Source organism: Fundulus heteroclitus, chromosome 9, assembly GCF_011125445.2.
Source record: "Fundulus heteroclitus isolate FHET01 chromosome 9, MU-UCD_Fhet_4.1, whole genome shotgun sequence".
Lineage (NCBI taxonomy): Eukaryota > Metazoa > Chordata > Actinopteri > Cyprinodontiformes > Fundulidae > Fundulus > Fundulus heteroclitus.
Genome location: NC_046369.1, coordinates 10,182,642 through 10,254,730, shown reverse-complemented (window position 1 = coordinate 10,254,730; position 72,089 = coordinate 10,182,642). Strand labels below are relative to the sequence as shown.

The following is a 72,089-nucleotide window of genomic DNA, read 5'->3' as shown; positions in this document are numbered from 1 at the left end:
TAGAAGTTTCCAGTAATCCATTGTTTTCTGCTTCTCTGAGATCGGGTCAAGAGGGCAACAGGTCCAGGAGGGAAACCCAGACGTACCGCTCCTCAGGGTCATCCTCCAGCTCATTCATGGTGATCCCGAGGCCTTTCCAGGTCAGACGGGAGATATAATCCCTCCAGTGAGTTCTGGGTCTCCTCTGGGGTCTCCGCCCAGTGGTACAGGCCCGGAAAAAAAACTCCCAAAAGGAGGTATCCTGATCAGATGCCCAAACTCCGCATTTAAACGGATAGAAATTTGTTAATCTTGACTGACCTAAAATGATAAAATAATGCAAGAAAGTGTGGAAGAAAGATGATTTATTTCCACTTTTAAACATCTGGTTTCAACTGTATGTATTTGTTATAATTAATCACTGACACATAGGTAATCATTGATATATTATTTTTTAGATCATTGTGCTTTTGGACCTCTGTAAAAGTTAAAGATGAAAATCATTTCTAGAGTTTAACCTCTTCAGGCAGAGCTGCTTCTCTGCATGCTTAATCATTGTAAAGGTAGAATATTTATTTATGCAGCATGTCTTGATGCAATAGAGATAGGAACCGGCTGGGCATATCGGGGTGCGCCCAATACGCCTTGGGGGCTATTAGGGGGGAAAAGTTAGGACAATCCCAGGTGCCCATGACTGACAGGGGCCCCAAAAAGGACATTGTATACATATATATGAGCTTTCGGGATGATTTTTCTTGTCGTGGGTCCCAATATTTGTAGCGGCACTCAAGGAAACTGGTAAAGGTTCACTAACGTTTGCTGTTGGAGAGTTTATGAGTCATGCATTTACTATGACTTATTGCTGGAGGCTGCCCTGGTGCTTGTTTTGGATGACAAAGTTGCAGACAGTTACCATGTGTTAAAAATTAGCTGTCCTTTAAAAACTGCATCTGGCCACTGGATGCCATGTTAACGCGTCCATACTGAATCAGTTTGCAGCATTTCAGCGATGCAGGCAAACATCGATAACATCTAACAGGCAAAGACGCTCGTACATATGCATTTTCTAAAGACGTTTTACAGAAACATTTCCTTATGCTTGATGTGATCAGAGGTGTTGCACAATGTTTGATAAATGTTGGCGTTTTGGCCTTGGAGCTAATAGGCTTTAATACTAGTCAGTCTTTCAATATCATGGCATTTTTTCATTATAAATTAAGGAAAATAGGATAAATTAGACATTTCAGTTGTCATGAAAAAAAAAAGACCAAGCGGTCAGAGTTTTTTCCTCTTTGATCAAACGCAGATATATTCTCTGGCGTTAGACTTTTTAATCCAAGTTATTTCCCCCCCTTCCCCTGTACTGTCATATTACTCCAAATGGTCACGTAGACCCGCCTGGTAAAGTCTACAGTCAGATCTGTGGCCTGCCAGCAGCTGTGGTTTCCCACCTGAGAACAGTGTGGTGTTACATCATCCGTCCGTCTAATGATTAATGGTTCCCCAGCAGGTGGATACTTGTTCCTACCTGTTCGCTCTTTTATCTCTTGGACTTATCTGCAGCCATAAACTAAGACATCCATACGCCACTCTGTGTCTGCCTCTGTCTGCAGGCACTAACATATTGATTCGAGTGACTATATTTAAAGGCATTGCCTTGCAACGTTCATACTCGTTAATCTTCTTTATATTACAGCATATAAAGTGCTTTGTTAGGATTTTATGGGAAAGATAAAGACACAGTAGTGGAGAACTATGTAGTGGATGCTTTTGTATACCGTATTGCAGTTATAAATCTGAAGAGCAAATTTATATTCAAGTACATAAAGGGAACATATCAGTCCTTTATGTTCTTCCTTTTCACATTTAAATCATTCAATTGTGGTCTGTTTAAAGTGGAACTGCAACGCTTTACCCCCACATTCCCCCTTTAGCCCCTGTTCTGAGGTGCGTCTGCAACTCGTATTGGTGCTGCCTCTTTAAATCTAAAGGAGACGCTTCACAGCCTGGCCACCTCCGGGTCACAGAGCGTTCCACTCCACCCTTTTCGGCCATTTTTGTAGTATGCTGGGGGACGGCGTAATGAGCAATCGATGACTTATCCACTTGTAGCTTCAGCATCCTTCAGCTTGGACTACACAATTGTGGCAAAAAATTATATAAAAAAAATGGTTGATTCACGATAATGGTAAGCAGGATGTCCAGAACTGTAGAAAGTACTTACATAAAAGTACATAATCGTTCAAAAAACATAATATAGAATAGAGAAAACTGAACGGATTGAACAAAATGACCAAAACAGAATATAAAGATATCTATGCAGCACATGGACAGATTACATTCAACTTTTCTGCACTCCTAGAGACTCTAAGTAGACAATAAAATGTATTTTACGGGCTGAAAACGTGGATTTGGCATATGTCCAATTTAAACCGATAGACTGGAGCTCTGGTTGTATTATTGAGGCCTTTTCCTCCTCCAAGTTGATCTTGATTTCAGCTCTTTTGCAGCCTCTAACGATTTTTTTTTTGCTTCTTTTTTTTTTTGCTCCACCCATCTTCTCATCAACTCTGGCCAGAGTCCTAAACCCTGCTAAAAATAGAGCCTTTAGTTATGACAATGATATTCAACAGCAGCTATATTTAGAAATTCCCTGCTTAATAATGTAATTTTAAACTGGATAACAGCTTTTTCTACTGAAGTCTGATAATGACCAAGTAAACTAGCTCTATCATTGGCTTCCTTATCATAGGCTGAACCAGAAAAATGTCTGTTTCTATAAAATAATTGAAAGACTTGTTGCACAAACATATGCAAACTTTATTTTACGAGCTTATTGTGGAAAATGTGTTTGAGGTCTGCTATTCAGCACGTAGTTTATCAGTTAATTGCCTAACTGTATGTTAGCATATATCACTTAATAATGGGATTAATTAGTGGAATGGTAATAATAACACAGGCCATGGTTCTTAACCTCAGGGCCCTCTCTTCTGTGTGTCTTGGTTGTCTCTCTGCTGCTACACACCTGACCTGACTAGAATAAACGGGTCACTAACAGGATTCTGCTGAACTTGATGAGTGGAGAGGAGGAAATTTAGCCATTTGATTCAGGAGTGGTGGAGAAGAGATGCATCCAAAAGTTACCCAATAGGAGCTCTCTGGACAGCAAATGGACACCCCTGATGTACAGTAAGACAAATCAGTGAATCTACGATGTATTCTGCAGTCTTTCTGTGCAAGTTTAATGGTTATATCCTCTTACCTCTTTGCATCAGACTGAACCGGTCTTATTTTAGTATCTATAATGCATCGAGTTTCCACATTTATCTTGCTTTTATTGCTAGGAATGTTCAGGACATTCACAGATGGATCTGTTTGCTATATTTCTCTGATTCATTTCTCTGCCTACTTCTATAATCTGTTCTTTCTTGAAAGGAAACCACAATTCTAAACTTTATCCCATTTTAAAATTGGCATTGAAAAATGTGCAGAGGATCTGCACATTTTTGCACAGAGAAAACGTCATTTGAATATTTAATATCTTCAGGACACGTCTCACAAAAAAAAACACTTGTAATTTAAACAACTTTGTTTGGTTTTAGAGCTGCGTTTAAGACTCCCACCCCTGGAAAGGTTTTTACTGAGCCAGCATTTTATTTATTATAAATAACAAGAACAACAGAGCATAAATAACATGAGTCTGCAAAGAACATCTTGGACTATAATTGCAACAGAGCATGTTTCCCTTCTGTACCATCAGTAATAATTTTACATCTTGGGCTTAAAGTAGCTGTATTCACAGTAGGAAACACGCTGGGTGATATATAAGACCAGAAACTTGAGTCTGAGTAAGTTGGGTTCATGCAGCTCAGATATAAGAAACTACAATCAAAGAATATTCTGAAAGGAGCAAAACCCAATAATATACTCGACAATAAATACAAGAAACAAATGTAGCCATGGAGTTTGTTTTATTAAAGCATTGTAGAGCGAAATACATGCGAGTGTCAGGGGATAAAAGGCACATGTGAATATAAAAAGGCCGCAGCAATGTTTTGGTCTTTTTTTTTATTCCTTCACAATGGTGGGAGTGATCATCTTCTTAAAGGAGTAGTATTTGCATTCAGTGGGTGGCTCAATGGCCATGGTGGTGGTTCTAATCTTCTCCTTCTTGAAGCCGGCCTGGAGCAGATGGGGCACCTGGGTTTCCTGAAAATCATTAACAGAGAGAGATGCGGTCAGCGTGCGGGCGGCTCACGGTCCGATCCGGTTTATCAGTGACCTTGACATTAAGGCGGCAGCTTAGATGCACTGTTTTCCCTTTCTGCACGTGTCTGTGCTGTTAAAAGTTGTTGCATTACAAGCATTGCCAATTCTGCACCGCATAGCTTTAAAATACGTGGTGCATTCATACTTCCAAACTGGCAGGTAGTTATTTTTGCACGTTTCTGTTGTGAAGCTGCATGATGGAAAGGCAATTGAGGGGGTTAACTGTAGAGAAGCAGAAACGCATTTGATCTGATTAGCTCATCAAAGCGACAAACCTCAAACATTTTCTCAATGTTGTCGTATTTGGTCTTGAGCAGCTCGCCCCAGGAGGTCAGGTTGCAGTAGGTGAGGACGCCGCCGGGTTTGAGCAGCCTGTGAGCGTGACCCTGCAGGTAAATGCACAAAAACGTAAATTCCCCTCATTTACACACAAAAAAAAAGAAGTAAGATAGTCTGGGGTCTCTCTCGGCACACAGGTTTGTTTGTTTGCGTAGGATCAAAGGAGACGATTTCTTCTCTAAATAAAATCTGAGCTGCAAAACCAACTGACTTGTTTTTTTTTTTTTTTTTTATTAAGCAAAGAGCCAGATATATTTCCTGAAATAAATGTAAAAAGCATTAAGGTGTATTAACAGGCCAATTCTTGTATAAATTTAATTTAGGACATTATTTAAAATCTCTAAATGGTTTCATGCTTAATTAGGAAACATTGCAACAAAGCATACGGGTCACGGAGCTAAAGCTGTATTTCTTTTGACCTGTTCTGATATTAACGAGTCTTGATAATTGAGCTCTGCAGCATCAGATTTCCACTGATCTTCCTTCAGATGTTCCTGCAGCTTGATTTTTGTCCACCTGTGGTGGACCAAGTTGACTGGACATGGTTTGAAATAGAAAAAAACGTATCTGTCTGTGTGAGGTTTCCTAGTTGAGAGTTCACATCAGAGCAGAAACCAGAAATTAAGTCAAGACAATCATCTGAGGACGTGACCCTGGCTTGTATCAAGAAGGAAATCTGAGGATTAAAATGTTAAAAGCAGGCATTTGCAGCACTGAACATCCTGAAAAGCTCTGTGCTCTTCATTATTTGGAAATGGAAGAAGTTTAGAACCACCAGGACCTCTATGCCCAGATCTGGCTGGCTGAACGATCAGAGAAGGGACAAAAAAACCAAATGGTCGCTTAGGAAGAACTTCAGTGTTTCCTTCTGGATGCAGGAAAACCATCCAGAAGATCAGTTGTTACCAACTCACTCCATCAAATAGGACTTTATGGTGGAGTAGCTGGAATTTTGTCAGACCTGGAGAAACTATTCTCCTCTCTAATGAAACAAGGCGTCATGTGATTTTGCATTGCTTGTCGTCATTTCAGCTTTTAACTTTTTGCTCTCTCTCTTTTTTTCTTCATAGTAGGTACACCTGGTCTGGCGTTCTGTTAACTGTGACATCATCCAGGGAAGACGGCTCACCCGCTACTACCATCTAATGTAGAACAGATTACTGGATCAATGTGTGCTTCTGTGCTTTATTGTCTCTCTTGTTGCGTCTCTGCTCTGTCTTCTCTAATCCCCAGTCGGTCGAGGCAGATGACCGTTCATACTGAGCCTGGTTCTGGTTCTGCCGGAGGTTTTCCTTCCTGTTAATGGGGAGTTTTTCTTTCCACTGTCGCTTCATGCTTGGTCAGTATAAGGGATTGCAGCAAAGCCATGGACAATGCTAAAGACTCTCCCTGTAGCTCTACGCTTCTTTAGGAGTGAATGCTGCTTGTCGGAATTTAGATGAAATTAATTTGATCCCTTATATAGGACATTTTTGACCACTCTGTATAATCTGATTGAATTTGACTTTGTAAAGTGGCTTGAGAAGACATACTTCAAGAATTGGCGCTATATAAATAAAATTGAATTGAATTGTAATGGCAGCCTCATGGTGTATTGATGGTTTTCTGCAGCAGGAATTGGGAGATTGACTAGAGCAACTTCCAGCAGGCTGCCATGCCCATCTGACCACTCCAGCATAAAGTCCTGTTAGATGGAGTTAGGGAGAAACAACTGAACTTCTATCTAGATAGTTATCCTACATTCATCTGAATTCCTTCTTCAGCAGGTCATTCAGCTCTGCAGATGTCTGTTAACAAACCATTCGTTTCATTCAGGTGTGACAGAGAGGGGATGCATCTAAAAGTTGCAGGAGAGCAGCTCTAAAGCTCTGGAGTGGGTCACCCTGAACCAGAGAGTCCCATGACAGCCGACAAAGAAATTCTTCTTGAAAAGCGGCTCCGAGATGCTCAGGAGCTCAACCTCGGGTAACGATACATTTCCAGTGTGATAATGAGCTGATAAACACAGCCAAGATGGAGTAGTAGTGAACTGAATTGAAACCTAATAAAAACGTTGGAAAGACCAAAAAAATAAAAACGTTCTATCAATACTGCCGATCCCTCCCAGATAGATCTTGAGAAGATGTGCAGGAAGAACCCCAAAAGAAGTTTGCCAAGGTTGAGACACACCCAGGAAGACTTGAGGATAATTCCTGCCAAAGATGCTTCCCCAATGTACTGAGCGAAGGCTTTAAATCTGTTGTCTTCTTTTAGGAAACTAGAACACATTATGGGATTTAGTGTGTTGAGTTTTAAGGGAGGAAAATCGATTCAAACCATTCAAAGGCAAGGCAAAAACATAATATGTGGGAAAAGTGAAGTGCTAAAAGGAAATAGTTGATTTCTGTTAGAAATAAATGAAATTTTATTTAATTTTGAGTAAAATGTTTGTACTTTTACTGAGGATTAATAAACCGTTAGAATCACTTTTCTCTGTAATACTTTCTGTTGTGAAAGCTATTAACAGATATATGTGAAACTAGCCTCTGCTGTTGTATTTAAATACAATTTTATAAGAGTTCCTGATTTCTTCCTCTATCAAAGCTACACAGGCAGAGGGGCTGCAGACCTTTGTTTTAGTTTTATGTCGGATTTTCATTTAAATATCTCTTCTTTCAGATAATTACCTTAATGAAATCAAACTGGTGAGTATGCCACGTCTCCTCGGAGAGAGGATATGTGTCGTAGAGAATACCTAAAAGAGAAGGAAGGCAGAGGTGTCAGCAAGCAGGCGAGTTAATTAAATATAGTTATTCTTAGGTCACTTTTATCGTGTAGAGGACTTCTTGACCTCCAAATACTCATTTAGTTGAGCTCTGCCCCAGCTTTTCTATTCCCAATAATTGATATCTTTCAGACTAATTGTGTCAGGAAATGCGTCAGATTTTAATTCGCACCATCGAAGTGATTGTCCGGCAGGGTGGGAACCACGTTCTCCCAGAGGCCCTTCAGAGGGACGACCTGCAGAGAAAAAGTCTCACTAAAGCGTTCTTTTACCAACTTTCTGGTCACTATCATGTGTGATTATTACCACTGTATTGACTGAGTCAAACGACCTTGTGCGGCTGAGACTTGGCCCAGTTCTCCAGACGGGCGAAGACTCCATCGTTGCACTCGATGATCCAGTGCTCATCGATGGGGAAGGACTCCAGCTTTGTGGCGGCGATGGCCATGCCGAAACCGATCTCCAGAACCCGACCGCCTATCAGACCAAACAGAATCAAACGTTTTATTAGATATTCCCTGCCAGTAACACTATTTATAAAGCCCGTCAAATGTTAAGCGTGAACTAAAACCACCAATATAGCGTTTCTAGTGTTTAGTCCACCCTGAGAAAAGTCAGTTGGATGTGGTTTAAGAGTAGCTTATAAACAGATAAAGGTTATTGATAAAAAGAATTTAGTTCCTATGCTCCACTTATCTGGAACAAACTTCCAGAAAACTGTAAAAGTGCGGAAAACCTGAGTTCTTTTAAATAAAGATTAAAAACACATTTGTTTAGGACTGCTTTTGACTGTTCTGGTTAAACTGTTCTACTGAAACAGCATCAGTTCAACTTTTTTAGTCCAACTGTTTATTGATGTTCTATTTTGTTTCTACATTTTATTCCTACTTGCTTATATTTTGTTTTATTTTCCTGTATTGTAATCATGTAAAGCACTTTGCATTGTTTCTGTACTGAATTGTGCTAAACAAATAAATTAGCCTTGCCTTGCCTTGCCTTGCCTATTGCTTCACTCTTTTAAACGATTGAAAGAAGAACAGTTGACATCAGCTAAAACCTATTAGCTCCTATTGGCTCAAGGGCTACCGGTGGACCCTTAACAGTTAAACACCTTTAGGAAAATTTCTGAAATCTTCAGTTTTTCTCATGTTTTGTAGCCTCAGAAATTGGCAACAACGTGACACAAACAACTACTTTTGAATAAAGAGAGATAATTTAGATATTTTCTATTAATATGCAAACAAAGTGAAGAAATAAGTAGTGCATGAAAAAACATGCATTCGCATCGTGTTAGGTAAACTTTTTTGCATGGTTTAAAACACTGGATCAGTCTAGCTTTCAAAGAAAGCTGAATGCATGTGAGCTGTGGTGTTCTAGCTGCCCCCTGCAGATCTCTTGGCCTTTTCCCAGTAGCGAAGTGACAGCTGCTGTAGTACTCACCAACACAGAACACCACGCTTAACACACTCGCATGTGTTTCTACGTTGAGCTGTACAATCCACAGCCGTTGAAACAAAAACATTATGTAATATTCATACATGATATATAGTTTTTTTCCTAACTTTACAATCCTTAATTTTACAATCTGGCGCACAGGCTTACCCGTTAGCAAAAAGTAGTTTATTCAAGTGTCCTACAAGCATACTTATTGCGTACTTAAAATGAGGCAGTGTACTTGACGTTTACTTTTTCTAAACTATATTTCACATACTTAACAGTAGTATAGTTAAGTATTCTTGACTAATAATGAAAAGTATAAACAGAAGTCTAGGACTAAGTAGGGCTACAATAATACTAAGACTTAAGCCTATACTTAAGCATAATTAATAAAAATTTACTTCAACTATACAACTGTTGCAATTATAATTGAACTGAAAACACTTTTTTTGTTGAAGTGACATATGAATGGCTTATAAGCGTTCAAAATCAATAGGTAATAAACATTCTTTAACATTAGGTTATTTTATTTGTTACTGTCTCTTTAAGCGACTGTCCAGCACCGCGAGCTGAAAATCGGACAAGGCGCGCGCTAGGACGCGCTGTCCGATAATACACGCTCCCGTCTCCGACAGCTCGCGTTACCTTTGCTGGCTGCGACCGTCGCCAGGGAGTGCATGTACGGGGTTTCCCAGCGCTCCATGACGGGCTTGCCCATGATCTCCAGGTGCGTGTCGGCCTCATTGTACCCGGCGCTCGCGTCGTGCCAAGTGGACTTGCAGTCCTCTCCCTTTGAGAAAATGGGCTGAGCGGCGGAGGTCATGTTGTGCTGTTTGGTGCTGCTGCAGCTGCTGGGCTCTGCTGGAGGGTTTATCTGACACAGAAGAGGGTGAAAGTGGAGGAGGCTGCGGTTTATATCCAGCTCACAACTGCTGACATCGCAATCTTGTGACTCGGGGGTCAAAAAGCGCACACACACGTTCTTAGCAGAGCACAAGATCCTCTGAAGATACGATGGCTCACTAAGCGGGAAATAACTGGTTCTTTTTTTTTATAGCCTGAACCTCCTTGGATTGATCTCAGTGTTCTGTAATGATAAAAACTGCTTCACAAGCATTCCTTGTTTTAGTGAACTTCACTATGACTATTAGGCAAACTTTGAAACAATCCCCACAAATACCTAATCAACCCACAGCATCGGTGTATTTTTATTCTAATAGAGGAGAAATTTAATATTTTTTTCTATAGTATTGCCATTTTAGAGATTTCATATCAAGCCCTATTCCAGATACTTTTGGCATTATTTAGAGATGCACCAATCAAACTGTTTCCGGCCAGTACCAATTTCTGTCTTTCTTTGAGGTTTGATCTAGCTATAGTCTGTTTTTAAAATTATTATCAAACATTATTTGATAAAGGTCATTTTTGGAATCCAACAAAAGCAAAATTTACTACATTAAATTACATTATTTTATGCTTAGTCTGCGGTGGCCCAGAGGTTAGTCCCTAGCCTTTATTTAAATATGACACAAAAATGTGCATACCAGTACACACTGATAATGTTTGTAGATCAAAAATAGGGAGATATTTTTGTAGACTGAACAGTCCATCAGATCAGAATTAGACCAATTTCCTTTTGCTCTTTCATCACCAAGCTTCTTCTTGCTATACGTTAAATACATAAAATAACAAATTATTACCATTGTTTTTAGTATATAAAAACAACAAGCAGCATGATATTTCATGCACTTTTTATGTATTTTATAATAAATTGCCAAACAGAATGCGCATTTAAACACCAGTAAATTAAATGCATATCGTGTCAAGATGGCGCCCCTCCCTAAATGCTCCCATAAAATGCAAATGTCACAGCCACATGAAAACTTCATGCTCCTAAAAATGGCTCAACAGGAGACACAGAAAACTGGAATTGTGAAAATGTCAGATAGCATCAATCAAGAAGTGTTTTTAGCAGATAAAATCTCTGAATAATATCACATCTCTGAGGAACTGAACCCATGAACTACGTGTTAATAATAGGAATCAAACCATTTTGATGGAACCACTGTGGTCCAAAGTCCTGTTTGGTTTTCTACTTTATTTTCCTAATGTATAAAGATAGTATATATCCTCCCAGCTGTCTCTTTCAGAGCACACCTGACTGTATCGGTGGTAATACAGGGTAATTGACTCTCATTCATAGCAAAGGCTATAAATGTTAGTGTTGAGTATCTATTACACTTCACACTTGTCCCCATGCAAATAGACAATAAAATAAATACATTAAGTCGTTCTAATCAAATACGTTCTATGGAACCTATTTATTCAAATGTTAATGACTGAATTTAAATGCCAAAACATACAGAACACATTTTATTTTAGCATTTTAAAATGAAAACAAAAAGTATCATCATTCTTCCACAAATTCTTTTGAAACATCTGTTTACAGTTGTGATGTTCCAGAAATTTTAACATCTTCAAATGTTTAAATAATTTTGAATATTTTTTCAAGGCACCGAAGCGGTCCTCATGGTGCTGTTTGTTCAAAAAAAAACTCAGGGACCTTCAGAGAGCAGCTTTGTTTATATTAAGGTCAAATCATACACATGAATGCTCCATCTGAATACCCTAGCAGTTTCTGGCTCCTGTTCCTTGGCTTTTCATCAGTAGGAACACGATCATGGGGAGGAAAGGAGCTACAGACTGCTGTGCCGAATTTGGACAGCATTTAACTCCGACATCATTACATGGTGAAAACGTGCATGGATGAAGTGAGTCAAATCCAGGCAAGCAGCGTTCCAAAAATGAACAAAGCGTGCGCTCTCTTCTCACCAGACATTTTGTTGATTTCCGTGAGATGGCTGTGCTGATGTGTCAAGTCATGCAAAGGATTGCTGGATACCTTCAGGGTTCTTGGCGCCGGTAAGGGATATTGCGGAGTTCCTAGGCAAAACTAGCTTTGGGAGGGAGTATACAGGCTTCTTATCCTACCTCCATTATTCTGGCAGCACTTATGGTGACCGATGACGCACTTCCGCTTTGGCTAAAGCACGGGTCACCAACGTGGTGCCTGTTGGTCGCCCCCAAGTACCACATGTGCTCCGGCCCTGTTTAAAATAAATAGCACCACCCACCAGTGAGCTGCATTTAAAATGGTATTTTATTCTATTGTGTTTCTTTTTTAATCACACCTGCATTTATATAGATTTTAAAATGCATACATTTTATTTTTACATAACATTAAGGCGAGCTCTGACTCTTCTTGTTCAAAGGTCAGCCTGGTAGCCCTTAGTATGGCACAGTACCAATGAAGTAGCTCTCAGTTTCAAAAAGGTCGGTGAAACCTGGGATAAATAGTCCTTGTTCTATAAGGGCATTCAGATTGAGCTGAAGACTCCCTTTACTACCTTGGAAACTTGTGAAGGACATCTGGTTCACTGGATTTTAATTGCCGGTTTCACTTTAATAGGACACAGAACACAAATGCATTCCACACTTTTCAGATTTTTACATGTACAAAAAACATTTTCCTTTCATCCATCCATCCATCCATCCATCCATCTATCCATCCATTTTCTTACACACTTATCCCTGTGGGGGTCGCGAGGGGTGGTGTTACCGATCTCCAGCAGTCAATGGGCGAGAGGCGGAGTATTTTCCTTTCATTTCACTCTTATGTATTACATTTTGTTGCTCTCTCACAGTGTTTCTCAGCCCTGATCCTGTGCTGCACAACAGCAGGCTTAAAGCGGCGATGAACAGGCTTCAGCGGCACTTGATGCCACGCTGAGAGCTAATGCGTTCATTTAAACCATGTGTGCTGGAGCAGAGGAACATCTAACAGGAAGGACCGTGGGCCCTGAGGACCATGCAGGGCTGAGAGTCGCTGGTCTATCACAAAAAACTCCAATAAAAACACAGAGGTTTGCGTTTGTCAACAAGAAAAGAAAATCAATTATTTTACCAGTTGCTGTGTAACCCAGGGTTGCTGAAAGCAGGATTTGAATTATATCATGTAAACTGATCTATTGTTGTAAATCCCATTTTGTAATCATAGGATTTACTAAAACAGTGGATTTGGAAAACATAAAAAAAATGCTGGTTTCAGCTTCTTTTGCATCAGTCTGATTTAACCTTTGGAGTTTGAACTCCTGGCCACACAAAGCACTTATATCAATAGCCTGGAATCAGCTGGAGTCGGAATGGAGACGTCTGAGCTGTCTGCAGACTCAACTTTCATTTAGAAGAGTAAAATCTCCACGAAGGACAATCAGCTGAAGGGCTGCAGGTTGGTGGCACAGTTGTTGGCACTGGTGCCTTGCAGCAAGAACGTCCTGGGTTTGAATCCTGGCCTGGGGCATTTCTGGAAGCCCAGAGTTTGCATGTTTTTCATGGTCATGCATGGGTTCCCTCTGCGTCTCCTGGCATTCACCCTCAGCTGGACAAATATGCAAGGTGGGCTAGTTGGTCTCTCTAATTTGCCTTGTACAGTGTATGCATGGATGGTTGTGTGTTTATGTGTTGCCTTCTGATGTCCAGGGTGTCCCCAGCCTCCAAACCAAAACCCAGGAAAGCAGCAGACTCCCACCACCCCCCACCCCGTGACCCCGCAAAGATGAGAGGATTTAAACAATAGATGCACAGCAATCTGAACATCAACCCCACTCTTTTACGATCTATTTTTAGTCCCACTTATCTTTTCACTGTGGCTGATGTGAATCACAACACTATGCAGTTAATCACGGCTGACATACCCCCGACCATGGCTCCCGCTGCGGCTCCCATCTTCCTTTCCTACTCTCCGTAAGCCAAAGCTGAGCGAGGCCCGCTCCTCGGCACGCTGAAAGTCCTTGTTACATCGCAGGGTCTCATCCACCTACCCCTCTTGTGAGGCTCTTGATTTGCACTGCCTTCGATGGTACTTCTCTCCACAGAAGCTCACTTTTATGCAGTAACTAATGCATCCTGACAAGGTGACAGAGCGTACACCTCTCGAACCTCTTTTCTCATGTCGTCACGCTTCAACCACAAACTGCACTGTATGTTATTGGGATTTAATGTGATAGACCATAATTGAAAGCTGTAAGGGAAACATGTTTTCAGATTGAAAAAAAAAAAGAAAAAATAGATCTGAGTGGTCAGTGTGACTGGAAAAGTGCTATTTAAATTCTGTCCTTTTAACTATTTTACCCCTTAAAAATAATACAAATTACAAAAAAATAATTCAAATGATGCTCGACATGCATTTGTTTTCACGTTTTGAAGCAGCAACCTTGACGTTAATGTCGTTTTAGGTGTTTTGCAGCTTAAGATCACTGTGAGCAAAGTCCCTTGGCAAAGCTGACCTGTTTTGATGGAGAAACATGGAAATTGTGTCAGAAAAGGTCTTTAGCGCCGCATCATGTTTGGCCAGCTGTTCTTCCGGCCCCGACAGCAAGAGGGCGCTGTTCTTCTAAGAAGCAGTTAAGCTCAAACCCAACAAAGCAGCTGTGTGTGGCGTCATGGTGGAGCTGCTGGACAGAGCAGCTGGTTGAACACCACAGAACACAGAAACACCAGTATGTCGTCTTGTAAAACAAGAATTTGAGAATGTGACCTACTTGATGAGCAAACACTGAATTTCCGGCAGATGTTACCAGCAGAAAAGACAGTACACTGCAAAAAGGGAACTAAAAGTAAGTACAATTTTCTTGAAATTAGTGTATTTTTCCTTGATTTGAGCAGCTAAATAAGACTATTTTCCAATGGAATGAGTATTTTACCCATAAAATAAGATAATTAGATATCCTGTACTTGAAATAAGATGATGAAGATGAATTGCTCTTATTTTAAGTGCTAAAATCCTATTCCATTGGCAAATAATCTTATTTACCTGCTCAAATCAAGAAAAATACAGAAACTTCAAGAAAATATTACTTACTTTGAGTTCCCTTTTTGCTGCGTGAAGCCTTAAAAAGTCAATAACTAATGACAAGATACACAGTATCAGCTGCTTCTCATAGATAATTTTCTGTTTTGATCATTTAGGAGTAAAATACATTTGTCACATTTGAAAATTTACTGATTACAAATATAAAAAACATTACTTTATGACATTTGTGTCCAGCTCTCTCCTGCTGTCTTCTTTCATTCCTTGTTATTGAAACAGGACTGCGTCCATTTCCTCTGAGAAACACGATCAAGCTGTTTTCCCCACATACGTGGTAATTTGAAAGAAATTGGCTCGAGTCCCAGTGGAGAGGCTGCTATAAATCATGACATGCTGATGTATGCCCTCAATTTGTCCTTTATGAATGATATGGAGCGGATAAAGAGAAACAAGAGCATCTTCCAGGGACACACTATGCTGAGTGAGAAGGTGGTTCTCATTCTGACTTTTACAATTCCCACTGGCAGGTTATGAAAGCTCAGGGAGTAAAAGCTGCAGAGCAACACTCATGTACTAATATTTTTGTTCTTAATCAGGTCCAACATACATAATTGACTTAAATAACATGGTTATCAATGAAAAAGAGGAGCAAATATGTATAAAACATGATGTGCTATCCGGCAATAGATAAAAATATATTTTTAGATTACATTTTATCCTCCTAAAGTCTTCATGAGTGCATTGTTTCATAAAAAGTGGAAGAACGCTTGAATCGGACACGACTTAAATGACGGTATTGTTGAGCTGTCTGGAGGCAGCTTAAGAATGCTTCCATTGTAGCGCTATAAAATAAATTGAGCGCATTTCAAAATAACTTTCACAACTGGAAAATAAAAGTAAATGCCGGAATCCTCTAGGACAAAGTTTAACGTTTTTTTTTATTTAAATATCCAATATGCTTGAACGTGTCATACGGATTTGTTCAAATGAAGTGTACATACCCTTAAAAGAATGCATGAATTTTATGCTGTTAAAAAAATTACATTGTGAATTATTTAGAAATTATTTTCCCATCTTTCATGTGATAAATAGTCTGGACAGTTAATCTAAAAAGAACTTGTTAGAGGAAAAAATAATTTTAGTCTCCTTTTCCCAGTTTCTCTGCTCCGTACTCCGCCTCAGCTGTTCAGCATCCCCTAGATTAGAATCATCTGGGTTCAATGTCACTTCCCTCCTCTTCAATATTTACACTCTCAGCTTTCATAGTTCTTTGCTTATTTCTCTGGTTTCTATGTTCTGGTCTCCCTGTGTCCGTTTTGCAAGTTCCTTTTCTTTTCTTTTTTTCATTAAATCATCTTTAGAATCAAGAAGAATCAAGAATCTTTATTGTCATCGCGTTACCGTAATGAAATTTTGGTGAGACACCGGCTCAGAATTCACACGGATCCACACATAACACACAGACACAAACAAGACATTGTTCAAATAATTGAATGCACCGACAACGCTTCCTGAGAAGCTGAAAGCACGCAAGCAGTCCTTAGCATCTGATAACATTTAAATGTTCGAGTCAAAAAAGACAGATAGCAGTCACTTTACAGAACGATGTAAATTACTGTGCAGATGCACGAATGTATCAGACAAAACACTTCCCTGAGAAGTGAGCAAATAGTCATTAGAAAAGATTGAAATGTTGAAGTTAATTGATGCTCAGGTCAAAAAGACAGGTAGCAGTCAGTTTACAGGATGATGTAGAAGATACTGAACAATTGCATGAATATATTAGACATTTCTAGAGAAGTTAATGTGTGTATTATCAAAGTTTTGATTCTTTAGTTAAAGAACTGTGCAATTTGCACTCCCTGAGAAACTAGAAGGGTGCTATTAGACATTAACATGTTTGTGATGGTGTAAATAATTCTCAGTTGGATCAAGAACCTGTGGAACCAGCAGACTATAAACTGGACAGGTGGGTTATTTGATTCTCAGCGGGGAGCGATGACCCTTCAATCTGCAAATCTGTTTTTAAGCCAAGTAGTTTTTGTTTTAATGTTCCTGAATCGTTTAGCTGATGTAAGTGGAACAAACAGTGCATTGCCTGACTGGGTTGGGATCTGTGACAATGCGTCTGGCCCATTTCTGGACACTTGCAGCACAACCCATGTCCACGTCTTATAGACGGCATCCTGCAATCCTCTGAGCACAGTCCACCTTCCACATGACTTTTCTGTGTTTGGGTACAAGGCACTCTGAAATGTTGGTAATAGACAGTTTATTGTTGTCACATGTTGAACACAACCAGTACTTGTCTGAAATTTCTGCAGCTATTTTTAGATTTGTTGATGTTGACGTCCTCGAAAGCTCCCAGACAATTATGTCTTGTATTTTAATCAATTTTGTATAAATAAATAAAACCCAAAACAAACAAAAAAACAACGGTTTCTGTAATATCACCACTGTCCCACATTTTCTTAAATTATTAATGACTGTCTTCACTGTAACATGTTATAATACATCTATGTCTTCTGCCTGTCCTAGATTGGGTTGAGGGGGGAACTCCCTCCAGCTCATTCTGGGGATCCCAAGGTGATCCCAGTCCACACTGGACATATTGTCCCTCCATTGAGTTCTCAGTCTCTGAGGCACCGAGGGTGATCAGTTGCAACCGACCACTTTTGCTGTGGAGAAGCAGTGGCTTCACTTTGAGCTCGCCGAATGACAGAGCTAATCGCCGTGTTTCTAAGGCTGAGTGCAGCCATCCTCCAGAGGACGCTCAGTTCAGCTGCTTGCAGCACCCGCATCACTGCAGAAAAAGCCCCCATCTGCCGGTCCATCTCTTGTTCTGTCTCATCACTCTTGAACAAGACACCAAGATATTTAAACTCCTCCGCTTGAGGCGGAGACTGACCGCCATCCCAGAAAGGGGCAATCCACCTTTTCCGGTTGAGGACCATGGCCTCAGATTTAGAAGAGGTAAATCCGTTCCTGGCCGCTTCACAGTCAACAGCGAACCACGCTGGAGGTCATGGCCAGAAGAAGCCAACAGAACCACATCATCTGCAAAAACCAAAGATGAGATCCTGAGGTTCCCAAAGCTAGGTACCCTTATCTCCATGACTATTTAAATCAGGTTTATGAACACAACAGGGACAGCCATGGAGGCGTTCTAAGACCAGCCAAGAGACATAGTCCCTCCAGCGTGTCCTGGGTCTTCCCCTGGGTCTCCTCCCGGTGGGACGTGCCCAGAATATCTAACCAGGGAGGCGTCCAGGAGGCATCCTAACCAGATGCCCGAGCCACCTCAACTGGCTCCTCTCGACGTGGAGAAGCAGCGGCTCTACTCTGAGTCTCCTCTGGATGACTGAGCTCCTCACCCTATCTCTAAGGGAGAGCCCAGACACACTACAGAGAAAACTCATTTCAGCCGCTTGTATCCGGGATCTCGTTCTTTGGGTCATGGACCAAATGTCATGGCCATTCCAAAAAAGTTAAAAAACAAAATGAGAGTAGATGAGAGTAGGAACGTAAAATCACAAAACTTGGTATTTTAACAGTGGTGTGTACAGTTTATATCTACACCGCTGAATAATTGTGATACTCTTTCTTGTTTAGGTTTGTTTCTTTATAATGTGTCTGAAAATGTAGAAGTGGTGAAATGTCAACTTTTAAGTAAGTCTCTCTCTCTCTCTTTCTCTATTTAAAAGAAAACTATTCAGGATAGATTTTGATTTTTAAAATTTGTTTGCCGCTTGTTCTATTTATGAGCTACGTAACAGATTTATAATGTAAGCGGAGCTCTTAGTAACAGAAATAAGCCTCGTTTTATTGGGGGTAAAAATTATAACATGTTTATAAACTGGAACAGTTATGTAGTTATAAAATTATGTTTCAAAATGTAGAGGAAGAACTTTTCTTTGAGATATTGTAGACTTCATATGATAAAATGAACAAAATCACCCAAACATAAGATACACGGCACTTTCAATCTGAATAATAAATGTAATACAATAAAGCTGTTCCGGTTGATGAAAGTACTTTATCACGGACTAGATATAGTTACATTTTTGTATTTAGGTAAATTACACAATGCCTCTGACTGCATATGATGGGTGGGTTCCATTTTGAAAGTCAAAGCTAGGATTGCTTTTATGTGTTCTTGACGTAAAGCTCTTTGAAACGCTTGCTGCAGAGATGTGGTGTACAAACAAACTTGACTTATGTGTTTGCTGTGGAGAGTGTGATCTCTTCTGCCATCATCCATTGGGGGGGATCAGACCCAGTGACTAAAAAAAACAAAACACTAATAATAATAATAATAATAAAAAAGGTTGTCTCTATTCTGGGGGACTACTCCAGAATTTCTGGAGATGATTGTACATTAAAGGAGTCCTCCTAAAATCAAGAATATTACAGACAACCATGTCTTCATGAGACAGTCGTGCAACAGCAATGCCTTCAGTAAGAAGCTTCTGCTGTAAGACAGACCCTCCACTGGAGATCCTTTCTGCCCACATCTATAAGCATCAACATCTCTTTGAAGATATCCGTAGCATAAAATTTCCCTTTGGGATTTTAAATTTTTTTTTTTTATGAACAATCCAAAATAAAATACACAAGACGTACGGGGTTGTATTTCTAGCATGACAAGCCGTGTAAAATGCTTCTCTTTTTTTTTTCTTTTTTTTACTGAACATGACGTAATTCCCAGATTACAGTTGTGTGGCTCTCTACACGGACCGTGGAGTGCGGGCGTTTGGGTGTAATGTCCCTTTAAAGGCGGTTTGCCCCCCCCCGCAGCGTCGTCATTGCGCAGAACAGTTTGAACCAAAAAAGCGGAGTGACCTTCCTCCGCTTTCAGTCTGAGAGGGGCAGCACTGAAGCAAGAAGCCGCTCGCAGCTCCCAAAGTCCACCGCCACAGCCTCAGAAATGAACAACAACTTGGTCGGAGACGAAGTCGGGTGAGAAATGTCTAAAAGAGGTCCGCGGCGTCCGTCCCCCCCTCCCCCGCGCGAGGACCGTCTCTACGCTGGGTTTGTAACTTGCGGTCCGCGCGCCGTGTTGTCAGCCGTCGTTTTGACAGCTAGCTGCGGCTAGCGAGCTCGGTTAGCATCGGTACGCCGGTGGGGAAAACATGGCTAAAAAGTGAAAGTAGTCCCCAAAGTAGGCGGGCTGTCGGTGTTGTGGCTCACTGCGATTTAGACCCCGTTCACCGGCGGCGGTGACACGCCGGTTGTCCCGTCGGTTTCACTGTTGTCACTTTATTTTCTCGTTAGCTCGGAGCCGCTGAGCTAGTGCTGCTAACGCTCAGCGGCGAGGCGAAAGTCTGCTCTTGACTTCGCCGCGGCTAGGACATTTAGCGGGCACTGCCGGAGAACGGAGCATCCTCCTCTGCACCGGGGCTCTCGGTTTCGCCTTCGTCGCCTGGCGTTTTGTGTTTTACGGTCAGCTGCCACCAAGGAAGCCGGTTTAACAGTTAAATCGGACACCCGAACTTGACGGTGAATTAGGTCCGCACCAGGAGTTCGGCTGCCCCGCCGAAGCAAGCCGCTCTCCCGCCGGCTTTCGCTGCGCTCCGGTCGGGCTTTTTTTTTTTTTTTTTTTTTCATTTTTATTTTGTGTGTGGTGGTTTGAAGGCTGGTGGTGGCTGCTGGTCTCCATTTGCGATGGCTACCCCCCAACGTCACGGTTCTGTCCCGGGCTGACTTACGTGGCAGGACGTTCCGTGTAAAAAGAGCATTTGTTGTCGATGCAGTTGCCTGCGGTGTTTAAAGAGCAAAGTGGCTCCCCACTACCTCGACATGAGTCACATCAAACACGGGTGATTATAAGCGAGGCACCGTGTTTATGTCCCGATGTTGCAGCAGCCACTGTGTGTGTGTGTGTGTGTGTGTTTGTTTATATGAACTTACCATGTTATATCTGCAAATAAGCATCTGCTTTTAAAAAAAAATATATATTAGACTTAGACAAACTTTATTGTCATTCTGCATGTACAGACTGCATACAAAACGAAACGTCGTTGCATACAGCTTATGACAATGTAATGAGATTGCAATTGAAATAAAATAACATTGCAATTATAAAGTGCAGCAGTGATAAGAATGTAACAGTGCAGGAGAAACAGTTTTTTAAAACAAAGTGTGCAGAAGAATGTTCCACGTGCAAAAAAAGCAATAATTTGAAAAGTTCAATGTTGGCAGTGCAAGACTATAATGGTGCATATATGCATTAATCGTTCAGGTGTGTAATTTTACATGTAAATGGTTTGTAAATATTACATCACCTGAAAGGTGCACAAGTATTTTTTTCTTTCGCTGACGTTTCCCCGATGCTTCCCAGTTTCTTTCTTCTTTAGACTTTATTGTCATTCAGCTGGACATTCACAATGTGCATTTGAGCAAAAATTTGTTGCAAGGGTACGAGTTAAAACACAAGACAAAAAAGAAATATAACTATAACGTCATAATTTTACTATAACTAGTGATTGTCTTTGGTCTCATCTTTTAGGAAACTTTTTGTAGGTGGACTGGACTGGAGTACGACACAAGGTAAGCTACTGTTATAACTTAAGGACGTATGCCAGCTTTATTTTAACAAGTGTATTTATATTACATGGCAAGAGCAGCACATTATTTGGATGACGTGAAATTGTGATATTGGTGTTGAATATTATGACAGTTTGAATAAACTCCCAAATTGTGTCATTACTTGGTCACTAAGATCAAGTAAGATCAGGTGTGGCAATAAAAGTGGCAAAAATTCATCCATCTGGCCAAATACGTTATTGGTTAAAAAAAAAAAGGTTGGCATAGTATGTACAGTAATGCCCTATAAAATCTTGCATGTGAGCCTCCCTTTTCACACATTGACGCTCTTATGATTGCGATTCCATATGTTTTGCCACTTTTAATGAAACATTTTCATCTTAAAACGCTTTTAAAATAACTATCATGATGCATCCTGGATGTTGGTCAAAATTAAAAGGCTTTGATGTTTTATATAAGCTGGTATTCTGGGATAATTTTTGTCTTTGTAAGGGGAAAAAAAAAGTTGGAATCCAAAATAAAAAAAGGCTAATTTTAGAAATGTTTTCTTCTTTTTATTTTTTTTTGCAGATATTTTCCTTAAACATTCAGTTGTCAAGTCCTTGATAAATACTCAACCTTTTTAGTGGTTTGAATAAATGTCAGTTAACTGAATTGTAATAGTCTTTTTAATCAGCTAGAAGGTCATGTTCATTATCGTAGAATATTTTAACCTTTTAAAAAAAAAAAAAACGACTGATCTCACTCTGCCTTGACAAAACAATGCATCCTGCCTACATTAAGCTTTTTAAATGTTAACGTTATAGTTAAATGTGGGCTAGTTGGTCACGTATCAAGTGAGTTGATACTTGGACAGCAGGCTGTTTATAGTTTATAGTTGTATGGTTGAGTAAAATGCACATTTTTAAGGTGACTCAAACACAGTAACCCTGGACTATGTCATTAACAGGAGTAGATGACGAATGTTTACGTTTTCATCAATTCCTGAAACTGCAGCCGTCAACAGAAAATACAGTGCTATAGATAAATAAGTGCTAGAATAGCATTTAACCACAGAGTGATTATCTTTTTATACCATATTGGTTTTGAACAGGTGCAAAATAAAAACAAACACCTGAAGAATGGACAACTAAAGGAATCCTCTGATCGTTATGTCTCAGATATATAGGGTTGGTAAATTTGACTAATAGTAATTGGATAATGACAAACGTATTCTGTTATAATACATGGAAAAAGAGCTTATTGTACAATTAAGGCATGTTTATTACTCTTGGCGATATTTTCAAAATCTAAGTTGTGATGTAGCTTGATGCTGACATCATAATTACTCGACTTTTAGTTTTATATATTGGAGATGTCAGGTTTTTTTCTAGCTGATGCTGATTTCTTTTATTATAAGGATCATAGCTCCTCATAGAGAAAAAAAATGTGCTGCTGATTCTTTAATTGTGGATGTAGTTTTCGGTTTGGGCTGGACAATTAATCGCATTTGCAATATAATCGCAGTTTTAAAAGACGCAATTTCCAAATCATAATTATTGGTTGCGTAACAATTAATGGATATGAAATGTCCTTTAGGTGTCTGTAATCTGTTTAAAGTGGGTTTCCTCCACAAGGAAGAGAAGAGAGTTGCAGCAGTGAGATAATCTAATTTTATAATTTGTTTTAGAGTTTATATAATCAATACATTTTTAGTAGAAACTTTCAGGAACCTCTCCATGGCATTCAGTAATGGTCAAACTGTTTAATACATTGACTAGTTTCTTGGTTGCACTTTATGTTCAACAAGGATTGATGTCCTGCTCAATTAGCAGCTATTCTCTTGAATATTAATATTCTGGTTTATAAATACAGTAAAATTTCTCATTTTGAATAGTCCTTGTTTCCAAAATCTTTATCTACAGGCCATTTTTGTTGCTTGTGGTTAATGAAGAGAAAAGTTAAAATTAAATCGCAGTTATGGTTGCAATTTTGATTTTTGCCAATCGTACAGCCCAATTCTCAATCCAGGAAAATATGAATGAATTACGGCATAATCCCTATTTATGCATAAAACCATAAATCCCTGACCTTTAACAGTTAAGTCTTTTAAAGCGCATGTGGTTGGTTGATGGATTTATTTACAAAAATTGGTGTTAGTTCTTATTATTGATGCATTTAATGAATATAAATACGCAGTTTATTTCAGTATTTAATCTGCTCAGCAATGGCTAAATGTGTTGATTGAGTTGTGTATCTCTTATTATTATTATTATTATTATTATTATTATTATTATTATTATTATTATTATTCTGTTGTTGTTGTTGTTTTTGCTTGCCTCTATTCTGTCCGTAAGGAAAGGAAATGACGAAAGCTGACATAGTTGCCTATTAAAGCCCTGCAGGAAATACAGCTTTGGTTCTGCTTAGCTCTAGTTTCTTTTTCAAGTTCTTCAAAGAATTGTACAAAGATATCATCTAGTCAGTGCAGATCGTTGCATTTTTGTAGGGAAATGTTTTTCTGTATTTAAAAAAAACATGATTTTGTTTAAAGATGCATTTTTTTTTAAAATAACGCTTTCACAAAATTATATTCTTTAGAAAAAACTACAAATCACAAGCACCGGGTTTAGCTTTATGTCCTCCTCACATTCAGGCCCAACAGGAGATGCCCACCAGGTTCGGATGAAGCCTTTTTATGGACTCGGGGTTAATTTGCTGCCGTTTAACTTTACACAAGGGCTTGTCTGTGTTTGCTCCAGGTTTAACGTTCAGATCTGCACCATAGTTCAGCGTAACTCTGCGGTTTTCCCCTGCGCCGATGCCCCAGGGCTTTTCAGCATTAAGAAAACCAATTAACTCTCCAAAGTGACTTCTCATTCGTTCAAACTTGCTTGTCTTGGTTGACTTGGCTGTGTGGGTGTTGTCTGGATTTGGTGGCCGGTTTGGCATTGTGCAAGATGACACTAGGTCTGCGCTCTGTTTGCTCTTGGGGAGTTTCTATATATGACTTAAACTAATTTAATGTTTTCGCATAAATAGTCCAATCCCTGGTAATCTGATACAACGTAAATTCAAGGTCACAGGAGGATTTCCAGGGTTTAAGCAGCCCGGGATGCTTCGTGGAAACAACGCTGTGTTATTACTTCTTTGTGTCCCAGTTACATCTTCAGCGCAAGTTTTAAGTGCTTAAACATATTTTCACGCTCATTTATCATGATGAAAGCACGACGAATATTAATCATGACTGTATATCTTTATGCTGTGCAGAAGACAAACATGGTGTACCTCAGTCTGTGGTTGTAATTTAATATTATGTGGTGTACAATGTGACGCGTCAATGTAATGTCTCTTTGTTTTCTTAGAAACACTGAGAAACTACTTCTCACAGTATGGGGAGGTAGTAGATTGTGTCATCATGAAGGACAAAACTACAAATCAGTCGCGAGGCTTTGGCTTTGTTAAGTTCAAAGACCCTAATTGTGTACGAACAGTGCTGGAGACAAAGCCACATAACCTTGATGGAAGAAATGTGAGTATTTTAGGCTGAATACAGTGCTATTCCTGTGCTTTGTGCTGTTTAAACATGTCATCGTATATTACAAATGTTGTTTTTGTAAGAAGGTGCACCGCTACAATTTAGGAGTGTTAAATGGAGAATAAATATATTCATCACATTTATGTATATATTCTGTTAATTTTGTTGATCATGGGCCATAGCTAATGAAAACCCCACATTCGGTTTCACAGAAAACTGGAATTTAATGCAAGACCGACCTTAAAAAAGGATTTTAATTCAGAGATATTGATCTGCTGAAAGTATGTCCTTGTACTGTAAGGTATAAACACTCAGTTCAGGGCCTCCTTTTGCAAGAATTAATGCATCAGTGCTGCGTTGCATGGAGGCAATTAGTCTGTGGTGGGGATGCAAACAAATAATCGATTTACAATTAATTGTTGACTAATGGTTAATTGGATTAAAGTTTGCTCCATCTGATAAACTGATAACCCCCCCCTTAGACCTTCTTTCAGTGTTGTAGTATGGCCGCCATCCAGCAGAGGGTCACCGCCGGTCATTCTAAAGAGGAGCCAAAACGCAGCATTAAGAGAAAAAAAGTAATGCCGGAGGCAACCTGAGGCGGTCTAAACCATAGACATTATATAGGTAGACGCCCCCATGGACTGGCGCTGCCTACTGGAGCTGACGTTTCACCGCGGCCGCCATCTTGAATGGGTCTCTCGCACGGCCCCAGTGCATTTATTGGTACTGAGGAAGCTTTTTGCCAAACTGAAACATATCACAGTTCCCTGAATTTTACCAGATTTTCACACAGTTTGGTTTATTACAAACGGCAGAGATGAGGTTATGATACAGGACACTGCTACATATAAAAAAAACATGTTTTAACGATGAAATATGTTATTTAAACAATGTATTTCATAAATGTATGCTCTTTTAATTTACAGACATGGCATATTGATGTATACATGTGATTTCACAGTGAAAAACTTTTTGTGTTTAACGAAGACAGACGTGTTATGGCATATTAATAAACATGTAAATAAATACGTGCTTTCATGCTGAAATACTTTGTTTTATGCTCTTAAACAAAGAAACATATTGTATTCCAAATTAATAGATTTTAATAAAGAAATAAGTTGGTTTGTTCATTTAAATTTATTTCACTCTCACACGTACAATCCTGAACCTTCTCTACACACAAACAGTAATTTCTTTATATTTCTGCATGCAGTGCATGCAGACATGCATACACAGTTTTTTTTAAAGGCATGGAAAGTGTTCTGTAAAATTTCCAGGTCCTTCCAGTGTCTTACACTACTACAGGGCTGGAGCTTATGACGCTTGAAAAACAACTGTTTTGCACAGCTTCTTGCATGTGCTGGTACTCTGTAACTCCAGGGTACTTCATTTGGAAACATGATTCAGCCTTAGTTTGTGAAATATGGTGATAACAAGCATAAATAAGCATAAAATTATGTTCCATCTCTTGAGTTTCTGCAATGTTCTCACCAAGTAAAACTCATCTTCAGAACCAATCTTAGCCCAAAAATGGTGACCTGCACCACATGATCCACACATTTTCTGCACAAAGCTGCAGAAAATGTGGACAAAATTGCTCCCCTTGCGTTGGCTGCTATGCCAGCCTAGAGCAGGAGAGACCCATCCAAGATGGCGGCGCCACAGGATGCACTCCAGCATGTAATGAGGCGTCTATGTATATAATGTCTATGGTCCAAATGACCGCTTCACAACTTATTTGTCTCTCTTCAGTAACCTAATAGGTTTCTGTTTTATTATCAGTGAGAATGCTATACAGCATTCTCACTTATTGTTTTCCTGTTTTTCTGTATTTTTATCAAGTGAGAATGCTATACAGCATTCTCACTTATTGTTTTCCTGTTTTTCTTTATTTTTATTATTATTATTATTATTATTATTATTCCGTACGTTTTCTGACTTCTAACTACTTCTGCATTTTTCAACCGATTTCAACCATTCTGGTATCAAAACGTTCAGCTCCTTCAGGACATTACTGCTAAGACTTTTGGTAATTATAACTTTTATAATATTTAAAATATTCAACTTTTTGTAACTTTTTTGCTCTCATTCAAATGAATGGAGAATCCTTCAAATTCTTCAAATATTTCAGCTTTTTGACAGCTTACTGCTTCAGCCTACTTTCAGCTAGAAACGCCATTCAACTTTTAAAATGTAGTGATATCTTTCAGCTATTATGGTATAGTTCAGCTTTTTCATATCTTTTACCATTTTCATATAGTACCTCCTTAAAATAATTTTGGCTTTTCAAGAAATTCAGCAAATAACATGCGTTGCTATGGTTGTCAAGGAGCCTCTGTTAGAGTGCGCACTCTAGAAATTCAACAAATTCTTCTTCTCCGAACAACTTCTTCTCACTCGCTCAATTTTCAACCTATCCGCATAAATTATACATCAAAACGTAGGAATTTTTGTCTGGATTCGGAAAATGTAACCATCATTGGTGTGGGATTTATAGATTTTTCGCAAATCACCTCAGAGCGACACTAACCCGAAACCTTCCCCATTCATTTCCTATGGAGCGGTTTTCAAAAATGACACCTGGAAATCCAAAACATCACATGTATTTACATCGTCACTACTCCTAAACCGTTTCATGTACAGGCACGAGACTTTCACACATTCATGTCCAGACCCTTCTGGCGCTCACAAAAGAGAAATTTTGTCGATAAATGTTACGGTTTTGCCGCAGGAACAATTTGTTCGGGAGTAGCGTTTTGGGAAAATGCTAAAACAGGATCAGACTTCAATCTCCCCAAATGAGGCACTTTTCTACATCGTCACTACTCCTAAACCGTTTTATGTACAGGCATGAGACTTTCACACATGAATGTCCCGACCCTTCTGGCACTCATAAAAAAGGAATTTTGTGGATAACTGTTACGGTTTTTCCGCAGGAACAATTTGTTCGGGAGTAGCGAATGTGCAAAATCCTTAAAACGCTTTGGAGCTTCATTCTTCCACATCATCCACTTTTTACATCGTCGCTGTGCCTACACCGATTTTTGTACAAACCTAAAAATAAACTGCATAGTCCTCAAAAGCCTGCTGATACTCAGAGTGAAAGAATTATTTTGATATCTCTTATACTTTTTCAGCTACAGCGATTTGTTCGGGACCGTTTGTAGAGGATTTCTCAAATTTCATAAAAATCCTCTTTATATCATAATTTTTTACGCCTAAATTAAAATATTTCTAGCAAAAACCGATAGTTTTTCTTGTTCTCCTATCCGTTACGAACTAAACGCTGAAAAAATTATGTCTCTACCATTTACAGAACAGGAGATATGGAGCGTTGTTTGAGGCAAAGTTCTCCATTCTATTTCATTGAGGCAGAGTCTGACAAAGTCTCTGCACTTCAGGAGACTGGCCGCTGCAGCTGTGTCAGTGAGTTTCCATGACGACGGAACTCTGAGGGCCAGAGGGAGAATCTCCATTGAGATACAATGGCAACTTTCGACGCCTGCTGCAGCGGCTATGATTAATGTAGCAATCTGAAATTCGCACAGTCACTTCCTCTTGACATTTTAAAATTTTCATGTGACTTTCAGCCATGTGTCAGTTTTCTGTCCCATTTTGGATGTCACATGCTTTTCTATTGGGCCTTTGCTTCCAACAGGACCTGGCATGATGCCCAGACACGACCCAATTGGCCAATACAGCACCACCCACCTGTGGGAAATGGCGCTACTGACCATTTTGGTCAAATGTTGAGTTCTTGGCCCAGATGTGGTGAGGCTGAGTTGCTAAAGGAGGCCAATCTGACCCATGAACTTTGGTCACGTTTGGTGACATTAAGTATTGGCACCCCTTTTTGAGGCACTTCCCAGCACAGGATTTGGACCAAACTGACAGAGTACACTCACCCGGTGATACTGGACACAACCTTGCTAGCGGCTAATGGTTAGCATGTTGCTAACCAGAAGTAGCTTTAGAAAGGTCCTACCAACTTCTGCTTAGCCGGGGTTGTTCTGCCTTTACAGACAAATAGAGGGCTACAGCTGTGAGGGAGTCTCCATGACAACCCTTTTAGACAGAGGCTTCTAGGAGGTCCATTGACTTAACATGGCACCTTTCGAAGGCCACTGCGGGTGCTGTGAAGACCGTAGGAAGCTGAAATTCGCAGTGTTACTTCCCGTTAGTATTTTTGACGGTACCACAAGGCAAACGCCTTGCTAAATTTCTTCAGAATTTTTTTAGTTCTTAATCTTGAAATTCTTCAATTTTTTTTTAAATTTTCAAATTTTTCAAATTCCTTCAAATTTGTTAAAATTCTCCAAATTTCCTCAAAATTTTTAAATTCTTCAAATTTGTCAAATTCTTCAAATTTTTCAAATTCCTTCAAATTTTTTGAAAATTTTCAAATATTTCAAATTTCTTCAAATTCTTCAAATTTTTCAAATTCCTTCAAACTTTTTCAAATTCTCCAAATTTCTTCAATTGTTTCAAATTCTTCAAATTTCTTCAAATTTTTCAAACTCTTCAAATTCTTCTATTTCTTTCAATTCTTCAAACTTTTTCAAATTCTTCAAATCCCTTCAAATTTTTACATTTTTTTTTCAAATTCTTCAAATCTGATTTCAGCGTTTTCTGCGTCTTCTGCTCAATCATTCTGCATATTAGCATTCTCACTGCTGTTTCGCAGGAACAGCCTTTTCTAGTTATTATTATTATTCCGTACGTTTTTCGACTTCTAACTAGTTCTGCATTTTTCAACCGATTTCAACCATTCTGGTATCAAAACGTTCAGCTCCTTCAGGACATTACTGCTAAGACTTTTTGTAATTATAACTTTTATAATATTTAAAATATTTAACTTTTTGTGCGTTTTTTGCTCTCATTGAAATTGAATGGAGAATCCTTCAAATTCTTCAAATATTTCAGCTTTTTGACATCTTACTGCTTCAGCCTACTTTCAGCTAGAAACGTCATTCAACTTTTGAAATGTAGTGATATCTTTTGGCTATTATGGTATGTTTCAGCTTTTTCATATCTTTCACCATTTTCGTATAGTACGTCTTTAAAATAATTTTGGTTTTTCAAGAAATTCAGCAAATAACATGCGTTGCTATGGTCGTCAAGGAGCCTCGTTTAGAGTGCGCACTCTAGAAATTCAACAAATTCTTCTTCTCCGAACAACTTCTTCTCACTCGCTCAATTTTCAACCTATCCACATAAATTATACATCAAAACGTAGGAATTTTTGTCTGGATTCGGAAAATGTAACCATCATTGGTGTGGGATTTATAGATTTTTCGCAAATCACCTCAGAGCGACACTAACCCGAAACCTCCCCCATTCAATTCCTATGGAGCGGTTTTCAAAAATGACACCTGGAAATCCAAAACATCACATGTATTTACATCGTCACTACTCCTAAACCGTTTCATGTACAGGCACGAGACTTTCACACATTCATGTCCAGACCCTTCTGGCGCTCACAAAAGAGAAATTTTGTTGATAAATGTTATGGTTTTGCCGCAGGAACAATTTGTTCGGGAGTAGCGTTTTGGGAAAATGCTAAAACAGGATCAGACTTCAATCTCCCCAAATGAGGCACTTTTCTACATCGTCGCTACTCCTAAACCGTTTTATGTACAGGCATGAGACTTTCACACATGAATGTCCCGACCCTTCTGGCACTCATAAAAAAGGAATTTTGTGGATAACTGTTACGGTTTTTCCGCAGGAACAATTTGTTCGGGAGTAGCGAATGTGCAAAATCCTTAAAACGCTTTGGAGCTTCATTCTTCCACATCAACCATTTTTTACATCGTCGCTGTGCCTACACCGATTTTTGTACAAACCTAAAAATGAACTCCATAGTCCTCAAAAGCCTGCAGATACTCAGAGTGAAAGAATTATTTTGATATCTCTTATACTTTTTCAGCTACAGCGATTTGTTCGGGACCGTTTGTAGAGGATTTCTCAAATTTCATAAAAATCCTCTTTATATCGTAATTTTTTACGCCTAAATTAAAATATTTCTAGCAAAAACCAATAGTTTTTCTTGTTCTCCTATCCGTTACGAACTAAACGCTGAAAAAATTATGTCTCTACCATTTACAGAACAGGAGATATGGAGCGTTGTTTGAGGCAAAGTTCTCCATTCTATTTCAATGAGGCAGAGTCTGACAAAGTCTCTGCACTTCTGTGGACTGGCCCGCTGCAGCTGTGTCAGTGAGTTTCCATGACGACGGAACTCTGAGGGCCAGAGGGAGAATCTCCATTGAGATACAATGGCAACTTTCGACGCCCGCTGCAGCGGCTATGATTAATGTAGCAATCTGAAATTCGCACAGTCACTTCCTGTTGACATTTTAAAATTTTCAAGTGACTTTCAGCGATATGTCACTTTTCTGACCCATTTTGGGTTTCACATGCTTTTCTATTGGGCCTTTGCTTCCAACAGGACCTGGCATGATGCCCAGACACGACCCAATTGGCCAATATAGCACCAGCCACATGTGGGAAATGGAGCTACTGACCATTTTGGTCAAATGTTGAGTTCTGGGCCCAGATGTGGTGAGGCTGAGTTTCTAAAGGAGGCCAATCTGACCCATGAACTTTGGTCACGTTTGGTGACATTAAGTATTGGCACCCCTTTTTGAGGCACTTCCCAGTACAGGATTTGGACCAAACTGACAGAGTACAATCACCCGGTGATACTGAGCACAACCATGCTAGCGGCTAACGGTTAGCATGTTGCTAACCAGAAGTAGCTTTAGAAAGGTCCTACCAACTTCTGCTTAGCCGGGGTTGTTCTGCCTTTACAGACAAATAGAGGGCTACAGCTGTGAGGGAGTCTCCATGACAACCCTTTTAGCCAGAGGCTTCTAGGAGGTCCATTGACTTAACATGGCACCTTTTGAAGGGCACTGTGGGTGCTGTGAAGACCGTAGGAAGCTGAAATTCGCAGTGTTACTCCCCGTTAGTATTTTTGACGGTACCACGAGGCAGGCGCCTTGCTAAATTTCTTCAGAATTTTTTGAGTTGTTCTTAATCTTCAAATTCTTCAATTTTTTTTAAATTTTTCAAATTTTTCAAATTCCTTCAAATTTGTTCAAATTCTCTAAATTTCTTCTAAATTTTTTAAATTCTTCAAGTTTGTCAAATTCTTCAAATTTTTCAAATTCCTTCAAATTTTTTGAAAATTTTTAAATATTTCAAATTTCTTCAAATTTTTCAAATTCCTTCAAACTTTTTCAATTTCTCCAAATTTCTTCAAATTCTTAAATTTTTTCAAATTCTTCAAATCTGATTTCAATGTTTTCTGCATCTTCTGCTCAATCATTCTGCAGATTAGCATTCTCACTGCTGTTTCGCAGGAACAGCCTTTTCTAGTTATTATTATTATTATTATTCCGTCGGCGTGTAACTACTCCCACATACTTCAACCAATTTCAACAATTTTGGTGTCAAAACGTTCGGCTCGTTCCTGGCATGCCTGCTATGACTCATGGTTATGCTAACCTTTACACTTTTTAAAATATTTCACTTTTTGTGCGTTTTTTTGGCTGTTCCCATTGAAATCAATGCAAATTCCTTCAACTTCTTCAAATTCCTTTAAATCCTTCAAATTCCTTCAAATTCTTCACATTCTTCAAATTCTTCAAATACTTCAAATTCTTCAAATTCTTCAAATACTTCAAATTCTTCAAATTTTTCAAATATTTCTCGTTGTTCAAACTGTTCAGGTAGTCCAAACTGTTTGAAGGCTTCAGATGTTGGCTATATTAGTATGTGTACTGTTTAGTACAATGGTTAAGATGCTTGCCTTTCACTCTGAGGGGCCATGTTCGAATCCCCACTAGAACAAAAAAACATTTTTTTAACCAATTTCAACAATTTTGGTGTCAAAACGTTCAGCTCGTTCCTGGCATGCCTGCTATGACTCATGGTTATGCTAACTTTTATACTTTTTAAAATATTTCACTTTTTTGTGCGTTTTTGGTTGCTCCCATTGAAATCAATGCAAATTCCTTCAACTTCTTCTAAGTCCTTTAAATCCTTCAAATCCTTCAAATTCCTTCAAATTCTTCACATTCTTCATATTCTTCAAATACTTCAAATTCTTCAAATATTTCCCCTTTTTCCTTGTTGTTCAGACTGTTCAGGTAGTCCAAACTGTTTGAAGGCTTCAGATGTTGGCTATATTTGTATGTGTACTGTTTAGTGCAATGGTTAAGACATTTGCCTTTCACTCTGAGGGGCCAGGTTCGAATCCCTGTTAAGACAATGATTTTTTTTCCCAACCAATTTCAACAATTGTGGTATCAAAATGTCCGGCTCGTTTCTGGCATGACTGCTATATCTCATGGTTATGCTAACTTTTACACTTTTAAAAATATTTCACTTTTTGTGCGTTTTTGGTTGCTCCAATTGTAAATCAATGCAAATTGCTTCAAATTCCTTCAAATGCTTCACATTCTTCAAATTCTTCCAATTCTTCTATTTGTTCTTAATCTTAAAATTCTTAAAATTTCTTAAAATTTTTCAAATTCTTCAAATTCTTCACATTTTTCAAATTCCTTCAAATTTTTTCAAATTCTTCAAATCTGATTTCAATGTTTTCTGCATCTTCTGCTCAATCATTCTGCAGATTAGCATTCTCACTCGCTGTTACGCAGGAACAGCTTTTTCTAGTTTTTATTAATATGTCCAAGTTTAATAACGTGTGAGAAAACCACACCTTTGTTTATTCAGTCAGTATTTAATACTGGTGGCACAATAAGATGTTAAAATAAAATTTATTTGCCTCTTAAAATTCAGGATAATGTAAAAAAAAAAAAAATAAATAAATAAAAAATTGACCTTCACTTTATGGAAAGACCCTCTTGATACAAGAGAGAAATAGAAAATCGCAGCATATCAATTAATCGTTAGTCGATTGATAAGATCAGTCAACTTTAGATTAACACGTTAACCCATTACCTGCGTCCTTCCACAGTACTCCATAGGTTGGTATTTTCTGGCCTGTCAGAGTGATGCAACACTAATTTAATGGTATGTTAGGCGGTGTGTGCAGGTGCTATGTCTTGCTGGAAAATACTAGCATCCCAGTAAAGCTTTGAAGGGAGGCTAGGGAAGCAATAGGTGCTCTAAATGTCCGGGTATACAGACTGAAAACAGCACCGCCATATGTCTTTGGTCCCCGAACCCTCACTCACTCTGGAAACTTCATCCTGGACTTCAAGCCGGTTGAACTCTAGGATCTGGTTTTATTTATTTTTATTAAATGCCATGTTTGCTTTTATCTAACAGAGGACTTGATGCTATGGAGTCCCTTTTCTCTGATGCCGTCTCTGGATCAGAGGTGGATTGACACATGGATCGTGGGTTTTCTATCCAGGTCATGTTGTGGTTCCTGAAGCTCTTGATTCCAGCCAGAGGCCACAGCTTGTAAATCTCCATGTAAACTCGAGCTTCCCAATCTGCTCAAGGCAGCAGTCCTCCCTGTTGCATGTTCACTCTTCTTCTAATGGGCATAATTTCCATTAATGTTGAATGCAGCGTTCTGAACAGGCCGCTTCTGTAGCGATGATCGCTTACTAGCCAAGTCCAGTTTTCTCCATGATTATATAGGCTATAACAATTATTACAAATGTTTTTTAATTGATGTTGGTCTTATATAATCATGTTTTCAGAGAAACTGATCTGTGGGTTTTCATTAGCTGCAGGTCCATATCAATCAAATTAAATAGAAATAGGTGCCTAGGATGCATCACTCGTTATATATTCATATACGGGTTTAATTTTTTTGAACTAAATTACTGAAATTAACTTTTTTTATTTATGTTTACATTTATTGAACTTCATCGGTACTCTGTGTGTAATCACAAAAGGCAAACCAGTAGACATTAGTAGGTTTGAACACATCCGAAGGTGCTTTTCTGTGGGAGTAATGTGAAAATGTTCTCTCCCGCCAGATTGACCCAAAGCCATGTACGCCCAGAGGAATGCAGCCTGAAAAGTCTCGAACCAAGGAGGGCTGGGTAAGAGGAAATCTGAGTACTTCTGAGGAGGATAGGTTGGATGTTTTTGGTTTTCCTTTTGCAGTTTAAACATCTTCTCTCTCCAGTTCCTCCCCCTCTCTCCTAAGGCTTGACTTGTAATTTTTTTTTATTGATTTTCTGATTTGCCTTAGCAAGACCTTGATGATCTTGTTTTCTTTCCTTAAAATCACAAACTTCATACTCAGCGTAGAAGCAATTAAAATGTATTGACCTCTATATTTGATCAAAGTCTACAAAAATTCTTGCATCCCTGTGCTAACGATTTGAATTGTCATGAAATTACACATTAAAGGATCATATTTTTAAAAGTGTTTTCCCGTTTTCTTTAGCACCATGGTGATTTTAGATTAACAACCACAGGCAATTTTTGTCTTTTACTTGTGTGTAATTTTGCCCCTCTAGCTGTCCTCTCTGACTTAAGCTGAGTGAACAAAGGATTTAAAAAAAAAAATACTAGAGTTGATGATGCAAAAAGAAAAAAAAAAGAAAAGGCTGTCGGCAAAGCTTTTTTTTTGGACTATGAGAAACCTTTCCTTCTGTTTGGATAATTTTTGGGTCAATCAGCCATGCTACAAAACCCCTGCAGATCAGTTGGCGTAATTTTGTTCCTCCAGGCAGCAGAGGGTTTAAATATATATATTTGCTGTCAATAAAACAATTTTTAAGTAACATGTCTTGGTCGTACGTGTCAGAGGCATTTTCGAATGAAGCCCTTTTTCTTGCCGCTGGGTCTCTAACTAACATCGTTCAGCTGGTTCTACTTAGAAAAGACAAGTTGTAGTTGGTAAAAATAAAGTTATTCAAGCAGCCTCTTGCTTTTATTGCCAGATCGCTGTGCACAGCAGCAGCGAGATGCTCTGCGGTGGAGTCTAAGTGGAAGATGCGGTGGTCTCTGAACTGCAGAGACTAGAGTTGCATTGACATGACATGTTAAGAATTATACCCCAGGGCTGTAGAGGAGCCTAATTTCTTCTGCACTGCCTAAATAGATGATTCCTGACTGACCTCCCCCTCCTCCTAAAGTGATCCTTTAACACACTTTGATATGAAGTCCATCCACTCTCCTTTTTTTATTTCAGAAGGGCAGCAAAGCTGATAGCAATAAATCTAAGAAGATATTTGTAGGTGGAATTCCTCATAACTGCGGGGAGCCAGAACTCAGGGACTATTTCAATAGATTCGGAGTGGTGAGTATTCCCAGATGCACAGTGCCTATTATGATTATTAGAACAGTTTAGTATCAAGCGTGGTTAAAATCACGTTAACATTTCTCTCTCTGTCTCTATCTATCTATCTATCTATCTATCTATCTATCTATCTATCTATCTATCTATCTATCTATCTATCTATCTATCATCTATCTATCTATCTATCTATCTATCTATCTATCTATCTATCTATCTATCTATCTATCTATCTATCTATCTATCTATCTATCTATCTATCTATCTATCTATCTATCTATCTATCTATCTATCTATCTATCTATCTCTCTGTCTCTCATAGATATATTTGCCCTATTAGATTTCTTTTATTTGTTTGTTTTGGTCCCATTTCTACTCAGATCACCAAATAAATGGCCCTGTCAGAAATGGATAACTTGAGTAAATACAAAATGCAGTTTTAAGGTTATTTTGTTAAGAGAAGAAAAGCTATCCAAACCAATTTTGTCCCACTTTTTTTTGCAGGATTGTTGTAATTCAGCCACAGTTGATGGTTTCCAAAGCATCAATGTCACATTTAAGGCGATACCACAGCATCTCCAGAACATTTAAGCCCAGACTTTGACTAGACCAACCTCTCAAAAAACGTAATTCTGTTTATTTGTAGCTATTCAGAGGTGCACTGGCTGGTTGTTCTTTGGATCATAGTCTTGTTGCGTAAGTCCAGGTGCTGATTGCTGGCTGTTCTTCAGGAAGTTTTTTGGTGTGAAGGAGAATTTAAGGTTCCATCAGTCGATGTAAGTTGTTCAGGTGCAGAAGTGTCAAAGCAGCCTCACAGAATCAGTCTACCACCACCATGCTTGACCATCAGCATGATCTTTTTCTAACACCACATGTAATGCAGCACGCACTTTCCAGGAAGTTGAACTGTTGACAGGATATTTTTCCAAAACACTTAGCAATGATGACGTATGGTGTCTTGGTAAGTGTGTGATGGGCCTTTTTATTCAGCATTGGATCTCTCTCTCATGGATGACATTTTTGCCTAGTCTTGTTCTCTGCCTAGTGAATGTTGAAATCTAACTTAACAATAAAGCAAAGGAGGCCTGCAGTGCTTTAGATGTGGTTCTGGTTTGTGACCTGGACGAGTCACCAGCGCGCTCTTTGGCGTTTTCGGTAGGCCGGCCCCTCGTGTTCCAAGTTTTCTTCGTTTGTCAGCTGGCACTCACCGTTTCACCGAAGTCATAAAGCCAATTTTAAATAGAAACGCTCCTATTCATCTTTCTAACAAATAAACACGCCGGCTGCTTTTAGAGGGTGGCTGACGCTCCAAGGCGTAGCACCCACTTCAGCACCATGTGGCTAATTAGTGATAAAGGTGCGAGGCAACGATGTGAATAGCCCTTTAGAAGCTGTTTTGTAACCTTTTCTGGACTGATAGATGTCAATGGCGGCTTCTCATGTGTTGTTAAATTTGTTTAGATCAGGGAATGTTGAGTTGCTTTTTCAGATCTTTTATTCTACTTTGTTATATGTTGCGGGACTGTTCCTGCTTCCCAGTATCTGGAGGCTCCAGCTCTGGTTGTGGCGGGTAAAATTGAACTCATCTGTTAAAGTTGATTGCAATGAGCTGATGGTTTATCAATGCAGGGTTATTAAAAATCTTCACAGGTTGCTTTGGATAGCTGTTTTTTCCTTTTTTAATAGATAAATCATTTGATAAAACCTATTTTTGTATTTACTCAGGTTATTTCTGTCTCGTATTAAAATTTTGCTGATCTGAAATATTGAAGTGTGACCAAAAAAAGGAGAGGACATCTGTAAGGTTTTTCATGGCACGGTGTAAGAACGTTAACTGGGGTGGGGATAGTCTTCTTAAATTGAATATGAAGGGACGCTGTCCATTTTTTTCCCCCCCTAAATGGAGCCACTGTTTTCCTTTGTCCCATTCAAGGTCACAGAGGTGGTAATGATCTATGATGCGGAGAAGCAGAGGCCCCGAGGTAAAAGCTGATCCCGTTTTCCTCTCCCCCTCTCTCCCGCTCTATTCCTCATCATCTTAAATCCCACGACAAACTATTCTGGCCCAAAGAGAAAAATCACAACCCATTCATTTCCATTTAATTCTGCTCCAACATCTTACCCTGCAGCAGGAGTTGTACGTTGAACGCACACTGAAGGAGCTTAGGATTAGCTCAGACGGTCGCTGTGGCATAATTTAATAACATTTTTTTTTACATTTTGCCAAATTTATTTAATAAGAAAATACTAACTTGTGCAGTCATCTCATATCATTTCACAATAAAAAAAAAAAACTCATCTCATTGCGTACCACATCGTCTCCTTCCAACATTTTCTTTAATAATTTGTCCCCTGGGATTTTATTTCCCAATGTTCCCTGGAATTACTATAGCTATTGTAGGGTTTGCTTTGTGGTGTGTAAGTTATGACCTTGGAGGAGAACGCGTCCTTTCCTGTGATTTTCTTTCCTCAGATTGATTTTCTGAAAATAAAATCAGTGATCAAACAGAGCAAGGAAACGGTTTCTTGTCTTAGAGGACAATAAAGTCTGAACAGTCAAGGTCACCATAATTGTCAACCATAAATTAATCATAAAAAGACAATCTGTGGCTTTTAAAAAAAACAACCTTCATCAGGATGATTCTTCTGAATAAAATTTTATAAATGACTTGAGGTACTTTTTTTTATAGCTGTTAAAGGTTCTGCATAGGTCACTAATCATGCATTAGTCCACTAAAGCGTTTCATATAAATGCTGTGGACCACCAGGTTTATTTTTTAGCTCTACAGCTTTCCACATTTCTCTTAACAATGACCAAGTACCAGTACCTTTTTACCGAAATGTAGCAAATTGTGGTCACATTTGTTACATTTGCTAGAAAAGATCCCTTTCACAAACAGCTGGCCAGTGCCATGATATTAGATAGGGCAGGGTTAGAACATGTTTAGGATCTAAACTAGCTTTTATTTAAAAGGGACCTAACCATTATTGGCTTTATTGGCTTAAAATGTCGTATTGGCCGTTGGTTGGTATCACTGTTTTAAATTCATATGAACAAAACGGTAATTGTTTTGGGACAGCAGGTTATTTCGTTGCATATAAAAGAAGCAGAGCGCCGTGAAGGTCAAGCTGGGATACTTCAGCCACTAAAGGTCAATAAATATTAAGCCTAGCTATATTTCCAACTTCATAACTGCGTAATGAATTCTCTATGACAATGGTTTTGTCTTAAAGTCTAAAGTTATGGTATGTTTTATCAGAAAAAACCTGGAAACCAATTTTTGCTTTATTTGATGGTATATATTAATGTGTAGCTCTATTTATTGCCACTATTTTAAGAAATATTCTAGCTGTTGAAAAACTACACTATTCCCTAAAAGCCACAACTAAAATAAATATTTATTTTTTAAAGGTAATTTTGAACCCAAACATTTTTTTAATACACCGTTATAAAGACATTATTTTCTTCTTATATATATATATATATATATATATATATATATATATATATATATATATATATATATATATATATATATATATATATATATATATATATAAAGCAAAATTAGAAAATCCCACATGGGACGCATGAATGCATATCCATGTCTGCACTAGCATTAATTATGCATGTTGATGTATAGCTTCATAAAACGTTATTACCAAAGGTGTGATTTTTTTTTTTTTTTTCAGCTAGTTTTTTTTTATTTACTAGTAAAAGTCTCCCCCAAAATGCAACAACAGATTCATGCACCCAATGGAAAAGTTAATAAAATGCGCTCTGGGAGCTGAAAGAAACCGTTACCTGATAAGGAGACAGATTGTAGAAAAATAGGTGCTCGGAAAAAAAAAAAAAAAACACAGTAGTTAATCACAGTGCGCAGCTGGCATATTGAGAGCAGTTTGAGTATCTAAAGAGGGATTTGTCCTTCAGAGAGGCGGCTCGCAGCCCAAAATCTGTGGCGAAAACACGATTGTTGCCACAGGAACAATACTGTTAGTCCAAAATGGTTGCTCCGCCTTGAAAAAGTCTCTCTTTCTCTCTCTCTAACCCATTTACCAACTGCATAAATGACTGACTTTTACATCCGTCCAGTTAAATCATAAATATATGATGAGCCTTTGACATGTGTCGACACTTTTAGCATGCGCCGTCTCCTTGGGAATCAGACCCGTCCCACCGGCTGTGCTGGTGTCGCACTCGGCCCGCTGAGTTACGGCCACAGCTGTTTCATCGGCATTCGTCCTACATAGCGGCGGTGCAGCGGCTGCTGACCCACTACTCGCTCCGCCTTTCACGTCGCCATTCATCCACGGCCGTGAGAAACCAGAATAGTTTGTCTTTGGAGTTTAACATGATGCGCTGCATCAGTAACAATCATTAATAATCTTTAATAGTATTAACATTTTCTGTACTAAAACTACATTATATGTTTTAAAAGATTGGAATAAGTTTTCTTTACCTTGATTTAGGAGTAACTTATACTTGTATATTAAATGGCTTAGTATGTTATCCCGTTTGTAGAAAGTTAAGTATTTTTGTAAGTAAGCCCTTTCTATTTTTCTTTCTTCTGTCCCCTTTTCTCCTTGTGAATGGTTTGAACGTGATTAACTGTGTTTTTTATAAGATTTGTCTTTTCTCCTTTAGGTTACTGTGCATTGACTGGTAACACAGAGGTACAGGCTCAATGTAAAATCACATCCGTTTTACTCTATTTGACGCGGGGTGTACATAAGGTGCATCAGTTTTTAGGCTGGGCTTAGGCTTTGATCAGTGGTTGGAGGGAAGCGACTTACCGAGAGTTTTCCATCAGGTTATTCTGGTCGATAGATACATATGAAATATTTACTGCGTTTATTCTAACTATGTATTATTTATCTGGTAAAAAAACTGGCACCGCATTTTGAATTGCACAGATCTTCCTTTGGTGTTATGACGAAAAGTAATCACAGTGGTTGTTTTTGGCGTGTGTTAATTTTAATATCGGTGGGATCAAATTGGCGATATCTGCAAATACATTGTAGAAGGAAATCAGATCTCTTGCGTTGAACAAAAATGTATTGAATGCAGTCCAAAAGTCAAATATTTTAGCAAAGTTTATTAAGAATAAACAGATTTCTAAATTTTTCACTAGTTTGATACGTCTTTACAATTTGAGCTTTTTACGTTTTTCATAACAAAGTTAATGCAACAGACCAGTAAGTCAGAGTATCATTGCAAAGTTAACTGTATTTCGAATATTTAAAAGGGAAACTTTGGAAGTCATTACACTAAAACATTTTACACGTTTATTATTCTGGCTTACAGATAATAAAAAACTAATTTACATGAACAAAAAGTTAGGATAGTACATAGGACCAATTAAAGCTAAGAGTCTTGAAACAAAAATATCTTGCCACGATGTAAAGTACTCAATCGTTGGGAAGACTTGAGCCGTCAGTGATGCTCTACACAAAATGTTGTTGCTAAAGAAGTTCAGAGTACTGTATACAAACATATTAGAAAGTTAATTGAATGGAAAACATTTGGGAGCAATTCAGTTAATTTAATTTATTAAGCGTCAATTCACTGCGCATAATCTCAAACTTTACGAAGTCAATTCAGATGAATTATACTGACAGATTGGTTAAAAAGGTTTCTATCGAGTTATTGACACTAGGCTGTGCGTTTTTGCCAAAAATCTAAGTTGCAATCATATTTCGACCATAATTGCGATTACATTTTTGACTTTTCTCTGCAACTACAAGCAACAAAAAAGGCCTGTAGATAGATGTTTGTAAACAAGGACTATTTAAAACAAGAAATGTTACCGTTTTTATTGATCAGAATATTATTATTCAAGAGAACAGCTTGTTGAGTTGGACATCAATCCTTGTTGAACATAAAGTGCAGCCAACAAACAAGCCTCTGTATTAAACAGTTTGACCATTACTTAATGTTTTTGGTGGAAAAAGAAGTCTGATTATATAAACTCTAAAACAAATAATAAAATTAGATCATCTGACTACTGCATCTCTCTTCCCTTCCATATGGAGGCAAACTCACTTTAAACATTTTACCGACACATAAAAGACGCGTCTGATCCATTAGTTGTTACATAGCCAAAAATTGCCGACCTCTGTGATTTGGAATTGGACTTTTTTTAAAATTGCGATTATATTTCAAATGCGGTTAATTGTCCAGCCCTAATTGACAACGGGTTAACCAAGATTGTGAAGCAATTCTCATTAAAGAGTTTAGGGACTGAGGTTTGGACTGTGACCAAAGTTGATGCTTTTTATGCAGTATTGTAGAATTGGCTGTGTATATATTGTACATTACTTAAACCTCATTTTAAGTAGGCATTTCTGTGAAAAACCCCAAACATTTTATTAGTCTTATGTAATATTACTTTTTAGATTTTTTTTTTTAGTTAAGTTACTCAAGTGAGTTAAGTTTCTAATATTATCCTCAAATAATATCCTACTTTTTCTAATAATTTCAGTTGCCTTGTTTTCTTAGAATAAAGGCAGAATAAGAGACAAAAGAAACAAGCATAGAAATCATCACAGTGTAAATGAATAAGCATTCCATACAAAAAAAGGACCAAATCAGCAGAAAAAGCAGCATGCTACAGCTGCTGTGGATAAAAGACCATCCAGGTAATTGCCTCTCTTACATCCAGTATATACGGTTTATTTTCATGGTATGAATCTCCACAAAGTGACAGCTAACCCGACTAAACGCTAGGGTTTATTGTAGCTTTCAATATAACAAGATGAGTAGAAGAAAAAATTATTAAAATCTCCTGAAAGAAAATAAAAATACTCTTAAGTTTATGTTTCTACTTAAATTATATCAAATACTAACAACTAGACACCAAAAGCAGCGTTAAGTTTCGCTTAGCAGACATTTTCTGAGTATATCTTGAACATTTATGAGATGGGCTGAAGTGATCACAGTTGGATCTTCTTGTACTATCTCAAATGAAAAATGCACTTTTCAGGTGCCTCGCAATAAAAGAGAATATTATTTGAAGGTTCATTTATCGCAGTAACTCAATCCACTAATTGAAACAGATTATATTCAATTCAATTCAATTCAATTTTATTTATATAGCGCCAAATCATGAAACATGTCATCTCAAGGCACTTTACAAAGTCAAGTTCAATCATATTATAGATTAATTACACATTAATTATGTTTTTTAGGCCTTTATTTCTGTTAATCGTGACGTTCTGCTCACAGCTAATAAGAACACAGCCTTCAAGATGAGAAAATGACATTAGATCAATAAAAAATAAATGTTATTAGAGAAATATTTGCTTAATGAGAAGTACGTTTAATACCTGCCTAAAGGTTATTCCTAAAAGGTTATTTTAATCTGACAAACAAACTTCGTCAGTACGCGTATTCTAATTTACTGGAGATGTACCTCCAGTAAATACGTATGAACCCGTAGACGATGTATCTGTTTGGCATAATGATTATGTACATTGCTACTCATCTGAAAAACAAGGTTAAATAAAAGCAGTAACTTTTTCCTTTTTCTTTTAAATTGACTAAAACAGGTGCTAAAGGATCAAACTTCAAACTTAATCTCCCAATTATTTAGTAAAGAGTTGTGAAGCACATCTGATAAACTACACTAAGCTCACTGTTGATGCCGATGAATTTGGAAGTTAACTGAATGATTTTATCTATCATTGTAATTAAAATCTAGTCCAGGAACCTGAAGGATATTCCAGTTGCTTAAGGTGGTTTTTGTTTTGTAACAATGGCGCTGGCCAACGCTCCTTAAGGAATGACAGATGATCCTCGTTGGTGCCTCACCACTTACAGTGTAGGGAAGAGTTAAAATGCCATTTTTGTGGCTTTAACAATATAGCCATGAAATTATCCATTATAGAGCAAGAATATGTAGCTATTCATGTAAAAACTCTTCTTGTGGTCTAATAAAATCAGTGTGAGATTTCAGACTGTACATGTCTGACTCTTAAATCATTCACATTATCCTATAATTGGCACACATTTTAGCCCATTCTTGATCATCAAACAGGACTCCTAATGGCGGGCATACACTCTATGATATTTTCAGTCGTACTCAGATACAGCTCAAACTGTACAAAGAAACCACAGGGATTAAAAGTTCACTGCTCACCATATCTGTTCTTACTTATCTTTCTTCTCACTGTACGGCCCGATGCCAATAGAGAGAATGGCGTCTGTCGGACTCGACTATCTGGAAGCCAAACGTAAACAGTAGAAGAAGAAAAAGACAGAAGTGTCAATGCTCACTTATAAATATGAGGATCACTAGAGCGAAACACGCTGCCTTGGCAATTCTACGAGTTACTCCTCCGTAGTTTGACTCCATGTCACACGTACCGCCACCGTGCTTCTCTCCACTCCTATGTTTTTGGCTGAGAATAATAATAATAATTTCCTTGTTAGCACATGCACAGTGCACATGGTTGGGGGAAATCAGCTCGCAGACGCTCGTAGCTCTGCTTCAACAACAGGATGCGCTTACGATCACTCATGATTCCTGATCAGGAGGTGGTTGTGAGAGGCTAATCGCCCCTCGTCACCCCCTGTATACGACACGACGCACGATGAAGCTGAATCTCGGCCCAATCCAAATAAAAAATTAGCCCTAAAAATGACAAAAAAACGTACAGTGTATGCCCGGCTTAAACCATTCTCTAGGACTGTGTCTCCCAACCCCAGTTCTCAAGGCACTCTGTCCTGCATGCTTCAGATGTACCCCTGGTTTCAATTGATTGCTGATAAACAAGCTTTCATTGAACTGCAATCATCTGACCAAAGTGTGTTAAAGCTGGGAAACATCCAATACATGCAGGGCAGTGTGCCTTTGAGGACCAGGATTGGGAAACGCTGCTCTAGGAGAACCATGGAGAGCTTCCTCCTGCTCCTCCATGTTTATTAGCATCCTATATTAGTTGCTGTATACCTCTCGCTGTCTTTAGGGCTGTTTTCTGTATTTTACTGGCTCTAGAGAGCATTAAGACATCTTATATTTGAAGGCATCTCATAAAACTGGGTTTAAACCAATCCATGTTGTGTAAATTTAAAACATATGAACATATAATTATGTATCTGACGAATATATGATTGTCTAAAAGTCATTGCAGGTCTTATGTTAATGTTGACCTGAGTGAACTTTATGATTTTTCGTAACTAGCTCCGACCATTTGAGTTTAAGTGCAACCAAGATATTTCTAACTTCTTAATGGTGCCAATGTGGTTGTATATTTAGGTTGGGGACGGGTCATTGACAGATGTTATTAATAGCTGGGGAGCATAAGGCGCAGGAACGCCTGGCGTTGCACTAGAGGTCTCTAAAAATCTCTCTCGTCTCATAGGACGTTTTATTGGATTCAGGTTAGGTCCCCGAGTGGAGATGTGCGCTCAACCCAGTTCTGCCAGAGCCCAAAGATAATCAGATTTGAAAGTAGATCACTGCAGCTCGAAGCAGCTTGTTAACGCTCTGAAGAGAAGTTTTGTGGAGCACGAGAAGAAGGAGCTCGTTGAGTGGTCGGCGTTGCCAAAAAAGTTTGACTTTGAACTCGGCTCTTCTTGGTGCACTTTGCGTATTCCCCGTGAAACCCTTTGAGCAAAAATAAGTTAAACGTATCGGTTTGGGGAAATTGCTGCGACCTGTATCTTTGTGTTGCCTTTTGTGAGCTGTATTGCAATTGTCCATTTTAGAGCTTATCCCAGCAGACTCAAAAGTAAAATACTGAATTTGGGAAAGCTTGGAGAAAGCTTTAGGCATTTCTACAGTTTGTGTTACTCCATATTTCTGTGATGCATTAACAATGGCTGCTGCGAGTGTGTGCTCCACAGCAATATACCAAGGGGACAAATCAAGGTGGGGTTTGGATGAAACGGCACCAACTAACAATGTGTAATAATACAGCGATTGACGTTTATCATCTAAATGCTCAGTCTTGTCTGAAGGTGAAAAATTGACCTAACCCACCTTACTCTGTAATATTTCACCCTTTGAATCAAATGTTACACCCTTCATCCTTCATGTTTTTTAACAGTTAAGCAATTTCTAAGTGTTCATTTCACCAAATGTGTCTCTGCACAGTAAAGAGAGAGGTTTCCTTCAATCCCCCAGGCTTTAGCCTTGGATTTGTGTTGCTCTGCAAGTCTGCGACATCATCCGAACCCCAGGAGCCTCTTGCTCATCCTTGACGGATCCTCAATCTGCTGAAGCCCAATACTGTTCTTCATCTTGTGTTGTCACAACCCCCTGCTACCTTGATTCACTCTTGGTCGTTGGCTAGGTTTTGGATTTATTACTTTCGAGGCCGAACAATCAGTGGACCAGGCTGTCAACATGCATTTTCACGACATCATGGGCAAAAAAGTGTGTAGTTGTAGTTTTATTTTACCCTTAAGATCAAACAGAGGCTTGGGCGATTCGCTCTGATGGTGTTTTGTCGTGTAAAGCAGAATTTCCGGCTGTTTTTCAATCTGTGATTGCAGCTGCGGCATCATCAGAAGGTCAAATTGATCATCTGGCACCCGAAACTGACAAGAACATTGGCCTCACTTACCGTCTTATTTCAACTTCTGTGTGGATTTAAATGTCGCCCAAGGCTTTGTTTAAACCGACCACTCCTTTAGAGTGTCTGCAGTAGATTTAACCTAAACATGATGTATTCGGCTTCTTTCTCTGGCTTCCAGTGCTAAAATATGAAAATTACTTAATGTTCAAGAATCATTTATCACCTAAAGGATTGGTCTAATCAGTTCTGTTTTATTTTTCTTCTTCTTTCTTTCTTTTTGTCTGTTTGTTTTCTAATCTTTTGTTGGCAGGTCACTTACATGTCAACATGTTTTGGTTTATCTTTTTTGGAAAAAAAGAAAAAAAAAAAAAGCTCAACCCGGTGACCTCAATCGAATCTCCATACTGTGTCTCAGAACAAGCAAAAGACGGAAAGTCTGAAGCACCAGGCTGAAAGGATATTTGCATATCTCTAGTCGGTGTTTGTTTAGCTCGCTGGGTGCTCCAGATGGATGGAGTTTACTACACTCACTTCAAGTCACTTCAGATAGTGACAGGTAAGCTGCTCATACAGGCAGAAACAACACTTTGGTGCCGGTGTTGTATTTAAACGCCTCTTAATAACCTTTTTTGGCGCACCCAGTGTCGCCTTATTGTGTGTAGTAAACACAACCCAGGTGCTGCCTCAGCCGAGAAAAACACACCCACCCCTCGGCAGTTTCAATTCGACACATATCTGGTAGTATTTGCTCCTGACATGTTGGTTTCACTGGATTCTTAGCGGCTCTTGAATCATTAGTGTAGATTTATTCATAATTAATAGATACAGTGCACATGGCAGTCTATTGGGGATATGATTAGTAACGTCAGGTGCTGCCCTGTTGCATCTTGGCGTCAATAAACTTTCTTTTTCATGACATTGTAGATAAGGTAAGGCTGTGAAAGTTTGCTTTACTAGAAATGTAAAAATAAATTCAGCATTTATTGCAGTAGCAAAATCTCACTCTGAATGTTTAGAAAAAAAACTGTCCTTTAATTTGACAATATGCACCGAGTGGTAAATTCACAAGTTATGCTAAATAATTTCCTAGTGGCACCATTGTCCGTACTTCTTGTTTTCAACACAGCCCATTGACTCTATATTATTGAACAGTCTGTTTCTGCAGAGTTTTTACAGTTTTCTTTAGGATTTAATTGTTTTGTACTGAGATAACCATAGAACAAGGTGGGTTTTGTGTCTGAAGCGTTTTTTTGTTTTGATTTGACTTCGTTTTGGGTTTAAGACTTGATGTTGATGGGTCAAATTTGGTTTAGTGTTAGAGATTTAAAGGTTTTGAAAGAGCTCCTAATGCCATGTACTGTCAACAAGGTTCCCAGGGGGGCGAGAAACAGACCCACAGTATCTCACATACTCCCCCATACTAAACAGCTGAGTTAGGTGCACTTCCTTAGGGCAGAAAATCTCAAATCTTCAACTTTTTCTTTGGCCAAAGTAGACCTTCACCAACTCTGTGCATTTAATTTTTGACAGAGGCTAAGGAGTAAGGGTCTGATTAAACAGCCCTGAAGCAAAAAGTCAGAGATCACTAATTAAAAGTTCTGAGAAATTCGTGTCTGACAGATTTTGTTAAAAACTATTTCTATTTTCAGTGTGAGAAACTGCTAATGTGATAAATTATGAATTAGTCCACATCATCACCGTTGAGCATATTCTGGCTCCTATTTAATTTGTGTTTAAAAAGTAGCTGTTATCATTTTTTTTTTTTCTTTTTGGGCAGATTTTATCTGCTTTGATGTGTTTATTTCTCAGTGAACCATTTTTTAGGCGCCTTTAGCTTAGAGCTGGGAAACATTCACAAAACACTTCTTTTGTTTCCTGTATTGAATGTTTTAGATACTTATCATGATACAGTTTAAAATTAAAAAAACAAAGATGGAGTCTGCTTGAATACAAGCTACAAACCATAACTATTTAAAAAAAAAAAGTCAAAATAAATGCACAGTTGCCTTTAGCGTTATGTGACAGTATGGATTAACAAGTACAAAATTAAGCTTTCTTAAGTCCTATTGATGTACAGAACCCATTTGCAGCACTGCTAAAGAGTGCAAATATATTTCAATACAAGCTAAATTTATGCAAATCCAGTGTTACACTACTGGTTGCAATCTCCTTTTCTCCCTTTAAAAAAAATAATGACAGGCCAAATGCATTGTCTGACTTATTGAATTTTAAAGCCTACCTTTATTGTTATTTTCTGTTCCTTTTTATACCAGCGGGCAACTGTATTATTGTCAGGAACTACCTAAGTTTCATTTTAAATAATGTCTTTTATTGAGGTTTTTGATACATATCGGACAGTAGAGATTTTATAGGATGGGAATCACTGAAAAGTTGAAAGGCATTTCATAAAACCTCTCTCGGGGGCTATTTTCTTTTTAATTAAACATCAGTGTTTTAAATAACTTTACCTAATAGGTCATTGCTGCATTTTTGCCCTCAGCGGTTTATGAATCAGGTTGTTTTTTCGCTGGCCAACGTTATGTTTGAACGAATGGAAGAAAAAAAAACAAACCTGCTCAGAATGACGAGTAAAAATGAACAGGATTTTTATTACACAGTATTGAAACATTTAAAGTATCACTGACTATTACATTGCAAAGATGAGTTGAAAACCATTTGCTCGGTTAATTATTCGGCCCAACCTGTGCTCTCGCCGCTTTGGTTCCCGCTCCCCTCGACTTTGCCCTCGTTTCCTGCAGGAATCAGGGCTCGACTTAATCCATTGTTCTTGACTTGACTTTACGCTGGGACTGGAGGGAGGCTCCTAGATATGCGTTACAAAATTAGAAACTGGAGCACATCAAACTGTGGAACAAGTCCCAGCTCTGCTGTTGGGGACCACGCAGAAGTCATGGTATCCATCACTTGTAGCTGCGGCGCCCGCGGGGAGAAAATGCGCAGGTAGCAGCCGGCGGCGGCGAGGGCCACTGCTGGAAACATGTGCATGTAATTAGGTCGACAGAGAAGGAAGACGGGAGGCTGGGGAAGGTGGTAACGCCTTAAAGCGGGGAGGTATTTGCTATTCATTTTCCTCCTGCAAGGTGACCCCAATAACTCAACCCCTCAGTCTATTTCTGGTGGGCTCCACTTGGTCTCAACCTGTTTCTTTGCTCTGGTTAGCTGCTAGTATCCCTGCAACCAACTGGAAAGTTCAGTTAGCGGAGCAACAAATTTTGGTCCAGCTGTTAAAGATGCTGGGCCGCCTTAATATTCCAGGCTGATTTCTTTCAATCGGGATCAAACATTATCTGTTCTTAAGTACTTTCCCATGTTTGACACAGTATGAAGGTTCTGTTTTTATGTTTACTAAAAAAAAAAAAGACTGTTCATTTGTGCAATCTGCATGTTTACTGTTTATCCTGTTAGAACCAAGACACAACTTTCTCTTTTACATCCATTACCCCCCTCCCCCCCCCCTCCAAAACTTATTCCAAGTAAATTTGAAAAAAAAAAAAAATGAGATCCTTTCTTTTTAAGCATTAGCTGAAGAAAGGTAAGTCATAACATTACATTAGAATGTATTTATCCTACATAGGGCAATTGATAACAGTTGAATACATTAATCTATGTTTCTCCGGTACATTTAACAATCTGGAGCCAAACCATTTTACTAGCGCTATCATGGCAAAACGACTTAATTGTTTAATGGGTACCCGAGACACATAGCTGTACAGCTCTTGTGGCTACACTATAAATTTAATTTAAGTAGCCCCCCCCTCCCCCCCCCCACGTCAATCCAATAAACATTAAAGTGAAAGATGTTAAACTGGCCCAAAAGGTTATGGTTAAAGCATCAGCGGTAGGGCAGGTGAATGATTTCATTGACCCTTTACTGGTGTTGCCAAATGTGCCCTTCTTGTCCTTCATCCAGGTGGAAGTAAAGAAGGCAGAGCCGCGCGACAACAAAGCTCCTGGTCAGCTTGGTCCTGGCCAGTGGGCTCCCCGGGGTATCTTGACTGCAGCTAATGGTTGGACAGCACAGCCGGCCCCGGGCTGGCAACAGGCTTACGGGCCACAGGGTGAGTGGGAACGAGTCCCAGACCAGCAAGCTCGCCGTGTCCAGAAAACCCTCCCAAGTAGCTGTTTTACATATGTTACATGATCTGTTTAAACATTAACCCGGTGTATGTATATCTCTTGTTAGTTTGAACTTTAAATATCATTGTGCCTTTTCTGGGTCAGCTTTGAACTGAGGTTGTTTTTTTTTTGTTTTTCCTCTTTGAAGGAGTGTGGGTGTCTGCTACTGGCCAGCCTATAGGTAGGTTTCACCGCCTCGACAGACCCTTTCAGTGAGTTTTCTGCACGTTGAGTAACTGAGAGGTTGCTGATAGCTGTGACTTGGCCATGTGATCACGTGCTTATCTGGAAATGCTCATGTGGCAGAAACGGGGGGCTGAAGCGGCGCGGCCAATAGGCTGGTGACAGTTGACAGTACGCGTTATCGCCGGTTCATAATGGCTGAGGCTGCTGATAATTTCCTGCTCGAGACAGATGGCAGGCCCGAATGGATTCAGGCCTCCCTCTGCCGTCGGTCAGGCTCGACTTCACATCACGACCTCCAGGTCGACCTGCGGGCGGCCTCGCTCGAGTGTCTGCCTCCTGCTCTGCCAGGAAACTCTGCTTTCCAGATGCTATTGTACAACTTCAGCTTAGAAACGACAAAGAAAGGCCATCTGTGGGCTGGTGTGAGATGGATATTGTATGATAACCTTGAGTAAAAGTACAAGACAATGCAAGACAAATGTGTTTGTATTGCAGAATTCAGACCAAAGGTAATTGAAGGTGCGTTGGAGGAAAATACTGAAATGTAAAACCAAATGCTTTAAAAAATGAGTGACCCTTGTTAAAAATTAACTGAAAAAAACCCATCTTTGACATTTTTGTCATTTTCAGTTCTGACTTAAAGGAGCTGAGCTGAATCCAGAACTCAGCCTGGATTTAACCGTTAACTAGCTATAAAGTACGGAGCCCTCTAGGGGACATGGGAAATTTTTTTTGTTGCGTTACCTCGCAAAGTTTTTTGCATTCCCTCGAGGCATGGCTGATTTATTTGTTGTGGTCTCTTGTCATTCACACACAACAATGAACCGTGAGAGCCGACGTGAGTTTTGAAACTGCAAAGCTTTGTCTTAAGCGGAAGGTCAAACGTAAATCTACACAGCACAGCGTTCACAGACCAGTGTGATGCATTCGCGAGCTTCAGAAAGCTATGGTGCATTCAGGAGCATGGGACATTTCGAATTTACAAGGAAAGAGGCATAAAACGGAACAGAACTTAACTCAAACAATAATGTGTCTATCCCAAAACAGTGTGGGCTTTCTTACAACACTGGATGCTCCATAATTGTATTTCTGTTAATTTTTGATTATGCACATCTGCTAGCTTTTTATTCTGAAAAATCTAATGTCCCATGCTCCTGAATGCATTCGCGAGCGTCAGAAAGCTATGGTGGCAGGCATGTACTTTTCGGAAACATGCACTTTGCGAGGGAACGCAAAAAGAAAAGAATTTCCCCATGTTCCCTAGAGGGCTCCGTAATAAAGTGCAGAATATTAGAGGTTTTTGCTGTTCTGCTCTTCATAGAGAAACACCGGGTCTTTAACAATCTGATATTACCTGGCTTTATATTTAAGATAAGATATTTGGGCCATCTGCCAGCAGTCAGCTTATTAACAGCTTGTTGTGTACCCGCTGTAGTTTTAAAACTGTTAAATTAATAATAAGTAGGCTTTTTCTTGAATATTTTATTGAATATTTTCAAACAAATACATTTGTCTCTTGTGGGCACGGGAAACCCAGCTGAATGGGGTACCGCGCAAGTGACGTCACCGTCTCAAGAGCAACGCCCCTTTTGCCGCTTAGGTAGGGCATACAGGAGAGAAAGCACGGATAACCCAGCTATTACAAGCGCAACAGAAACAGCGATATGACCGACTTTGTAGCCGTTAAACTTTCCCAAGACGATGTCCCAGGCGCACGGATTACTGGTCGCACTGTCGAAGAACACACCAACCTTCAGCTCAAACGATGGCTTGAGTGTCGAGGGCTTAAAAAACCGGAAAACTGGCCGACTTGATCGAACGGTAAGCTTTGTTTTTTTTTCCTGCGCGGCGATCATGGCAGCGTCGGCCGTTTTTTTTGTTTTTTGTTTGCAATCACCGTCCAGGAATCGGTATATGTTTAATGTTTGTCTCATTTGAAATGTTTTTGAGTAAGCTATCCTGGTAGCAGGGTATCATGTTAGCGCCTGCTACCATGATAGCCTATATGCGATCATGGTAGCAGGCGCTTCTTTATTAACATGTCGGCCACCAAAATACTCTTACCTTGACTTGATGTCGCTGGAATTGGGTCAGGATGTTCTTCGGTTGTGCCCTTTCCTCCGACAAAATGCTTGCTACATATGTAGGCCGACCGCACCGGTGGACCAAGCGCACACATTTCTCCTTGGCAGTCTTGAATTTCGGGAAAGTAATGAACAAAACATCCTTCATATACGGCCGATCAGCGTACCTCGAGTCGCTGTTGCACGTTCCATAGCAACAATGTTTAAAAACCATGGTCTTAGATTTGGAAAAAGCAGTCGTTTTAACGAGTAAAACCTAGGCTAACGCACGTCTCTTTTAAAGCAAAACAGCGGCGGGTTTCCGGAGTTTGCCCCACTGCGTACCACGTGATGTGACGTCATCGTGACGTTACGTTTCTAAAAATAGCTCGTTCGCGGTACGCCATTGCAGCGTGCAGCAACGGGTGGGGAGGGGCGGCTCAGCTCTATTCACCATGCAGCCGAAAAAAGTTCAATCCCCCCTTTTTTCTGATATCTCATTAAAAGAGATGTCAAAAAGAAAAATAAAGTTGATATAAAAATACTTAAAACATCATACAAAAAAGTATGAAGGGGAGGGTTTTTGAAACTGAAGCTTTTAATAACCTTGGTAACGGTAACCAACCCATGATTTATAATCTACTCTTGGGGCAATGGTAAAGAAAAGTGACGAATCAATATGCTTTGGGAACACTTTTTTTTTTTTTTAGTTTATTTTGGTAATAATGCATAACCCAGCAAAATAAACCAAAGTTTTCATGTAAGTGTAAATAAGTGTTCTCTTTGTCTTTGAGCAGGTGGGTATGTACCTTCGCTTTCAGCAAGCCGGGGGACCCCCACGCAGCCTCCGTCAGCCTTTAACGCATTCCTGGTCACCACGCCGGCTGGCAGCTTCGCAGCACCTCAGGGCTACCCTCAGCAGGCCTACAGCACAGCACCTCAGTTTGGTCAGTCCTGCCAATTCACAGGTTAATTTCAATGTTAGTCATTGCATGCAAGACCCGTGTAAAGTCCAACAGAGTACCCTCTTTTAGTTATAAAGTTCAACGTATTTCAACACATAATCAAAATGACAAAATACTCCCCAGCAGGACAATAGCTACATTTAAATGCACAACCGTTCTTGATCAGATTGGAAAAAGAATAATCCGAATACATCGTTTATCGTTCATCAATTAATCTCATCATGCACCGAGCTTTATTCAGAGTAGAAGCACTCTGACATGCGTAGAGTTGTCAGATTTCTCTAAAAACACCATAGAAGAAGAAGTTGCTCTTCCGTCTGTGCTGGAAAAATAAACGAAGAGGTGTGTTATGTTTCTGTGTCTTCTGAGCGCCCAGAATGGACCTGCGGCATGTCCCAGGAACTATTGACGTTACTGCCCTCCCTAATTAGCATCCGTTCTTGAGCTACAGGCTGTTGGTCGTCCTGCATGCACTGCAAAAACGGATCTAAAAATAAGTAAAATGTTCTTAAAGTTAGTGTATTTGTCCTTGATTTGAGCTGGCCAATACAATTATCTGCCAATGGAATGAGTATTTTGACCCCTAAAATAAGATAATTAGACATCCTGCTCTTGAAATAGGATTATGGAGATGAGTTGTTCCTATTTTAAGTGCAAAAATCTTGTTCCATTGGCAAATCATCTTATTTACCTGCTCAAATCAAGGACAAATACACAAATTTTAACAACATTTTACTTATTTTAAGTTCTGTTTTTGCAGTGTGTCAGTCAGAGAGTGGGAGGACGTTAACATTGTTCTCTGACAGTTCTCTTTCAGGCGAGTTTGGAACTAATGGTGGACCTTTACTGTATCGTTATGGCATTAAATGTCGTATCGTGATAGGAATTTGAGTTTATCTTGACGATAAATTCTGACTAGGGATGTCTGGAAATCCCCCCCCCAAAACTGCCAGTATTGTCAGGATTGTTATTTTTGCTATTTTCTTCACAGTTGGTTTCTTGAGAGCATCAATAAATATAAATAAATTCAAAAATTATAATTAAATGCAGTTTGGTGTTCACACTTCCTTCTGTAACTATTGTGTCCTGATGAAACATATATTGTATTTAGCTTTAATATCTTATGTTACATTATTAAGTGTTTTTTAAGCACATTATTTGTGTTTATTGGGCTAATGGGCCGGCTAGCGCTAGCTGATGCTGTTCAGGAGGTTTATAGCTTCAAGATCTTTACTGACTTTTCTATGTTGCTCTCAAACATCCGCGTCGTACTGTTCGATGTCGTAATGACCGTTACGCTTATAGAAAATAAGCGTAATAGTCTAATTTCAGCATAGCTTTGACAACTTTAAGCGTACCGGTCCATTATGCTGAGATGCACTGGCGAGAACCCTGCTGTACTCCCCTGCCCTTTTCATCCACTTCATTCTTATTTTTTTACACTGTCACCTCAGGCGGCGCCTGACCGGTGGTGGTCCTTCTGAGTAGCTTATTGTTGGCTTTGATATCAACAGAATTTTTCAATAATTTCTAAGTCGTTTTGGATAAAAGCTTCAGCCAAATGCATAAACATAAACCAATAATCAAGTGTCAGAAACCATTGATAAACTAAAGCAATCTGTAAAAGATTGGGCCAATATTCCTGCACAATGCGAGACACTGATAAAAGTCACACTGAAACGGACTAGTTAACAGAGCTGCTAAATGTAGCTCAGCAGACTGTAGAGTTATGCGATGCTTTCCCACTTTGGCTTCAACCTGGTTTAAAAAACAAGTACAGTCTTGTTCTTTAGATTTAAAGTTAGATTTGATTAACTTTAGAACCCGGTAAAGACCCGAATGTTTGGGTTTACACGTTAGCTATAGAACTGAAAGGGGGCGTCCTTTATTTCTAAGCTGACTGTAGCTGTTGCTGCTGTAAGGGAGTAACCTTCACGTTATCAGGGGAAAGCATGACATGCACACACTCAGAAATGAAAGAAATGCTCCTGGAATAAAGGATTATTGACTCGTTTCCTGCATGTTTTTGGTGTTAATAATTGAGGTTATGTTTCGTAAATGATGTTCAAAGGTTAATAAAATATCATGAACTAGGGCTGGACGATATAGAAAAAAATCATATCGATAAAATAGAAATATTGATCGATACTGATAATTATCAACAAATTCAAAATGTATATTTTAAGTGCAGCCCTGGCCATTTTATGCTGTTGCTTAGCGACCTATTTTTAGATACAGAACACACAAACACTGAACTCAAACTCAACCCATTATTCAACCAACCTTTTACCAAAACAGCAAGTTTTAGAAAAAAGAACTCTTTGAAGGGGGCGGAGCTTGGTTCCTGGGTCTGTGTTGTGATTGGTTGGGAGGATGTAATGACTGTAATATTTTTATAGACCCCTTTTTCCCCCCCAATCATCAATATACGTCTATCGATTGATATATATTATTGAATTATCGTCCAGCCATAACATTGGTGTGTGAATTGTCTAAGATTATTATTAATGTTAATAGTAATATGAATATCAATACTAATGTTGTTCATATAGAATTAATATTTATATTAATAATATTTCTTTTCACCAATGAGGCTTTTGAAAAGATTTTACTTCTTCATTCTAAGATAAGTATTTGTTTACACAAGTATTTAACTTAGAGAAGAAGTGTTGTAAAATGATCAGTTTTCTGATCGGTCTCCAACAGGTTACAGTTTTGGCACTCCCCAGGCGGACCAGTATGCTCCACAAGTCCCTCCTCCACCCACCACACCAGGAACGGCAGCGCTGGGCTTCGCCCCCGCCACCACACCAACTCAGGACTTGAGCAAGGCTCCAACAGGGCAGCCTGATTTTCCTTACAGCCAGTATGGTAAGAAAGAAACGCATTATGCATAAGGAGGAGTCCTGCACGTTTTTTTGTCCCATTTGATTATTATTATTATTTATTTTTTTAATCATTCCCTCGCCCATCTTTGTGAATCCTCTTACCTGATGCAACTACAACTCACTTGAGTTCATTACACAAGCAGGAGCTTGCTCTTTGGTACCATGTAGCTTGGACATAGACACATCCATACATGCTTCTTGCATACATGAACACCTCTGGCTCTGCTGTTGAAGACGCTACTGAAGTTTTGCTGTTTCCAGGAGGCCTCGCCAATCATTTCTGTCCAGTTATGCCAGCTGGGTCCTGCATTCATTTTTAAAGATTGGTAGGTCTTAGTTGGGTTTGAATTAGATCATCCTGCCTTGCAATGTGTTTTGCTTGTTTTTTTTTTGTTTTTTTTTAAAGGGTGTGGACTTCATTCTTGGTGTGCTAGAAATGTGATTTGATCCCAGTACTATCACTTTTTAAATTAACTTCGTCACTTTCTTCCTCCCTCATGCTAACACTGCCACAGTTGTTATAGAAGAGCATTTGCATGACATTATTACCTTTTTTTTTTAATGTATTTCTGGCTGATTTAGCCTCCTAAGTAATGTGTAATAGATTCATATTACAGAAAGACAGTATGAACGGATCAGGCTTTTTCTGACCAATACAGATTTTCAGGTTTCCCCAGATTCCTACAACACATTAGAGAAAAATGTACAGCGCACTCTTCGGCTTACAACTGCTACTTTTGAATTCAAGAGAAAAATAAAGCGATTGCAGGATTATCCTCATTTATGCATCAAAGCAAATATTTCACCAACTTTTACCTGATTTATGTTAACAGGTGTCAAAGTAAATGCTGTTAATGACAATTAATGACAGAAAATGGGGGGGGGGGGTAATCTTAGTTTTAATGCATTTAATGACTAGAGATTTTCTTTTCCTTGTCAAATCTCTAAAAATCACAGTTTGCATTTAGGCCGGGTATAATTATGCAGAGTTTTAGAGACTTTCACAAGTCGTTGTAATGCGTCCTTACGTCTGAAAGTCGCACTGATGAGCTTTACTGAAGTATTAACTGGCTAGGTTAAAGTAAGAATTTAAGCTGTAATATGCATTTTACAGCGGGTTACAGCTTCTACTTTATATATATATTTTTTCACAACAATGTAGTAGGTGTACTCACCTAAAAAATCTCAAATTTGGCCTGTATTTATACAAATTGAAATTGAATGGAGATGGGGATGCAGTAATAACATGGCACCCACTGAAAGGGAGCGATGTGTGTCTTTAATTTACCGATTGGCGACAGAAGCACTAAATCGGATAAAAGATGTTCGTGGAAAAGCATCAGTTTTCTGTCTGCTGGTATTTTTATTCTGACTTGGCTTTCAGCTGCTTGAAAACGCTGACGTTTACGTTTTAAAAGCAGTCATGTGACCGCTGTCAGTCATGGCAGGTGTCCATCTTGTTCAGTGTTTTCCTGCTTGTGCTGGGCGTCCATCCACCTTTTTTGCTTTAAATGTTTTGCAGAATCGGTAGAAACAACAACAAGGGCTTTGTGTAATGTGGGGCTGTTGATGTTAAATCCTTATAGAGAAGAATAGCTAACAGTGGATCTGACATTATTTACAAGGGTTTTGGTAAGGTTTGTGTTTGGCTCAGGAGGAGAAAGGCGTTTAAATCATATAGGTTTAGTCAGGATTAAGCCAGTTGTTCTGTATATTAAATCTGTTTAGCAACAAACTATAAATCCCTAAATTATGAGTTTAAAGCCCCTCTGGCCGAGTCTTTTGACTTTAATGTGTTATGTTTATTTAAATTTGGGCTCGTCTTAGTAAGCATTCATGTTGACTGCTTTGTTGCTTGAAGTCTAGTTTTGATTCAGGAACGGTTGCATCCTAAATGTAGCGCTAGACCAGAGGCCCTTTTTGGTCAAGTTAAAATGATAAAATCTAGTATTTTTCCAGGAAGCATTTATTTCCTAAACAGACCATTTAGACTAGTTCTTGAACTGCTTTCATCGGTATCTACAGCCGGATCTTAATAAATTAGAATATCGTTGAATGTCAATATACTTAAATTATTGAATTCGTACATTTTAATGCATAAAATCATTACACACAGAGTGATATATTTAAAATTGATATTTAATTAAATGTTGATGATTATGGCATACAGCTAATGAAAACTCCAAATTTACTGTAGTTCCTCAAATAATAAAAGAAATGCGACCATTATAGGATTTTTATTAATAAATGTCATCGTGCTGGACAACACTCCACAGATTCTCTATGGGGTTCAGGTCAGGTGAGTTTGCTGACCAGTCCAGCATTTTGATCCCCTGGTCAATTAGGCAAAGCACATTTATTTATATAGCACATTTCAGTACAGAGACAATGCAAAGTGCTTTACATGATTAAAATATAGGAAAATAAAACAGAGTAAAAGCAAGCAGGAATAAAATGCAGAAACAAAATAGAACATTGGAGAATATAAATTAAAAGCAAACAAGTAAAAGCAGTTGGAATACAAAGTAAACTAATTATATTTCAGTAATACAGATCAATTAGAACAGTCAAAGGCAATCCCAAACACATGTGTTTTTAATCTTGATGTAAAGTAACTCAGGCTTTCCGCACTTTTACAGTTTTCTGGAAGTTTGTTCCAGATAAGTGGAGCATAGGAACTAAATGCTGCTTCTCCGTGTTTAGTTCTGGTTCTAGGTATGCAGGGTAGGCTGGAATCAGAAGACCTGAGTGGTCTGGAGGGTTGATACACTGATAACAAGTCTGTGATGTATTTAGGTGCTAAGCCATTCAGGGATTTATAGACTAACAGAAGTATTTTAAAGTCTATTCTCTGAGATACAGGGAGCCAGTGTAAGGACTTTAGAACTGGGGTTATGTGCTCTGCTTTCTTAGTCTTAGTGAGGACGCGGGCAGCAGCGTTCTGGATCAGCTGCAGCTGTCTGATTTAAGCAGGTATTGGTACTTTTGGCAACATAGACAGGTGCCCAGACCTGCTGGGGAAATAAATTAGCATCGCCATGAAGCATGTCTGCAGAGGAAAGCGTAGAGTCCTCTTAAGGTTCCCTAGTATTGGGCTGTGCTGACTTTGGACTTAATAAAACGCAGTGGACCAACACCCACAGATAACATGGCTCCCTAAATCATCACTCTGGACCTAAAGTAACTCTAAGTCTGTGCCTTTTCCCTCTTGTGGGACCTTGACTTAAAAGCAGAAATTAGTTTCATCTGAAAAAAAAGACTTTAGACCACTGAGCAACAGTCCAATCCCCTTTTCTCTTTAGCGTTTGTAAGAGACTTCTTATATCGCCTCTGGCTCAGAAGTGGTTTAACACAAAGAAAGAACTGTGGCCCAAGTCCTAGAAGTGCGTGTTTGACGTTGCTCATGAAGCAGCGGTCCCTGCTTCACTTCTAGTCAATCTCCCCCAAACCCTTGAATCGGCTTTGCTGCTCAATCTTCTCAAGGCTGCAGTTTTTCTCGATTGCATGCAGACATTTTCCCTCCACTAAACTTTCCATCATGTTGTAATTAAACATTTTGTAAATGGTGAGCTTCTTTGGCAATAACCATGCTAACCAATAACCAAGCTTAACTAACTTGTGTACAGTGTCAGCAACATGCGACTAAAAATCCCCTTTTTTTCTATTGGTCTTTATGTAAAGAGAGAAATTGAGTTTTATGTTTTATTAGCTGTGAGCCATAATCATAAGAGTTAATAGTTTGAAATAACTCACTCTGCATGTAAAAATCTGTATAACCTATACAATATATAGTATTTGACTTTAAATTACTGAATTAAATTAACTTTTAAATTAGATTCAAATATACTGAGTTATTCTGTGTAAATATGCATTTACACAGTTTACAAGGGAATTTAGACTTACAAACATAAATCTAATTTTAGCTTCAAAGATTTATTTTTGTTTATGCAATTCCTAGATAAAATGTTCAGATTAAGGCTTAGACATGATTGCACAAAGGTGTCCATGTGCATCATAATCTACTAAATCAAGCATTGTTAATCAACTCAATGCTAAGAAACTTGCTTCAACAGGAGAAAGAAGGAAGATAAACACATTTTACTGCTGCAGTGGACGGTTAGGTATTTTTTTATTTTATTTAGGTTATAGCCTAGTCTATTTTGATCTTTGTGCTGTTCATAACAAAAGGAAAGTTAAAATGATTAACAGCATAGCCAAAAGAAGCTCACAGACCTAATTGTTTGTACATTAGTCTGCCCCCAAGTGACAGCAGCGCATCATGACATGCATGTGAGAATTTGCATTTTAAAACGGCATTTTTTCCCCTAATATTAATAATAATAAAACATAATTTGAAAATGACTCGACAAAACCCTACGTGAATAAATGTCCTGTCGACCGTCCACAACAGACCTTTAAACATCCACCTCTGCATGAAAGATGCGGGATTTGTTTATGTAGAAAACAACCCCCTTGCGGCTCCGCCAGCTGTTTTTCTTGATAGGAAAAACAGGTTTTTATTTGCTAGCTGCTTCCTGGCAGGTTGTGCACGTAGGTTAAGAGACCAGGCTGGCATGACATCCGCTGCCGTTTCTAGCCAGCAGAAAGGTGAGGCCTCTCAGGTGGTTAAAAAGCGAACCCAGCGAATGAGTATAGATGCACACGTCTTGTCAGCTAGCGAGGGAGCTATGATAAAGTAGTCAGCCAGCACAATCTGGGTTCAGTCAACCTGGTCTCCTCATCTCCCTGATAGGCTTGGGTAACTACCCTCAGGACCCCTCTGCCTACGGACCAACGCGTCCTTCTCACAGTTATGGTCAGGATGAGCAGGGAGGATATAGTGCAGGTAGGTGCCAGCATCGTCTTCTCCAACCACCAAAAAGAAGCATTTCTTCACCACTTGAGTTTTTTCCAGAGCTGCAGCTTGCCTTTTTTTCCTTATGCCCTTGTGTGTGTTTAGTATTTTGCATGTACACTTTGCATGTACATACAAATTACTGTGTGCCGCCTTGTATAGTCAAGCCCGGCTATCATTTCCATAACAGCTGACTGAATATAAAATGAGTTTACATTGGATTGGCTCGTCTAGCTCAAAGCCGTGGTTTGACTATAGCAAGACTAACGTGTCCTCCTGTCTGCATTGCTTTGCTGATTTCTAAAAGGATGATCTAATTGTCAGGATTTGTTCATGGTTCAGTTGTTTCTATGCATCAGCAGGCCATTCATCCATCGTTTCCCCCCCCCACCCCACCCCCCATCTACTGTCTCTAATTATAGCTAAAGGGGTGAGAAAGGAAAGAAGATTTAAAGGAGACCACGATACCAGTAAATTTGAGTTTCTCAAAGATTCTTCTCTCTGACGGTCCTGTTGGGATCGCTCACTCTCCAAACAAATGTCTTGTGTTATTCTAGTTGTGCATCTTTCCTCTTTTTCTTCTCTTATCTTTCCACTCCAGTTGCTTCCATCTCTCTAGATGGCTTATTTCGGAAATATATTGATACCCTCACACTTGTTTTTAACTGGATGCTGCCAGTACAGGAAAATATCGAATTATCAACTAAACTCTGGAAATCTGGCCACCAATTTGGGAACCAAACCCGACATTCAGGCAGTGGTCTGAATCCTCTCCTCCGGGTTTCCTCTCCTAGTCGTTCCTGCGTCTTGGCAGGGAAATGGTGCCATCCAGTGCCTAAATCAATTATAAGTGCGTTACGCATACAACAAATTTTAGATCCGACCAACAATAGATTACTGCTCACATTTAGGTGGGACATGCACTTTAATGTCCAGACGCTTCTACGTTTAGTAGCTTGTTAAGAGATGAAAACCTTTGAAACTTTGGGGGAAAATCCACCTGGAAACTCTGTTTAAGTTAAACTCAGTGGAACAAATTCACAATGGAGGCCGTGTTCGTCTGGTTTATTATCTGGGGGTTACTTTTTCCCCATAGACCCAGTTTGGCTTGGAAATTTTTGGAAAATGTTTTTATGTATTTTTTCATACAATCCCTGTCAGAAAGTGAAATGTTTTTGATCTCCAACATTTGGGATAAAAAAAGTCAACAGGTCCGTCACTTCTTAAGGTTTGCTGCTTCTCTTCTTAAGGAGTGAGGTCTTATCTATCCAGATATTAAAAGTATATATCACATAGTCCTTACCAGGTCATTAAAATCAGGACCTTAAATGTAAACCTGCTTGATAATATTGCTTGTTGTGATTTACGTATCAGAAATGCTTAGGCTACGTTCACACTGCAAGGAATTGCGACCCAGATCTGATGTTTTTGCCCAAATGCGACCCATATGTCTTTTTCACCGCAGTGTGAACAGCCCAATTCCCATCTTTTCACCCCCCCAACAAAATCCGATCTGTGCCACTTCCATTTGAGGTACTAATTCGGATACGTATTGGATTTTTTTCAAAGCGTCCACAGTCTTTCACGTCTCTCGCTACACATCCATACAGCAGCAGCAGCGGTTAGCGCTCCATAAAGACCGTTGTTAATCACTGTGCTGCTTTCTTCTTACCTTAATTAGTCTCGCTATGATGTGGTCTTAATATGGTCAGCTCTCATTGCCCAACAGCTTTCTAGTAATAACAAGAAGAGATGCCAGCCAGTATCTTTTTTTGTTTAGTTTCCCTATTCAAATTTTTTTTTAAAACAAAACTTTATTGAACTCTTCTAGAAACAATTACATTCACCATTACTTCGGCCAACAGTGTGCCGCTCTGTGACGTCTCCTGTTATTTGCGCGTGGGGGTCGCTTTGCGGTCTTGAACCGTTCAGACAGCAGTATGACGACGGTCGCATTTAATAATAATATGAACGGCCGTCTAAAAAAAAAAAGAATCCGATTTCAGCAAAAAATAAATAAATAAAATAAAATCGCATTTGAGCATCAAGACCTGCAGTGTGGACGTAGCCTTAGTCAATCTGCAGAAGACGTGTGGGAAGTCCAGCTTTAGGCTCCCTTTTTGTTTCTTTAGTTTGCTAAAGTTTGGTCCATTAGTCCTGGGGGCGTTATAAAGTCATTCCCAAACTATCGGTTGAATTATGTTGTAGGAAGATTATTCGCAATTGCGATTCAAAAGGGTTTGCAATCTTCCCAGTGGTTGACACGAAATGCTTAGAGTGGAGAGATAAATGTTACAATTCAACGTGTCGATGGTCTTAACGACTATGATATGGTCAGAAAATAACCGATCAAGCTTGAAAGGGGGACATGTTTCCCACAAGGCTATTTCTGATAACAAAGCACATGGCAGCTTAACGTCTGTAGGGTTTGTGACGCGGCCCCTCCCCCTGCTGTTGCTGTGAACTGTTGGTCAGCTGGCTGAAAGAGAGCTTCTGTTCTTCCCCTCTATGACAAAAAGAAGAATTTGGCAGTTTTGAAAAATTTATGGTCACAGAAATCATGGACAGTTAAGGTGTGAAAAATAAAGTAACACCACCAATTATTATTATTATTATTATTATTATTATTATTACTACAGTAATGCTGTTTTACAGCTACCTATGGTGAGCTACATGCAGCAGGTCTGTTAAGAAGCTTCCTGCAGGCTGAGTACACGAGCAGAAAGCACAACCAATCAAGTAGCTAACAGCTTAATGTACTTCTAGTATTACTGCACAAACGGCAAAAAAGCAACAAAGTATAATCTATGCAAAGATCGCTGACTTTAGGTTTTTGTTAGCTTGTATCCAAAATAGCTATACGTAACGGTACAAATTGATTTTTTTAGCAGCAGTAGGAATACTTGTTTTATTCTGTTTTGAAATAAAAACTTACATGTGGTTCAGTTTTGTTTTAAGTTCTTGCTTAAATTCTGTGATGCCATGAAACCAGTATTTTTTTTCCCAAGGTTACCAAACTATTGAGTATTTCAAACCGCTGTTTTTTTTCTAGTCGCATCAAAACAATCTGCAAGGCTTCTGCGAACAATATCCTTGGGACGGAACCAGACAAAGCAAGTTTATTTATCTATGCACAAACCAAAATGTTCGGCAGCACTAAACATTCACATTGTCTAACACAGTGGCAGAGGAGTGGTGGTTTGGGCTCTTTGGTGCCAGAAAACCACAGATGGCTTTCAGTCGTTAGGTTGATCAGAGGCTCCACTGATGCCATATTTTGGACTTCTGACGCTTTGACCCTAATTGAGTTATGCAGCAGAACATTTATCACAACCATGCCTGCAAATCTTTGATAAAGATCCAGAGAGGCTGCAGTAGCTCCAAGTCCAGACCTCATCCTGGTGGTCATTTAAAGGACAAATAGTTTCATTGATATTTATTCTTTAAGGGATAAATAAGAATAAAATGTTCACCGAATGTCTCTGTGTATGAACACAAGCCAGTGACTGAGACGACAGGTACGTAGAACAGTTTATATCAGCTTAGAGCCGATACCGATAAATGAGAAAACTACTACTGTTGGTTATAAATCTCAGTGCCCTTTGATTTATGTTGTCAGACGTCAGAAGGCTGTAAGCAGATGCTTTCATATACAGAATATAGTAATGGATGCTGGTGAACCAGATTTTCAACCAAACACAAAGTTATGTTTTAAAAGGTTTGTTGAAAAGGATGAATAATGGCAGCTGAGGCAGGCAAGCAGAACCAGCAGAACCCCTGCCACCACCACTATGGTGGCTGGGGTGATTGGATGATGGCTTAGAGGTGAAGGCTAATTAGGAAAAGTCCAAAACAAACAAAAACCTACATCAAATATGACAAATATGTCCAATCTTTATAGTCGGTAAAGGCCAAAATGATAGCCATTCAATTTTACATGAAAGCAACCTCTGCAATTAAAATTGCATTTATTTTCAGCTTTAACATAATAATGTGTTGCTTAAAAGACAAATTATAATCAGTTAAAATGTATATTATATTATTTGTGTAGCACATTTCAGCAAAAATGTGCTACAAATTGCTTTACATCGTGAAAACATATCATAAACACATTGAAACGGTCACCGGTTGTGAGACCAGTAACACACATTAAAGTTCATCAGGTGAAAACATCAATTCACATCAAGTATGGAGGCTAAAACATGGCGAAAAGATGAATATTAAAGGCATTACGATAATATAAAAATGTGATGGAACAGAAAAATTTGCTGAAAACATGAAAAAAGTGAGTGTGATGAAACAAATCTGAATCAAAATATCTACGGTTCAAGTAAAAGGCTAGGAAGAAAAGTTTTATTACTTACTTTTATCTCAGCCGCCCGTCGGTCTTCAGGTCAGAAAATGCAGAAATAAACTAACGTCTCACCAGGAGTTTTAGTTTTAACATCAGATACCTGAGGAACTGGAGGTCAAACAGGTTTTACTTAAACCGTCATTACTATTAAATAGGGGTGAAAACAATAATTATGTCCACGGTGTGGTTCCTTTTTTCTTTTTTTTTTAAACATAAAATATTTTCTTCCCACAAAAATTGGAATCATAATTATGTAAGAGGGGAATGGTGGATTTTTCCCTTCTGTGTTTTTATTCTACATAACAGTTCTAGAGGAGTAAGGCCTTTTTTGCTCGACCTCCTCCGGGATTAACGGCCCTCTTTTTATCGTCTGTCTTCAGGGTACGGTCAGGACCTGACGGCCTTTGGCCACAACTTCGCAGACCCCAGCCAGCCGACCGCCTCGTACGGAGCCCCCACAGCACAGCCTGCTGCTCCTCAACCCACCGCGAGCGTGTTCGGCAGGGGGCAGAACCACAACGTACAGGGCTTCCACCCGTATCGGCGCTGACCACCATCCCATGGTGGAGCCACGGTGTATAGTTCAGAAACTACAAAAAAAAAAAAAAAAAAAAAAAAAGTCAGGGAAATAAGTGTTCTTGCTCAAATGCAATACTGGATTGTTTGTTAGGAATGTTGAATTAACACAGTTTGAAACAGAAATCTTTTATGAAAACAGGAATCCCAGAAAATTTTAAAGGGTTTAAAAAAAAATTATTATTATTTTTTTGCATTATTTAAGAAATATTGAGCAGAAAGACCCCCCACCCCAGCCCCACCACCACCTTTTCCCTACACCCATGTTTTATAGTAGAACTAAACTACTTTGCAATAATTTTGATTGTCTGGTGAAACACTAGCACAGAGACTTATATGTAAAGAGACTTGCATTTGAATATGTATATTTATGGTGGACGCAAATGGGGAAAAAAAACAGGGTTTAAATTTTTCTCAGCTTTAAATTTTAGGGAAAAAATGTTTTTATTTTTCATTTGGTGAATTTTTGTTTACTTTCTGAGCCTTTAAAGTTTGTTTAAAATGGAGATTATGAATATATATGATATATATATTATACACAAACTGTGCAATTTTTTTAAAAAAGAGAATTTTGTACTATAAATGTACACTTTGCTTGTTTTTTTATTTAAAGATGTAGACTTCCCTCAGGTGGCTGTTTTGGGTGCATTTTTTGCACTTATGCAAAAAGGAAAAAAAGGACAAATTATTACAAAAATAAATGTTTTAAGATTATAAAAACTGTGTTTTGTGCCGTTTGTCTGATTAAATAATTAAAAACTGCTTTAACCATCACTTTACAAAAGCGGGCTGCAGTTTGAAATTGAATAAAATGTTTAGATAGGATAGGATTATGAAACTGATCTCCTGGGCACTGGCATGGAAACGCTCCCAGATCCTAGTAAAGATGTGTCAAAACCTGCTGCACCAAAACTTTGAAAACCCAATGTTTCATTCTAGAGTTTTTTTTTTTTTTTGTTTGTTTGTTTTTTTGTTTTTTGCGATGCACTGCAAAAAATAGAACTAAAAACAAGTAAACATTTTTTTAAATGAATGTATTTATCCTTGATTTGAGCAGATAAATAAGACTATTTGCTAATGGAATTAGTATTTTTACCCCTAAAATAAGATAAGTAGATATACTGCACTTGAAATAAGATGATGGAGATGAATTGTTCCTATTTTATGTGCTAAAATCTTATTCCATTGGCAAATAGTCTTATTTACCTGCTCTAATCAAGGGTAAATACATTCATTTCAAGAAAATTTTACTTGTTTTTAGTTCTATTTTTGCAGTGTGGAAAAGTAATCTAATGGTTTTTTTTTTTAACACAATCTCTTTAGGCACAAATATTGATACCCTTAACTTCATTAAAGTGAAGAAGCTGAAGGCTCTGCAGTGTTGATGTGCTGGAAAACCTGGCTGATGGTCCCAGTCTTCAAGGAAGGAAACCGGCTAGTGTCTTCGAACTATTTAGGGATCACACTTTTCAGCTCTCCTGGAAAAACTGACCATAGACCAGGGGTCTTGAACGGCGATCCTTGAGGGCCAGTGTCCTGGAACTTTTAGATGAGTCCTTGGTCCAACACCCATAAATCAAATGGCTGAATTATCACCTCAGAATGCAGTCAAGTTCTCCAGAGATGTGCTAATGACTGGATTATTTCACTCAGGTGTGTTGAAGCAGAGACACAAAAGGTGCAGGACACTGGACCTAGAGATGGAGATCACTGCCGTAGACTTTTTCTTTAGCCTTCGGTAACTGCTGAGGTAGTCCCTGGATTTTGGCTATAAGTGTGTTGGTGATCTGGAGAAAGCGTATGTCCCCCAAAACAGTTTGTGGGGTGCTTTTAAGGGCTGTCCAGTCCCTGTGTAACAACATAAAAATCTGTTCACATTCTAGGCAACATTTTTCCATCTTCATTCTAACTAAATACCAATGGAAGAGACTTGTGACCCAGACTGTTAGTTGAGTCAAACAAGAGTAATGTAGAGGTGGGTGTCTTGTCTTCAGACACCGCCAATGATCGGGTTCATTGAAGAAGCATGAGCAACAAGCAGGTTCATTTTGATTTACCAATCAGTCAACATTTACTCTAGTGTGTTTTGATTTAACTGAATATGATCCAGTGTAAAGTAGTGCAATAAATTAGGACAAAGCAAAAGAAACAAGGATATGCAAGCAAACAGAAATGGCTATGGTCTTGTATAATAACTGATATGGGTAGCTTAACTTGCAGACACGCTGGCCTACAGTAAAAAACAACAACAATGAGCCTTAGTGGTATATAAACCGTCAGTAATTGATTTTTCTAGGTTGCAAACATTAAAAAGTAAGGTATTTTTCCAAAGATGTCTTTCATGAATTGGGAAATGCACAAGATGGAAGAACATACATTTAGTAGAAACATATCATTGGCTGACTATACAAATGGCATCAAATATCAATCAATGGACAGATCTTTTTAATTTGTAAGTACTGTTTTTCCAGCAGAGGTGTGTGTGTGTGTGTGTATATATATATATATATATATATATATATATATATATATATATATATATATATATATATATATATATACTCACATACAATAACAATTGTTTTTTTAATTGTGACTACAGCTGGAGGTCCACAAATTTGAATATAATCGAAAAATAATTTCAGTAATTTATTTAAAAAAATATCATATATTACATGGATCCAAACCCAAAATTAATCTGAAAATGAGGATATTTTACATGACCAATAAACAAAGGATGTTTAATTGAAAGATTTCAAGTTTTCATGTTATGGTTTCCGTCACAAGTCTGCAACCCGCTGTGAGAAAAAGGTGCACTGTAGCTTGAGAGGACTCTCGAAGAAAGCACAGTCAAGGGTTTGGGAAAGATTTATAAGATGTGGACTATAGCTAAAGTCAGAGCTTCCAGAGTCACCTCACACAGACGTATCCTGGAGGCGGGCTATGCTTGCTCCACTGAGACTTGCCTTATCTGTGCTAAAGAGAAAAAAGAAACGGCTGTTCTCCATGGGTTGTAGAATCATGTTTTAATCACAACTAAAATAACGTTTCATTGAATTATATGTGTAATTGCAACCGAGGTAAGGTATCTAGTCTTTGTAGCTGAAGTTGTGAATTATAATTATGTGCTGCATTTGGGAAAGCTTGAGGAAGGGAGTAAGGTTCTCCTTGAAAAATTCCTGCTTTGTTTTCAAATGCAGCTGCACTAATAAATTCTACATGTTCCGTTGTTAGGAACCAGATAACAGCCCAGGAGAAGTGGAGTGTAGGGTGCATCTGGGAGATGTTTGCAGCTGACTGACAGTGTTTAGGCATAAAAGCAGAGGTTTGAGGGTATAAAGATCAGATCAACACTGGCGGGGCATTGTGAGTATCGCTTTAAGTGTGGATCTCCAAAGATATCTTTGTACTTGGTTCCATATATTAAATGTTAGGTTGATTTGCATTCACTGACTCTGTTAGATTTTTTTTTGTCTCTCTCATCAACAAGTTCGGGGAGGATAAAGAGGTGATATTTTAACAGGGTCCAAAGTACTCTTTTTAGATGAAAATATAGTTGGCTCATCATTTGGCAATCAATGCCCCAGAGTCTGGAGGAAGAGTGGAGACCACTCTTAGGCCGTGGGCCAGAATCTGTACGGTGACTTTTCGTATGAACTGTCAGGGGGCAACTTTCTTGCACCGGGATAAGTTGCTACACATAGCAGTGATCTCAAAACACCAATGTTCCCACGTTTTCACTTGCACATTAAGAAGTTATAGCCGATAAAAAATCTAAACTGTGGCGCTCCAGTCCAATAAGTCACGTGATTCGATTTTTGCTGCTCAGCCAATCCGATCGCTGTATTGTCAGCTGAGCGAGTTTACCACGTCATCATGGCTGCGCCCGTAAGATGGTTGTTTCTGTTGTGTCTGTTTCCAGACGAAGAAAGCCCAATAATAGCATTTTGTGGCGCCACCTGGCAGAGATCTTGATGGCAAGAAAAAAATAAATAGCCCAGACCATCCATCCATTCATCCATCCATCCATCCATTCATCCATCCATCCATCCATTCATTTTCTAACACGCTTATCCCTGCGTTCGCGAGGTGCCGGTCCCTATCTCCAGCTGTCAATGGGCGAGAGGCGTTGTATAAACTGGACAGGTCACCAGTCCATCGCAGGGCAGAAATAGTCCAGACTTTTGCCCAATTTACTGTGATATCACCAAGACCTGCTGCGCTAGGATAGCACAGGTGTCGTTGTGCCAAACGACTTATCCCCGCCAGAATTTGTATTCCCTGCGCCAAGAGCGCATTCAGCTGGAAGAATGAATCTAGTCAACTCCGCCTCATTTCCAACCTATTAGGCGTGGAAATGAGGATGTTTTACTTTTCTTAACGAAATATAGCAATGGTGTCGTTACATTATCGTTCATCCATCCATCCAGTATAATACGTTATGAGAAAGAAAACGGTCATTTCCAGATGTGTCACGAAAATATTAGCTTTATGTTATTAGATTGTCGAATGTCTGTCTGCTGAAACCAAAATCCACCTTCCTAAGTCCATCACAGCTGTCTGCTGGTTCTCTTTTTTTCTTTTTTGGTAGCTAAACCCGCATGAATAGATTATATAAAGCGGATTTCACGTGTGATCAAATGAACACTGAATAAAGGCACAGCCAAAATTATCACATTTAATAAGATTTTAATTCAACCAAGAACCTTATCGAGATATTAACCGTATTAAGAAAACGAGATATGTCTCTTTTAAAAATAGAACAACGTATTAGGAGTTTAAAAAAAATAAATTTCATTTTACTAGAATGTGATGTTTAAAATATTTAGACTTCACAAAGCTGGAGGTTAAAACTTTTATTGATTTCAAAAATACAATACAAAATTCTACAAATTCCGAAGGGGATAACTCGTTTGGCACAACGAGTTTATACAACGCGTCTCACCCATTGACAGCTGGAGCTCGGCACCAGCACCTCGCAAACCCAGCGGGGATAAGCCTGTTAGAAAATGGATGGATGGATGGATGGATGGATGGACAGATGGTCTGGGCTATTTATTTTTTTCTTGCCATCAAGATCTCTGCCAGCTGGCGCCAGAAAATGCTATTATTGGGCTTTCTTCATCTGGAAACAAATGCATACAAACATCTTACGAGCGCAGCCATGATGAACTGATGAACGCGCACAGCTGACAATACAGCGATCTGATTGGCTGAGCAGCAAAAATCGAATCACGTGACCTCTTGGACCGGAGCGCCACAGTTTAGATTTTTTATCGGCTATAACTTATTAATGTGCAAGCGAAAACGTGGGAACATTGGTGTTTTGAGATCACTGCTATGTGTAGCAACTTATCCTGGTGGAAGAAAGTTGCCCCCTGACAGTTCATACGAAACTTCTTAAGGAAGCGTCCTACAGATTCTGGCCCACGGCCTATCTGGACTTGTTTTTTAAAGTGCCTGAGACTATATTTGTTGTGAGTTTATAAACAAACAGAATTTAATTTAAAATATAATTTTTATTTGGCTTGTATGATTTCTACATTTTCAGAAAAACCTAATTTGGGGTTTTAATTATC

At 38.9% G+C, this 72,089-nt stretch overlaps 2 protein-coding genes across 9 annotated transcripts; one reads left to right on the top strand and one right to left on the bottom strand.

Moving 5' to 3' along the window:
* Nucleotides 1–3,931: 3,931 nt before the first annotated feature.
* gamt (guanidinoacetate N-methyltransferase) lies at nucleotides 3,932–9,728 on the bottom strand. The gene is made up of 6 exons (XM_012880017.3): nucleotides 9,434–9,728; nucleotides 7,683–7,828; nucleotides 7,524–7,587; nucleotides 7,254–7,321; nucleotides 4,524–4,634; nucleotides 3,932–4,188 (listed from the first exon to the last, which is right to left on the bottom strand). The coding sequence occupies exons 1-6, from the start codon at nucleotides 9,609–9,611 to the stop codon at nucleotides 4,048–4,050; spliced, it is 708 nt and encodes a 235-aa protein (XP_012735471.2). The 5' UTR covers nucleotides 9,612–9,728; the 3' UTR covers nucleotides 3,932–4,047.
* A 9,739-nt stretch (nucleotides 9,729–19,467) lies between these two features.
* Nucleotides 19,468–66,553, top strand: dazap1 (DAZ associated protein 1). 8 transcript variants are annotated; one of them, XM_021307277.2, is made up of 14 exons: nucleotides 19,468–19,616; nucleotides 21,166–21,206; nucleotides 24,548–24,714; nucleotides 34,692–34,757; nucleotides 35,858–35,965; nucleotides 37,896–37,944; nucleotides 46,262–46,344; nucleotides 50,418–50,565; nucleotides 50,772–50,804; nucleotides 53,670–53,840; nucleotides 56,544–56,708; nucleotides 61,479–61,571; nucleotides 62,003–62,050; nucleotides 66,315–66,553. In XM_021307277.2, the coding sequence occupies exons 1-14, from the start codon at nucleotides 19,585–19,587 to the stop codon at nucleotides 66,482–66,484; spliced, it is 1,374 nt and encodes a 457-aa protein (XP_021162952.2). In that variant the 5' UTR covers nucleotides 19,468–19,584; the 3' UTR covers nucleotides 66,485–66,553. The 8 variants fall into 8 exon arrangements, with proteins under 8 accessions (XP_021162952.2, XP_021162953.2, XP_012735448.2 ...); XM_021307278.2 differs by having other exon boundaries at nucleotides 19,471–19,616; nucleotides 53,670–53,819; XM_012879992.3 differs by lacking the exon at nucleotides 62,003–62,050 and having other exon boundaries at nucleotides 19,476–19,616; nucleotides 53,670–53,819.
* The last annotated feature ends 5,536 nt before the right edge of the window (nucleotides 66,554–72,089 follow it).

Bases quoted from the DNA above. Each gene is read 5' to 3' on its own strand.
- dazap1 (XM_021307277.2), top strand. From the start codon at position 19,585: ATGAACAACAACTTGGTCGGAGACGAAGTCGG. The intron at 37,945-46,261 runs GTAAAAGCTGAT...GTCGTTGGCTAG, and splicing joins GGAGAAGCAGAGGCCCCGAG to GTTTTGGATTTATTACTTTC. The intron at 50,805-53,669 runs GTAGGTTTCACC...GTCTTTGAGCAG, and splicing joins TGCTACTGGCCAGCCTATAG to GTGGGTATGTACCTTCGCTT.
- gamt (XM_012880017.3), bottom strand. From the start codon at position 9,611: ATGACCTCCGCCGCTCAGCCCATTTTCTCAAAGGGAGAGGACTGCAAG. The intron at 7,829-9,433 runs GTAACGCGAGCT...TTGGTCTGATAG, and splicing joins GACGGTCGCAGCCAGCAAAG to GCGGTCGGGTTCTGGAGATC. The intron at 7,588-7,682 runs GTCGTTTGACTC...TTTTCTCTGCAG, and splicing joins CCAAGTCTCAGCCGCACAAG to GTCGTCCCTCTGAAGGGCCT.